We start from the raw sequence: 63,649 nt of genomic DNA, 5'->3' as shown, positions 1-63,649 counted from the left end.
TATTTTTATTTTTATTTTTATCAATTTACCATCCGATTGGTGGACGCTTGTTGGACGGTTGAATTGAATAATATCCCCGTTTTTCAACAAACAAGCCCAAGTAAATTCCATCCCCGCTAGGGATTTTGTGGGTCACCGTGATGTATGAGTTTTATCCATGGCAATCACCAATTATGTCTATCATTTTAGAGAATGAGCCTAAAAATGAGACATATCTAAGGTTCCAGCCGACCACGCCACGGGAAGCAATAGTGATAATGACAATAATGATACCCACAATTGGAACCTTTTAGTGGCCCACTGTGAAGCGCATTCACAAGGTCACATGGACTGGATGGAGTAAAAACACATATGGGCATGATTCAAAACCATTGTATACCTCGAAGTTTTTATCGGTAGGTGTTCAATCCCCCTTGTATGGTCCACTTGAGGCACGTCTACCTCATTTTTTTGGTTCGTGTTTGAGGATAATCTGGAAAATTGGATAGATGGAGTGGGTAAAACTCATACATTATGGTAGCATATGAAGCCCTCGGTCTGACCGAATTCGTATAAGCTGGGTAGGGTTGGAACTATTTCCACAGTTTAGGTGTCAAGCTTGTTCAAACTGGGAGTTAGCTACAGTGGATTATAATTCTAAGCCTTTTCTCATGCTTTAATTCGTAACAATAGCCATACACTGCCAAAGCATCAAATTACTCTCTATTTTTCAACCATACACCGTACCCGGTTGTGTTGTACGTGTTGTGTTGTGCCGACATCGTGTCATGTTGGGGAATAGCTTATCGTCATCTTCTAATACTTGAGGTTTAATTACTCACAGATTATCTTGTGTGCTTTCTAACTACTAATTTTGACAAATTTTCATGCTTTTGCTTGGGAAAGAGTCTCTCTTTAAAGAGATCCATTTGATAGTTCATGTTGCAGAAGGTATGTTTTGAGTTAGAAGATGGTATGCTAAACGGTTCTCAATCAAGGCAATTTATGTCTAGCTGAAAAACTTATCAAAATATCTTTCCAACAAGTTTAAAATTACTTAAATATGAGGTGCAAAAAGAAAATTTTAGTTTATTTACCAAAGTCTGTAGTGCTAATTATAAAAGAAACTTGAGTTATGTTATTATAAGTTCTAAGCCCACTTTTTAAAGAAGATTATAGTTTTGTTCGAGAGCTCAGCAGATTATCTTTTCAATAAACTTAAGATCACCCATTACTCAACATGTAATAAAGGAGATGCGACTATTGTGGTAGGATCCTGTCATGATGGAAACCAATTCATAAATTTGTACTATTCACAATTAGGATTTTGTATTGTTAGATGGTGATTGGAAACAATATAAAGTCGCAATCACAAACAACTTAAATTCACAAATTGTTTTCTACCATTGCACAATCTCATGAAAACAATCATACCTCCCTTATTACATCATGGATTGAGCTAATTTTAAGCTTATAGAAAAGATAATTCGACAAGCTTTTAAATACGAGCAAAATATACTCATTTGAAAAATGTTTAACATTTTAAAAATGAGCCTAAAGTTTATAATGGTGTAACTTGTGTTGTTTGGACCGTCCATAACACATGACTTCAATAAGTAGACTGGGTCCCCTTTATTACACTTCGAATTTGAGAAAATCTTAAACTTGTTGGAAAAGCAAATCGATAAGCTTTCTAATTAACCATAAACTATCTCAATTAGAAATCATTTGATCTATCATCTTCTAACTCAAAGTGTACCTTCCATAGCATCAACTACCGAATGAACCTCTTTCCAAAAGTGCCTCCTCCATGAGTGAAAGCCCAAAAACTTATTAGATAGTAATTAAAAAACATTTTTAAAAAATTACTGGAGAGCACAAAGAATGAATGACGATCGGCCTCCCAAACGTTTTGTATCCTCGAAAAATATAATCCCCTAGTACAACATGTGCATCCATAGAAAAATAAGTTATTAAAAAAAGATGATTTTAGGAGTCCCACGGTACCTTGGAAAAATCCCATCATTTTTATATGACTTACAAGAAGGTACTGGTTTGTAGGATGAGAATCTTATCCCCGCCAGAACGTACTAGGATGGAACACGTATGTGAGTTTCTGGCCGTTCAAGTCGCCCCACCACCATGCATACGCTCTATGGTTAGTACAAAAAAATAGGATGGTCCACTGAACTTCTGGGTCACACCTGCAGATAATGTGAAGCCGTCCTTTTTTTATATCATGTGACAGACCTAGAGAGGTGGGACACCCCGATTTTGGGCCAGAGCACATACGAAGAAAAGCCCACTAATAACAGCCCAGATTTGGCACAGATATACAGCCATGAATAGGAATCTGCTTCTACTCGCTCGAGTAGCCTTATCGCTGCATGGATCCTACTGGAAGACACATGCGAAAAATCCATATTACAGACGAATCAGCAGGAGAGACTCAGCTGACAAAAACAGTCCCATCCGCATATCAAGTGGACCAGGGGCGAAGAAAATGCACGACTTAGAAATACCAACCAACGCCTGCACTCAAGCATAGAGATGTGGTCCATCTGTGTTTAGCAGCCTGATAACAAAAAGCACACTGATAACCAGAAAGAGGCGCGGATTCAGTCAGGTCTGCAACTGACCGACTTCTGTCAGGTCTTTCCAGTGGGGCCTATTTCAATGTATGTGCTGTATATTACCGTCATCAACCATTTTGTCAGATCATTTTAGGACATGGGCCCAAAAATGAAGCATATACCAATATCAGGTGGACTACATCACAGAAAATAGTGATCAGGGAAGGAATTTTGTAAACCACTAAACAGAGAATTAGTAATGGAAGAAATTTGGGGTTGTGAACAGGGCTATGAATGGGTAAGGCAAACTTGAAATTTTGGACACCCTGATCCATAGCTCAAGTGGTAGACTGAGTGAAAGATACCTCGTTTCAACACTAAGGTCTTGGTATTGATTCCTTAGTGGGGGTGGCTAACAGAGAAGTGTGAACTGACAGTGGGTGTGCTAACAAGCTAACAAAAAAAAAAAAAAAATATTGAAATTTTAGATATGCTTGGCCAGAACAGCTCAAGATCAAGGACAACAGTTCAAGATCAAAGACAGACAAGCCCAGGCTCAGCCCATTGACAGCCTTAGTCGTGAAGAGGTCATGACTCATCCCATGATTGGACCAACCGTATGAATGGTCTGGATTACCTAAGGCTCACACCAAAAAGTTGCTCAGGACCCTGAAGTTCCACAATCTGCCGAATTTGCAAACCATTGTCCAAGCATTGCAGAGATGAAGAAAATGAGAAAACTGAAAGAACGAATCAGCCAAAATGGAAAATCTTCCCAACGTATTATCCTATTTGGATCTCTCGCATTAGCCAGTGGAAAATTAGGTAGATGGATCTGAGGGGATTTACCATGGAGCCAATCACATCAATGGCTTGTATCAAGGTATTCTGTATCGGTGGTCGTAACTGTCACTACTATTACTCGTAACTGTCACTACTATTACCAATAAGAATATTGGCCATAACGGCCAATACGGGCCAGCACCATCACATGTTTTCAAATGGCTTTTAAACAAATTTCAACCATTTGAGTCCGTTGTTTTTACCATAGATTTATTTTTAAGAGGAAATATTTTTTTAAAAAGGAATTATAAAATATCTAAGGTCGGATCTTTAGATGTCCAATTTAGACCTAGTATCAAGTTTTTAAAGGCCTGTATTGGTGACCGCAATTGAACACACGGATATAAGTCTAATTGAGTATGTGAATTAGGGAGGATTATGAGCTTTTAATGTTGTATGTCATATACTGAAATTCGTAAAATGGTAGAATACAAAAACAAGTGCTCCACCAAAACCCTAGAGTCCCTGCTTCAAAATAGATCCTATTCCCAAAATAGGACCAAACCTAGAGAGAGAGAGAGAGAGAGTTTTCTCCTCTCCTCTCATCCTTTCATTTACCTGGCCCATCAGATTGATAGCCTATCTTCCCCGTCCATTCTCTATTACCCTTTAGAGGAGAAAATCAGACGTTTGGTGGAGCACTCCATTCTCCGTTCCTTTGGAAATATATCTTGGAGAGAAGCTCAATTCAAGAAGGGATAACATCTATCTACCACATCCAAATCATACGTCCATATAGTATGATCTAAACTGTTCCTCTTATTCTATTGATAATTGTTAACACCTAAACGGGATTGATCTAATTAAAATTAAAATCATGATTTTTCTAACTTTTTCACTTCCGTCTTTCAAAAATCCCAACAAGATACTGTTTGGCCCATCTCTTTCCCTAGTGGGGGAGCACAGACCTTTTAGTAACGCACACTTGAACCTCATTGCTCCTCTTCTACATAATGTAGGAGTAATTTTCAACTGCACCACTACCTTCTTGTCCATGCTAAACTTAAAATTCACAAAAGGTATGGTGAAACTCATGCATGTGATGTGCCCCACTGACAAGAATGCCGATGAAAAACTCAGATACAATCTGAGATAGTCGAATATCACCGAGCTGGGTCCAATTCTTCGAATCCCTTCTTGAAACTTTCCACCATCTGTATCTCATCTTCTTTGCTAAGCTTACAGTTTCTCCAATCTGCTTTATCCATCACACTTAACATGCCAGCAAGCACCTGCAAAATGTATTGCATGAGCTAAAACATCCGTCTCATAGAGGCAACAACAAATATCAACATGGTTTTTTAGATCATGCACGGAAAAGTATTCTCCAATGTGATTACATGGTGGATGCAACAAGTTTGAGGAAAGAAAATCAAAGTACCCCAAATATATATATATATATATATGGAGAGATATTACCCCAAGTATTCCAAGATAATCAACCACGAGAAGGTATTAATAACAAATGTCATGATTCATTGTGCTTAAAATTCCCATTAGTTTGATTCATGTAAAGGCCAATGACAATTAGTGCATGGACCATCCACTGCAATTCCCATAATATCAGTGTTTTAGATCACTGAACCATGGGCCCACTCAAAATAAAAGTCCAAGCTGATGCAGCGAACTAAAGGAATTGAACTAGTCTGTACCTCTTTAACGATCAATTCCTCCCTCAAGATTGCTACAAAGTTTAATAACAAGGCCCAGATGATGTGCTAGACTTAGTAATCACACACCTTAAGAAACCATAGCTTAAGAAACCCCTTTTGAGATTAAAGGAAGTGTACAAGCCTATCCACGTGGTCCAGTTTTCTTCCAATAGATTATAAGTCCCCTCTAAAATAATCTAAGAAGAAAATCCTCTACAATACTCCATGTTGATCACTCATTGGTCCATCACTTGCTTACATCTATTCAACTTGCATTAAAAGGATTTATCTAAAAGAACTAAAATAGAGAGTTCAATTTCAAGTGAAATTCCATCTAATACCAACTCTATGGCCTATGCATACACTCACAAAGCATACTGCTGCTGTCAGGATGTATACATATAAACCCTAATTCACCAAGCAGTTCATATATGCAGACTTTTAACACCTCCTAATTGGACCACAGTCCAATCTGACTGTTGGTTTTTTTTTTCCTTCTTTTTTTTGAAATGTTTCATCCGGCTGATCGTGTGGGGCCGACAAGTAATTAGATGTCTATTATCTACATGGAAAGCTTCTAGGGTCCAATCTTGGACATCCTTTGATACTTCTGTTTGATGGTTGTCTAGATCTTCATGCATGTGTACCGTACAAATATCACGAGCATACTACGAGATCTCTAGGCCTGTGCATTATATGATATTTTGGATCTATTTTGGAGAAACAGATCCATGCATATGCAGAAATCATCTACATTCCGCTCATGAATGTAGGGGTTATCTTTTATATGCCCATAATTCCATATTGATAAAAAGAAATGGCCATGGAGAATGATATGATAGCAAAAACAGTTCCAACTTAAAGAATTCATTTAAGAATGGAGGAAATAAGCCGAGCTGGCTAGAGTTGCTTTTTTCAAAAATGAGGAATAATGCTTGCAAACGCCAAAAAACAAGGAACCCTCACATGCGAATGCTGAACTTCTGTGCCAGATCCTGGCTGTCAATCAGGTGGATAGCATGCCACAAGCTCCAACAAAGGCTGGTCCACTCATCAGGTGTGCCATGGATGTAAACCAAAAATTCACAATTGATTACTATCATTTGCACTCCATTTCTTCACATACACACAGCCCACCTGACAAGTAGACCGTTGTACTATTGCGCTAGGTGGCCTGCCTGAAGAACACCTCAAATCCCACACACATGTGCCATGTGGAGCACATGTGGGGCACTAGCACTCGTCACAACCAATATCAGCATACAGAAGTTAGTATGACCAAAACGAAACATATTGGTAGCACTATTAGCAACTCGACCAATAAAGTGGTAATGCAATTTCCATTACAGAAGCAGCGGTTAGTCTCAATTGTTTCAATAGCCAAAAGCTGAGGTAATCACATATAATCAAAATTAAGATTAAATTACCTCTCGTCCAAATTGGACTGGGAACTTCTCTTTGTCCTCGACAGAATGAAACAATATTGTGCCTTCTGGGAGTTCCAAATAGAAGAAACTTGATTTCCCATCAAACAGCGACCTCAATGATTTTCTACCTTCACTAGAATGATTGCCTTCCATGAGAAGGAAGAGAAACATCAGTTGGCTTTGTCATAGTCATCACAACTCAAAATGCATGTGAACAGCTTTGCACAACATTAACTTCTGAACAAGGTGGAAAGTGAAAAAGGCATCATAACCTTAGATTAAACAAGCATCCACTGCCCACATTCCCATACTCACCACATACACCCAAGCAAGCACATACAATCGAACTCCACAAATCTTGAAAAATCAAAGACAATAACTGAAAGGAGCAGTTAGTACGTCATGCGACATTGGTGTGTATGACATATGCCTCCTAATATGGCTGTATCACACCATGCGATATGATTGAGTACTTTTTGAAAAACAGCCAGCTTTTTGTATTTATCCAACAAGGACATTTTTCAATCCATTCATGCTGCTTTTATTTTATTAAAATTAGTTTATCATCTTCCCTAGTGGTTCAACCACTCCATCCAGCATCCTAAGTTCCAAAAGCTAAATAAAGGAGAGAGAGATGTCAAGAAATACACTCACTTGGGTTGATAACTTCAAATTCAAAACCCAACTTTTTTGCAGCCAAGATAAAATGCCTATGAACATCAGATGCTTTAGATAAGGGAATAGGAATAGCCTGCAGCAAAATGCTAATCAATAATCACGACCTCGAATTTGTGGAGAAGTGCAGCAAGAACCATGAAATTCATAGAACAAAATACCATGCAATTAACTATTTATATAGGCTCAAGAAAATAAGGCGTCTCTAAAACACATATAAGACGCGACTGTAATTCTGTAGGAGTCCAACTCCCAAATGCAGTATGCAAAAACAGAGCAAATATTTCTTTGCACTGGCAAAAATTCCACAAGCCAACAGTGAAAAAAGAAGAAGATAATAATACAGTAACAAATGTTGAACATAATCATTTTCAGGCATATCTAGTATTACTTTAAAGTCACACTAGCTAGTATTACTTCATAGATAATGAGCCCTCTCAGCAGGCTTTTTTTCCTCGTGTTTCCTTTCCTTTTTTAATGAATTCATCATCTTTCAAAAAAAAAAACTTTATAGATAATGAGGTGCCTCTAAAAGGCACACAAGATAGCAAGACGCAATCATAGAAGTCCCAACTCAAAAATGCACCATAGACTATAGAGAAAGTCAGAAATGGAGTAAGGATCGACTTCCACTAATGGAAAATTACACGACCATGTGCAAAATGAAGAAACCAATGATACCAGTAAAGTCACGAATGGTGAATATAATCATTTTCAGGCACAGCTACAGTAAAAGTTACTCAGACAATAAAGGTCCACTAACTTCTAACACGAGCTACCTTTCTTCAGTCCTACCCATGTAATGACCTCTGAATATTTTCTATGCCGATACATATATTCAAGAGTAAAGAGTCTGCTGTTATGGATTCTTCACTTTCATCAGGTGAATAAATGAGCATTTCAGATGTATCACTTGAATACAGGAAATATGAACTACAAGACTACACCCCAAGTGCCTTCTGACCAAACCATGGAAGACTAAAAAGAAATATATTTCTAGCTTAAAGGGCACGCACACACTCCTCTCCCCTTCCTTGTACAGCTTATGGATTCATATAAAAAGGGGTGAAAGGGTGTTATCAAAGAATCCACTTTAAAGTAGAAGCATTGGAGGATCCTTACAGTTCTTACCTGAAGATTAGCATGCATTGATAGGCCTTGTTTGGAAAGCCACTCATAAAAGACAACTACTTTCCGCTGGTTCTTGAAGTATATTTTCAATGCATCTTTATATCTTTGTAGCTCTTTCTCTACTTCTGGGGCCACAGAAAGAGTATTGGGACAATGCTCGACAGGTATTATCAGGAAATGATCCTCAACTAGTGGGCCCTTAGCTAGCGCACAATAGCAGCTTTCTCCTATGCTCGATACAAGATGCGATTCCACATTGGGGCTTGACAAGCAGAACCAACATTCTCTCCCCTGAGATTCATTACCACGATTGTTGGACCTGAAACTCGATTAAAGAAGTGATTATTAGTGAAATTAGAGCAGAAAACTAGCAGGATTCACGAAAAACAGTTGGTGTCAATAGGAATACATACTAGAGAAACAAATAGGAATTATATAATCCTTGACCCAAGGAAATGAATATCGTTAAGTTTGTACAACTGGGGCCCATGATTTTGTGACCCATACCATTCATTTAATGGGCCATAACATGGATGGACCATTCCTCGAAAATAATCCAGATTGAGAAATCCTACCCATCAAATTTTTAGGCCTTCTACGATGAAAGTGGACAGTTTCCATATTCCATGCTTGAGGAATTACATGATCTGTGGCCCACATCTTTGTACAGTATACTGTATATACACACGTTCTCAATTCTGAAAAATGGGTCCCATGCTACAGTAATCCAAGCCATTGTTTGCTGTGTTCCACTGTGGGACTGCCTCAAAAATCCCCTCCCTTTTTGGTTTTTGGCATACAGATAGACAGGTAAGAAGAGAAATACAACAATAGTCCACATTCAAATGGAAGAAATCCTAACATTGGTTATTGGGATCTTTCAATCTAGGAGATTTTGGGGCATGCTCCATCCACATGGGACTCAACAAACCAGTGGTCTGGATTGCCAACCCATCAGCACCACCTGTCAGACTCAAAAACCTGTGTATACCATGCAAAGATATGGGCAATGTATCACATAATTCTTCCTCATTGTCTACCTGCAGGCTGCAGCCCATTGATTAAAGGATTAGGATCACCTCATCGGAGAGACGCCCAACTTGAGTGGGGCCATTGGATCAATGATCCAACTTGCCAAACCATGGGCTCCACTTCTAGGAATTCGAATCCCAAGTATACTGTTTATAGTCTTAGGTTGAAGACCATAAAATTCCTCCAGAACAAAATGCAACACAACTCATAACAGAAATGGACATCTCATGCTGGATGGATAACGTAAAACACAATCCATGTGATCCTACACCAACCTGTGCCTCTTGCGAGAAAAGCTATCACCTTCCTCCCCTAACCCATGCTGAAAGCTGCAGTCTGAACCCCGCTCACATTTCCCTCTGTTAATGAAATCAAAACAACAACCTTTCAAATATTGCTCCCTTGCATCCATGTCATGCCGAAAGTTGCATTTTTCCTCTCTGGGACAAGATCCTGTGGATGTAAACTTGAAACACAGCCTTTCACCATCGCCACTTCCCTGCCTATGCCTCTTTTGCGAGACATCATAACGCCAATATTGTGCATCTGTAATGTTATTACCATGTTGTTTTGTTGCTTCTGTAGCCTGGGTTGTCTGCTCTGTGACTGTATATGGAGACAAGGTAGTTTTTGACGGTTTCAAGCATATCTCGGCAGCTGACATAGTAGATGCTGGAGTAGGAGAAATCGCATGAATAAATTTCTGGGATGCATATATAATGTACAAAGAGTTACGAAAAGTTTAGGAGCTTATGTGAACTTTCAGCGCATAGAGAAACAAATCGACAGGAAGAAAAAAAAAAAAGTGGAGGAAGGATCACTTAAAATTTCTTCAACCCTAAGAATGAAGCTTAATGAATTGCAAAGCACTGAGTGACAGGGAAAAAGTCTGAAAGATAAAAACGATTTCTTAATCAGACAGTGATAGATACGCCAGGGAACCCTGCAGCATGATGTCTGAGGTTGTTTTGTTGCATATTGAGTTTTGAGTTTTATTATTCTATAAGCGAGTGTAGAAAAGGGAATACACACACACACACACACACACACACACACACACACACACACACACATGAAAAACTGTGCATCCCTAGACAGGAAAAAGACCAGTTCTAAAGAAGAACTGGAATAGATATAGAACAATTTCTATGCAATACTCAACTCAATTAAGAAGTTTCTCTGAGGAACGCAGATGACATTTCAGAATCTCAGAAATCAAAATGCAACAAATAAATCAGTGCTTTTCTGTACAGATGGCAAAAGGCAGGATCAAGAACCTAGACACTTCACATCAAGAAAGCTGTGAAAGAGCCAACAGAAACACAGAAAATGTTGATAGTCTAATGCAGATCCTAGGTAATGGATTTCCTATTATTTACACTAAAACTAACAAAAGGGATTGCCAAATCAATTGCTTTACACATCTACGTTAATGATTCAAACATGATTGTAAATATAAAGTATCTGACAGGTCAAAAAAGGGCCTCACAAAGCCAATGATGATGCTGACTGGACATCCTTCAAGAAGGATAGTTTCCAAATAAGAGAGTACAGAAACAATGTGTCAGACTTAAAATACAGTTGCACATAACAGGCTAAAAGCCGCTTTCCTGCTTTTATAAACTGCAGATGGAGACTAATTTAATACTCTGGTCATGTGTAATGGTTGATATATATGTATATATATATAGGCATCCCCATGGTTTACATGGTTTAGTTAAAAGTTATCGAAATGACAAGTGTGCTATTTGAAGATCAACCATCAGCATCTCCGTGTTTACATAGTTTTAACTTTTAAGTAAAGTTATCCAAATGACAAGGGTGCTATTTGTTAGTGCATGCGCATCAACCATCAGACCCTGTTGTGGGATTAGACTCCGTCCTCCCTCCATTTCACAGGCTACATCCCTATGTAGATTTATTTCACCATCAACCTCCTCGCATATAGCACCGTATAATGCTATCCAGCATCCACACCATCAACATGTGGAGCACATTGTGAAAGGAGCATATTTCCAAGCACATTGTGGGACCTGTATAGGACATCTGGCACAGGTACAAGTGCCCCCTGCTAGAAATATGATCCAACAATCAAGTCAGTCCACTTGTCAAGTGGCCACCATTTTACAAAAATAAATAGACCAGCTACAAAAGCTTATTTGAAAAATCAGGCCAGCACACTTATTAGGGAGGCAACCCCTCGGACTAAAGGAATTATATTATCTTCTAGCCCACATGCATCTTCTCCCAAAGGCACTTTACATGCAGCCATGCACGTGTATGAGTCATTTGATGGGTGCATAAGGTGGACTCTTTATAGTTTATACTGCATTGACATTTCATAAAATGATTTTTAAGATATTGACATCCAAATAATACTATAAGAAAAGTACAAAAAACAGATATTGTCATCCAAACTGCATTTCCATAATAAAATAAGCTTTCATAAACTGTGCTCCCAAAACTGCATTTCAATGTATTGAAGTTTTCATAACTGTGCTCCCAGAACTGCATTTCAGCATTTCAGTGTCAAAGTCCTCATTGATGAATGAGTTTCCGCACCTTGCCCAGCTAGCGGTGGATGAGGACACATTAGTGGGCCCTCAGTGGTGTGATCAACCCCGTGTCACCAGAACTTATCGGATGAAGAAATTGAAGATTTTGCTTTATTCCTTAAAGGAATTTATTTGGTTAGCCCACTGAATAGGGAGCTCGATACTTTGGTGTGACGAGAGGAAAGTTTGGGTTGCTTCTCAGTTAGTTCCTTCTATAAGATGTTGTGTTCCCAATCACTCTTCGGCTATGCCCCCAACGATGATGTTATGCCATTACGGGGCTCCTCCGAAAGTGGAGGCTTTTGCATGGCTAGTGGGGAGGAGGAGAGTTTTGACCACCGACAACCTTCACAAAAGAGAAATGGTGATCCCCGAACATGTGCGCTTTGTGTACGGGCAATGCAGAAACAGTTGATCATCTATCCATTCATTGCCCCTTTACTAAAGGGAATTGGGATTCTATTCTTTCTTCTTTCGGGTGCAGTGGTCCATGCCCGCCTCAGTAGAGGGTTTATTAGAGGTGAGCCATGGGGTTTGTCTTTGTAAGCAAGCTCGGGCAGAGTGGTGGTTGGCGATTCTTGCAGCCCTTTGGTCGGTGTGGGGGAAAAGGAATGAGAGATGCTTCAACAATATTGAAAATGATGTTTGTTTTGTCATCTGTAAGATGAAATCTTATGTAGCCGAATGGGCTTCTTGTAGTGCGCCTTTGAAAGATTGTATCTTGCTTTTTGTTTGATAGAGTTGTAAGATTTTAGGCACCACCTTGGCACCTTTTTAGTAATACTTTATCTTTCAAGAGAAAAAAATGATAATCTCAAGTTGATATTAGAATCAGAATCTATTACCAGTTCTTCAATCATACACTCCAACTAATGTCCTTTTTATCATTAGGTCCACTTGACTCCGAGAAAGCTCTCATCAAAGCAGGTTCTAACAAAATCTCATCTTCAAGAGACTGGTGTGTATTTACCATATAATCATCATATGAACTACGAAGAAAAATGTTATAAATGACGCTGTACATCAGTAAGCAACCAGACCTGTTTATCCTTGTTCCCAACAGGAGCAAGACCAACAAAGCGGGTTACATGCACAGCTCCATCATTAGAGTAAGGTTCACGTGCATAAAATACGCCTTTAGTACCTGCAACATGATAGCTGTCCATACGAGATAAACATCAACTTCACAAATATAATGTATGTTTTTGCTACCATATAAAATGTATTCATGATAATACCATGTCAACTGAAAATTTTAGTTAAGAAATAAAATAAAATAACCTAAAAGGTGCAATGAGTAAAACGCAAGACAAGTCTATGAAATCAGAAACATTTGAACAAGGGGATAAACAACCCTACATAGGCTCTTTTAACTTCTGAAGCATGAAAGCTTCCATAGAAGTACAAATATTGTGTTCATTAACACTTCTGCATTTTTACAAACTGGGAAAGAAAGGTATCTTATGTGTAAAGAAAGATTAATGCATATGACCATACTACTTTTACATGTGCATACCTTCGCTTGTATACATGTTGGTATGCATGCCAACATGGCATGTGTGAGCAAGATCGGACTGGTCCATCAAGTGGGCCCTGCTACCTGCCTTGGGTGTTGCTTATCATGGAGACAAGACGGGATGAGATGGGAGCTTACACTGATTACTCACTTTCATTAGATATTTTCTTATGACTTTGACTATTGTAGATTTTTAATGGGTGATTTTTTTAATCCCTAGTGTCATATTGGTTTGTTGTCAAGAACTTATACATGTATTTATTCCTAAATAAATTATTTTCAACTCATAACTGAGATAGAATAGGACCATGTGCTCTTGGAACACATTTGATTTAAACCTAGACACAACCAACATATTTTGGGGCATTATTTGTAGGGAAACCCACTATACCTTTTTATACCTGGTCCATTAAATAAATGGGTCAGTTTATTTTGACGTCGACCCATCAGAAATTTTAATGGGTCGGGCCTGGGGCCAAAATACAGACTAAATTGGGTCCAAAGCTCCCCTTGACTTGACCTGATCCAACATGTTTGCACCCTTAATCAAGGCTTTTTGGATCTTCAGAAGCTTACGTCATGCAAATAACAGGTATTGCCTCCCATCAAGCAGAGAGTTGTTCACAGTTGTGATTGTAGAAGACTGAGAGGCTTCCAATGGTGCGTTGATAATTAAGGGAACTCCCGTTCCATGGTGTTGTCAAGAGGAAACTACCGAGAAGCTGGCTACATGGAAGTTTCCGTTTTGTATTTCTGAGATCAATAAGCAATGTCATGATGTCCGTGCAATGTCCTTGGTAATGCAATTGCCGTCTCTCTTGCCATAGTTTTTTTTTTTTTTTAAACAAAAAAAAAGGACATAACAGAGTTGAAGTCCTTAATTGGAGGAGCAGACCATTCTTCTAAATTAAATAAAGAATATAATGAAAGAAATATTGGTACTCATCCTTTTTTTTTTTAAATATTGGTACTTTGCACTTTTCTGTAGAAGTAATTTCATATTTAGACAAAGCATTCGCGTGACAATTAGCGAAAAGAAACAAAAATTGCAACCCTGCAATGAGTATGTGCATGGTGATTGAAATAAAATTAACCCCAGATCGTCACTCACCGAGGCTTGACCTCTGCAGCCAACTGTGATATGAGGGGATCGCTGCCAGAAGGATTTGAAATTCCTACTGGGGCATCAGCAGCTCTGTTCAAGATCTCGCTTGGCCATTCATTAGTGATAGCTCGTCAAGGAAGTCAAGAAGAAAGTGAAACACGTGACCGAGAGACAAAGACAGTGGCAACAAGCATCAGCTAACATTTTGAGAGAAGCATATAAGAGACTGCCACCAGTCAAGTTGTTTGCTAATAATAATAGCTCCACACAGAGTATGATTATAGTCAACTAAAGGTTGTCTTTGGATGAATGAGTGAATAAAACTGCAAACGTACAATTGAAGCACGAATAACTAAGAAAGATTAATCATGTTTCCTAGCATTTGATATTAAAAATAAATAAATAAATAAATAAATAAAAACAGCCCTCAAGTTAATGCAGGGGCATTTCACACCGGGCTCGAGTGGGGTAGCCCGTGGGATGCAGGGACACACTCGGAGTGGGTGGCCCATGTGATTTGGGACCCACGAGCCCACGAGGGGGGTTCGGCTGAGGTCCTAACCCATGAGATGTGGGGCCTGGGCTATGAGATAAAGGGATTTATTCGCCATACTCTAATAGTTTGAGCTTTTAGAGCAAGTGGTTAATTGTTCTGCATCAAATTAGTATCAGAGCCAAGTTTTCATAGGAGAATACAATGCATGATTAGGGGTTAGTTCATTTTTTTTTAATGTACCACACTCATTCATTTAGGATTGTTTAGAGGTCCAAAATTCATGATATAAGCTGCTGAAATTTCTGTTATCAGAAAATTAGTAATTCACATTGCTGAATTTTCTGTTATCCATTTATTTTGATAGCTATATTGCTAGATTTTTGTAGAGTTGCATAATTTCGTTCATATAACGTCCTATAGGATCATCTAATGTCATTAGGGTGCATATAGTGGAGTGTAGGCGCATATAGTTGCATTTTAGGACCCCTTGAGTTGTGTAGTGCATGCCCACACGTACTAGACACGGCTTTGGTCTGTACCCCATCATGAACACCGAGCAACTCACCGAGTCTCTTAGGAGAAACCCAAAAGTTAGACGCCATGGATGCAAGCATCAAAGCATCTTTGCAACACGTTAATGATCGCTTGGACCAATTAGATGCACCCGTCCATCAAGTGGAAACCTCCACCCGAGCAAGCACCACCATTGGTGAAGATACCCAATCTCAGGTAGGTGATCAGGAGGACAGACGAGGGAATGGGAGTGGCCAAGGAAATGGTCATGGGCGCGCACCCGTGCACCCACCTCACGAGGGGCATTGTGATTATTATAACCCAAATGCGCAACTCCTCAAGGGAGTTAGGGTAGAGGCCCCTATGTTTAATAGTCAATTGGACCCTAAGGCTTTTTTAGATTGGTTGGCGGATATGGATCACTACTTTGAGTAGTACGACGTATTAGATGCCCGCTGAGTCCGATCTCCCAAGATGAAGTTTGTGGGTCAAGCAAAGAGGTTTTACACTACTGTTGAACGAAAGAAAGAAAGGTTAAGGGAGCCCCCAATAGTCCATTAGGAATAAATGAAAGAAATTCTAAAAGAGAAGTATCTCCCTTTCTCTTATCATTTGAGGTTAGTTGAAGACTGGCAATCTCTTCGACAAGGTTCCATGAGTGTGGCCGAGTATATTGAGAAGTTCGAAGAATACCTAACCCAGTGTGAGGTTGAGGAGGATCCCATACTCATTCTTGCTCGATTTAAGACGGGCCACCGTTCTGACATTAAGAGAGAGTTGCTAGTCAAAGACAGACACTCTTTAACAAATGTATCAAGTGGTGTTAGAGGTCAAGCAATACCTCGAGGCATCTATGGAAAGGAGATTTGAGTCCCGTGATTCTGATGCTAAGGCCAACCCTTCCGGGGCTAGGCCTAACACTGGATATCAATACAAGCCTTCCAGTAGTTCTCAGTCTAGGCTGAAGGATGATAAAGATAAAAGAGTTGTTGGGTCCAGCTCATGTAGAAGCAATGCGACTAGGTGTTTTACATGTCAGGGGTTTGGTCATTTTGCTCACCAGTGTGGCATGAAAGAGGGCACCAAGGTGTTCCTTATTGATGGGCAAGTAGTAGTAGTGCCCTTCGAAAGTGACAGTGAGGAAGAAGAATACGAGCCAGCAGAGGCCCCTAGTGATGAGGAAGAGGGAGCGCAAGAGACTGCGACACTTGCAGTTGTTCGTTGCGCCTTTACACAAGCAAAGAATACCGACGATCGGCAGCTAAATCCCTAGCAACTAGCAAGTGGAGCACAGAGGCGGTCCGTCGGGTTTGGTTTCCAGCTCCAGCCCAATACCACTTAGGCTTGGATTTGTAATTAGGCACATGGGTCAGTCATAGGGACTGATTGGTCTTATTGATAAATGGATCAGGCATGGGCCTAGGTTTGCAATATGTTTCATTAAGGCCCAGCCTGAGCACGTGAAGTAGACCATTCATGGCTGTTAAGGATGAGTAGGCTTGAACCTGAAATTGACGGCCCAATTACTAAATGAACCAGGGCCAGGACCATTTTTATGCATGATTAAAATCAAGCTGTTCAAAGCCTGGCCTGCTCCATAGCAAGGTATTCAAAAATGGTTTACATAACAGTAACAGTGGGAACCATTATGTATTACAGGGCCATAATGGCCATTACAAAAAAAAAAGAGGCCATAACGGGGGCTGTGACAGTAATTACGGTGGCCATCATAGCCACCGTTACCGTTATTGAATACATTGCTCCATAGACACCCCTAGTACCAAGTCCAACTTGAAACCAACATAATAGCAATTTAGAGACTCATCACTCGAGATGAATACTATGGAACAATATTACAACTTGGTTATCAGACCAGTAACGGAAATTTGATCAATAGTTGCATCCAAAAACACACCTTAAATGCTTTTCACCCAAAAACCTCCTATATGAAAATTAAATGAGGATATGTTAGGAAAAGGTCGATAACTCCGGGTTCTTCGGCCAAAGCTCGCAATGCATCAATGTCATCATCCGTGTATGTTCCCATTGGCTGACCATCAGATGACTTCCTTCCAGATAAGTAAGCTATGGATAAACCTTTAATATTAAAAAAGCAAAAAACTCAGAGAGTGGGTCTTTTAAAATATAGAACAAAGAGGCGTTATATGATTCTGGGGCAAAAAAGCTGTATAATGAGATCAAGTTTACAGTGTTTACAAGTAGGGGAAAGTTGGGCCCCTGGGTTTTGATATTATGACTTGTGAGCCCCACTGTGGATGGCCCATTTACCAAATACCGCTCAGACTGGAAGAATCCAAACCCTTCAATAGGAGGTTTAAAAAAAATACACTGTCAGGAGAGAAAATACAGCAAGTTAACACTTAACCAAGAAAAGGGCCAAATATTAAATAGCTAGAATCATTCAACCTGAAAATTTTTCAGTGCATGGTTGCGAGGGGCATCCACATTGAGGCCCATCATATCAATGGTTTGGAACATAGGACCATTGGCCCCACTTGTTCAAACTGAAAACCAGAGCAGTACTGTACACCTACCCTTCAGCCTCACTATATAATAGGTAACCATAACTGATCACCTACAATCTGTCGTAGGCTAACTCAGCCTACAACCCATTTTAGAAAGCATTTGCCCAGTCATTAAAAAATGGATTGTACCATACATCAGTTGCAGGTGATCAGTTCTCATGACATCATCAATAATTTCATCTCCAATTCTCTGTCAGTATTCTACCGTAAATAATGTCATTGATTCAAAAAAGAATGACAGCAACTGAAAAAAATAAAGAACTTGAAAGGAAAAAAGAAAATGGGGGAATTCAGATAATACTGAAGAGGGAGAATTTCCCGCTGCCCTTCAACCAATAGAGATTATCACATATCTTCAACCCATCAGTCTTGAAGCCGAGATTAGCCGGATGCTTGGAAGCAGGAGACAAGACTTTAGCCGCTCCCACGCCATAATCACCGATGAAGTAGGTCGGGAGAGGGATGGGCGAGCGGCCTTCGATGTAGTCTGAGAGTTCATCGAGACGGTCTGGAGTGTCGGGGAAGAACTGTCCCACGCAGAAGAGGGCATCGAACGGACCGTTGGATTTGTTTACCTGAAGAAGACAGAAATGAATAGAAAAGAAGAGATAAAAGATAAAAATGCTTTAAATATGGGAAAGGAATTTGGAGAGAGAGAGAGAGAGAGAGAGAGAGAGAGAGAGAACCGCTGCGACTCGCTTGAAGAGCTGATTCAGACGACCGAGAACGTCGCCGCAGAGGAGAATCCTTGGAGAAGCCATGGATAGCTCTTACACGCGCACTTTCTCGCTCTCTCTCTCTCTCTCTCTCTCTCAAAGGTCGTGGTTAAAAGACTCGGCGACTCGACCCAACTCGTTCGCTCCTGAGTCGAGTGGTGAGTCGCCTTAGTCGGAGATGAATCGGCCCGATTCGCCCTAGTCGAGTGGTGGTTGACTCGCCGTTTCTAACCGGATCGGGTCAGACCGATCCGAGTCGACTTGGACGAGTCGCATCAAGGTGATGGTTGCAAGGGACGAAAGCGGAGTCCTGCTAATCGATCTGGGCCTTCCATCAGATCTAACCCAGGATTCTTCTCGGGTTACCGAGCAAAAACACGTGGACCAGCTGATCTCGTCCGTCTGAAGTGATTATTGATCAGGTTTGCTATATGATGAGCAAATCATGTGCGATCCCAACACATCATCAACTATTTCGTTTGATCGGAAGCCGACGTCCGTGATGTGCTGACGTCACTGAGTTGGGTGGGCCCTGCCATGGTACTGTCGGTAGATCTTGCAATACCGTTTAAAAGAAAAAATGAGAAAGATCCATAACTCAAGTCTACCACACCGAGTAAAGAAGTGGGGATTAAATGTCTACCGTTCAAAACTTCTCGAGGGTCATAAGTTTTTTATCGATTTTATATTCGTTTTTCCCTTTACCTAGGTTTTTACGAATTTATAAACCGGTTGAATGCGACGAAACATCATAGGGGGCCCGGAAGGTTTCAATGATCGGAATCGTTGTCCTCGCTACCTTTGGTGTAGCTCACATGGGCTTTAGATCTACCTGACTTTGAGTTTCATGCTCTAAAATGATCTTATTAGAGCATGATTCATAAAATGAAGCAAATTTAAATTTTAAGTGGACCATGCCACAGGAAGCAGTCTTTTTTGAATCCCCGCCACTAAAAATTTCATGGGGCCAACCAAATGTTTATTTTACATCCCACCTGTTGACAGGGTCACAAACCTAGATAAAGGGATCACACAAATTTCAGATTGATCCAAAACTCATGCAGCTGGAGAGAAGTTTTTAGTGATCCATTACCGTTATTTCTTGTATTATATTTCACCAGAGAGTTTTGGATCTTCTCCATTTTTTTGGATTAATTCTTAAAATAAGTTTTCAAAACAGATGGACGGCATTGATATAAGGTACATATACCCTTGTGGGCCCACAATCAGGCATACCCCCCACAATTGTTCCCCACAGGGCGTGGACTGGCTGCTCCCCTGCCAAGACCTAGCTCGAGATGGAAGCGGATTACTTATTACTAGTAGAGGCGGGCATCGAACCGAGTCGAATCAGATTAGGTCCAAACCTAATTCAGTCCGAAATCTAGCTAGGCTGACCCAAACCTGATCCGATCCAGGACCGAGTCCGGGACATACGACTCGATCCGATCCGACATGCAGTTGGCTTGACCCGAACCGAGTCTGACTCGGTCAGGAAACCAAGTCGGATCAGGTTGGGTGCGATTCGAATAAACTTTTTTAACGGTGAAAATCATTATCCTCGCTGCTATTTTCAGTGTGATCCATTTGAGCTTTAGATATTTTTCTCTTTTTTTTTTCTCTTTTTTTTTCCAAATGATTACGAAAAATGGATAAACGGTATGGATATAATAAATACATAATTGTGGGGCCCATGTAACGTTGATATCATTTGAGCCGTTCGTACAACTCGGAGCTCCGGGTGTTACAGCTATGAACGTGCTATGCATGACCAGCTGTAACGTGATGCGAACGAGAGCATCAACGTTAGCAAGTTCTGTAGGTTTGATCATGGGATATGTGTTATATCCAAATCGTCCATCCATTTGGCGAGCTCGTTTTAAAGCTTGAGACGAAAAATAAGATAGATCTGACTATCAAGTGGACCACACTGGAAAAATCAATCTCAACTGCTATTTGTGGTGTAGTTTAGATGATCTTTGGATATGATTTATTTTTTGGATAATATTTTATAATAATCTCTAAAACTATATTAACGGTGTAGATATACTAAACACATCACTGTGGGCCATATAACTTTGATCTCCTTTGAACCGTTCGTACAACTCAGGTGCTCATCTTCACACAACATGTGCCTACAGCTATAACCTATGGGCTATGACAGCAGGATGTAGAACGCGTACTACCCCCGCCTGTCCCTAGCTCCATATGGGCAATTCTGTGGGCTGGCCCACCATGATGTATTTGTACATCCAAACCATCTATCTCTTTTCTCAAATTATTTTAAGGCATCAAAACAAAATTTAGGTGAATCCAACGATCAAATAAAACCACACGAATGAATATTTATTATAATGCTAAGTAATTTTTGCTGGGGCCCACCATGAATGCATTTGGTTTATCCACGCCGTCCATTCGTTTTTCCATATCATTCTAGTGATTAAACTCAAAATTGATGCATATCAAAAGCTCATGTGGACCATACGACAGGAAAAAGGTAGAATTATTGATAAGAACCACTTCGAATCGGTTCGGATCGGGTTTTCGGATCGGATCGGTCTGGACTGACCATGACCCAATCTCGAATCGAAAAAAAGTCGGATCCGAATGACCCTACTCGATCTACACCGATCTAGGCCGTCAGTTTGGTTCGGAACGGGTTGGATCGGGTCGGATCCACCAGATCAAGTCAAATATGCCCAGCTCTAATTACTAAGAGTGTACATCGAGTCGAAACGAGTCAAGCTGGCCTCAACTTGACTCAACTCAGCCACTAGTTGACCTCAGCTCTAACTTGGCTCAACTCGGTCCTCGACCCTGATTGGCCATCTCAGCTTGGTTCGGTCAGCAAGTGGGGCCAGTTTGAGCCAAGATCGAGCCAAGTTCACTATTATAGCATTTTCACAAACACTTTGACTATACCTTCAAAATCTCATTGTATCTGAGACACTGGCAATAGTTTTATAAGTATTTTATTAAATACCTTCTAAGCATCATAAAAATCAAGAAACAAAAAGGGATATTGGTTTCATATGCATACTTTCATTGGCATGGGCCATACTTATTCAAGTCATTTCATCAAACACTTGGTGAGCAACATCAATGTCAAAGTAACCAAGCCACTAAATTGGTTCCATTTGAGTTTGATCTAAACTAGGTTTGAATTGAAGCTAAGTTCAAGCCGAATTGTTTTTTTGAGCTTAAAAATGAGTTGGAGTCAAGCCCAAGTTGGCCCCAGCTGGACCCAACTTCACCTCATTGTAGACCTAAAAATATCTACTCGACTCAGCTGGAACTTGGCTTCGAGTCAAGCCTTTTCGAGTCGAGCGAGCTAAACCAGCTAGCTCAGTACATGTACAACTCTACCTATTATACGAGTAACACGTAACCATCTTGGATTACCTTGATGTATTTGTTGTATATCCACGCTATCCATTTATTTTTTCATATCATTTTAATGCAATATCCCAAACCTTCGAGAAGATCTAAATGTCCGATGGACCACACCACTAGAAACAATGGTACATGACCATTAAAATCTCTTAATGGGTCACACGAGTTTTGGATCAATCTGATCTTTGTATATATACCCAATACAGGTTTTCTTGACATCATCAACAGATTAGATGGTAATAAAAATTACCAAAACCCTACGATGGGCCCTTTTGAAATTTCAACGGTGAGTCACTCAATCACCACTATTTCCTGTGGTGGGGTCCACTTACGTCTAGATCTGCTTAATTTTAGGGATTACGACTTAAAATGGGCCGCAGAAACGGATAGACAGCGTCAATATACAACAAATCATCAAGGTGGGGCCCACATGTTACCCAGGTAACAACCAATCCGCCAACGCAAGAGATGGATGGTCCTGTTAGGGGCTCCGTAGGTCCACTTAGATGTATGTATTTAATCCAAGCCGTCCATCCATTTTGGCGGATCATTTTTAGGGCATGATCACAAAAAGAGGCAGATCAAAGGCTTGAGTGGACCAGAAAACAGCAGTGATAATGATGCCACCATTGAAACCTTCCTAAGGTCCACCGTAATGTCTATTTGCTATCAAACCTGTTCGCAAGTTACACAGACCTGGATGATGATGAGAAAACATAAATATCAGCTTGATTCAAAACTTCTATGCCCCCGAGAGATTTTCAACGGTAGGCGATCAATCCCCACTGTTTCCCATGGTGTAGTTCACTCAAACCTTCAATTTACCTCCCTTTTGTGATGACGCCTAAAATGATCCGCTAAAATGGATGGACGCCGTGGATAAAACACATACGTCAAGGTGGCTCAGAGCCCCTAACAGGACCGTCCGTCTCTAGTTAGGTCCTGGCGGGGGCTGTAGTAGTACCCAATACGCGCCCCACGCTTCAGCATACACGAGCCTCTGAAGCTCGCTCTCTCTCTCTCTCTCTCTCTCTCTCTCTCCCCCTCTCTGACGCCATTCTTCCTCTTCAGAGAAGAAGAAGAACACAGGTAAGTGTTCCTTTTTTCCTTTATTTATTTATGAATTTTTACCGTGGCCATATAATTTCGCACGTGCTGCAACGTTCAATCCCTCTGGCATTCAATCCCACCTTCTATACCCTCAAAGCGACATAACAGTTTCGTGGATTCCACGGTTGCTGGCGGGACTGTCTCCCCATGACTGCAAAGCGTATGGGTAATCTCCCTTTGCTGTACTTACCTGTATTATTGCAGAGACCTGGACTTATATGTTGCGAGTAAAACACTCGCGTGTGTGTGTCTATATATATATATATATATAGAGAGAGAGAGAGAGAGAGAGAGAGAGAGAGAGAGAGAGAGAGAGAGAGAGAGAGAGAGAGAGAGAGAGAGAGAGATGTACAATGTAAGTTTCCATTTAATAGGAGCCTAGACCATTTAATTTACCTGAATCATGGTTCAACCAATTCGAATTTGAATTCGTAGTTCACCGTTCGGCATGTTTCGAATTTTTCCAGTTCGTTGAGACAGGCTCATTTAGTACATTTTTCAATTCGTCTGATTCAGTCTGGATTCGCTTTGTTTGATGGACCAATTCAGTGCCATTAAGTTCGAAGAGGATGGACCATGCTCTAGGTCAAAGAGCACAGACCAATTGGTGGAATGAGGCATGGGCTGGTCCTGAGAATGGGACGGATACAACTTGCAATTTTAAAGATATCTAAGGTCACCAGTTCAATATGATTTTTGGGTTATGGCCCATTTTCGATGGACATGATGATTTGAATGGCTGAGATCAGGTTACATTTGTGCCAATGCACACTGGTTGTACATGTGAGCCCGATGGTCATACCCTCGCAAAACACAATGGTGAATTATTACCCATCTTCTGTTCTGTGTAGACTGTAGAGAAAAACTTTGGTCATATGGTTGAGTGTAATAGATGATATGCAAGCACTTAGAAATTACTTAGAAATCGAGTAGGTGGAATGAAATAAATTCATGTTAAATATGCCAAATTATGGGTCGCAGTTTATATGTATCATGTACCTAAAATTATGCTGATTTGACTATTAGATTGGTGTGAGTTTTTTTTTTTTTTTTCGAAAGGTAACAAAAATATATTATAAACAAGTGCCAAAAGGCAAGAACTACATAGAGAGATGGCAAGAACCGCCCATACTATTTACAATAAAAGAATAATCAATTCCTCACTCCCTCCCCAAGACCTGAAGCCCATTCAATAGCTTTACTTCTAATCTTCAAAACAACCCATCCTAACTAGTGGCTATAATTCATAAAGCACCTCCCATTTCTTTCTTCCCAAATACTCTAGAGCCTCGCCAACAAACCCAACCACCATGACGCTTGTAACTCCTTTTTGAGATTCACCCCATGCCAAGACAAAAAAAGGTCAATGGAAGCTAGAGCGACCCAAGAAACTTGGAACGGGGAAAGGACGCTATTCCACACAAGGACGATGAGCTCAGTGAAAGGTGAGGAAGCTATTCTTGGAACTTGTTAAATGACAATCATTTTGAGAGCATAGTGATATATATTTTTGTAGGATTAAAATGTATGAAGTGAAAGAAGTTTTGAGAAAAATGAAAATATGAAAGGCTCTCTGTCTAGAATAGACAGTATACCAATAGAGGTTTGTAAGTGTATGGGAGATACTGGGTTATTTTGGTTGACAAGGTTATTAAAAAAAATTGTAAGATCAAAGAAAATGCGAAATCAATGGAGGAAAAGTACTGTTTAACAGAAACTTGAAGGATGACGAAATTGAGGAATTATTAGGCCTTCTTTCTCGTGTGCAAGGGTACGCGGTCGATTTAGTAGCTGTTTATTCCTTGTATTGGAACCATGATAGGTCGGGAGCATTCTCAGTTCGATCCCTCTTTTGAAATCTATCTTCTTTGGAGCCTATGGACATCCCTAGTTGCACAGGCCCAGTTTGGACCCACGGGGCCCCTTCCTAGATAGCAGCTTTTGTGTGGTTGGGGGGTCGAGGGAGAATCCTCACCATTGATAACCTTCAGAAGAGAGGTCTCCAACTCCCTAATATTTGAATCCTCTGTTATGCGGATGTTGAATTAGTTGATCATCTCTTTTTCCATTGCAAATTTGCCTTTACCATTTGGTATGGTGTGTTTCAGCAAGCGAATGTCTCATGGGTGCTTTATGATACCATCGATGGTTATTTAAGAACATGAGAAGTTGGTGGTGGGGGAAAGCTTGGGAAGAAAAGGTGGAAGCTAGCATTACTTGCGGTATTTTGGATGATTTGGATCAAGTGGAATGGTCACTATTTTGAAAATAAGTGGTCTTTTGAGTGGGGTAGTCTTTGTAAGGTTTCAAATTACATCAGGGAATGGGCTCCCTGATTGGGGGTGTGGCTTTTGAGCTTGCGGGATTGAGTTGTAACTTAGTTTAGTTTTTTTTTTTTTTCCTTTTCTTTTGTTTTCTTGTCGCCCTTTTGGGCTTTTTGTTTCCTTTTGGCTATTGCCTAATAAAATATTCACCTTTCAAAAATAAAATAAAATACCTTTGTACCTATTTATAAGAATAAAGGAGACAAAGTTGCACTAACTATCGTGGGATTGAAATTATGAGCCATACTATGTATGAAACTATGGGGAAGAGTGATTGAGCAATGACTAAAGCATGAGATGATCATATTAGAAAATCAGTTTGGTTTCATGCCAAGGATGTGTACAACTGAAGCTATTTTCCTACTTAGACAATTAATGGATAAATATGCGGAGAGGAGGAAGGATTGCCACATGGTTTTTATTGACTTGGGGAAATCTTAAGATAGGTCCCCTAGAGAGTTAATTTGATGGGTGTTGGGAAAGAGGAGTTTCAAGACGATATATTGACATGATTAAGGATATGTATGAGGAAGCGGTAACAAATGTGAGTAACATTGGAGAGACAAGTGAGTTCCCAATTATTGTAGGCTTGCACCATGGTTCAACATTGAGTCTGTACCTTGTGCATTTGTTATAAACAGGTTAACGAGGCATTTGTTTTGATTGACAAGATGAGGGAGGGTGTAAACACAAAGCTAGATTTATGGAAGGGTGCTTTAGAATTTAAAGGATTTAAAATTAGGATTAAATAGAGTATGTAAAGTGTAATTTTAAATAACAATAGGAGTGGAAATGGAGAATTAGTTAAGATTGTTGACCAAGAAGTTTTCCAAAATGACCACTTTCGATATATTGGGAAGTCATGAGAGTGGAGAGATTGAGAAGGATGCTGCCATAGAATTCAAGCAGGGTAGAAGAAATGGAGATGTGCCTTTGGAGTTTAATGCGATCATCATGTACCACTCAAACTAAAAGGAAAATTTCATAGGATAGCTATAAGACTAGCTATGCTTTATGGGACGGAATGTTGGGCAGTTAAGGAACAACATGTTCTTGGGATGAGTGTAGCTGAAATGAGGATGTTGAGATGTGTGAGTGGGAAGACAAAGGATAGAATTAGAAATGAATGCATTGAAGGGAACTCATGAGCAGCACTAATAGGTAATAAGATGAGGGAAAGTAGACTTAGATGGTTTGATCATGTGCAACGGAGAACTACACTAGTTAGGAGTGAGTTGGTACAGGTTGAAAGGCTCCAAAAGGGCAACGGGAAGGTCCAAAGTGACATGGGGGGAGGCAGTAAGAAAAGACTTGATGACCTATGGTCTAACTGAAGTTATGTCCCTTGATAGATTGGAACGACAGAACATGATTCATGTAGCTGATCCATAAATCTTAAACCAGTTTCTACACTAGGGAAGCAAGTTTTCTGTTCTTGGAGTTGTAGTATGTTCCTTTCTTTAACAACGTTCTAAATAATACATCATGGTTAGGATGCAAGGGTTGCAATGTTGTTGAGATTATGGGGCTCTGACTGTTTTTGTGCAAAAAATGCACACACACACACTCGCATTTGATAATCGTTTGGTCTAACTTACGTGTAGATGGGTAACAGGCCGGAAGGTGGGATTGGAATGCCTCTAGGGAGGGAATTGAATGTTGTGCAATGTCCCATAAATAAAGAAGTGAATTTGGTCCCATATAATTAGAGGTGTACACGAACCGAGCTAGGTCGATTAGCTCGCTCGACTCGACTCGAAAAAGCTCGATTCGACTTGACTCGAAAAAGCTTGATTCGACTCGGTTCGAAGCTGAGTTCGAGCCGAGTCGAGCTGATTTTTTGAGCTCGAAAATGAGTTCGAGCTGGCCCCAGCTCGACTCGACTTGGATCGAACCCAACTCGAATTGAACTCGGATCGAACCAGTTTGGTGACTTGGTTACTTTGATATTGATGTTGCTCACCAAATGTTTGATGAAATGACTCAAAGAAGTGTGGCTGGTGGCAACTGGCAAGGAAAGTATGTATGTGAAACGAACACCCCTTTTTTCTTGATTTTTATGTTGCTTAGAAGGTGTTTGATAAAATATCTGTAAAACCATTGCTGTTGTCTCAAATACAGTGAGATTTTGAAAGTGCAGTCCAGGTGTTTGTGAAAATGCTGCAATGGCGAACTCGGCTCAAACTGGCCCGAGCTGTTGACCGAACCGAGCCGAGCTGGCCAGTCAGGCTCGAGGACTGAGCCGAGCCGAGTTCGAGCTGAGGTCAGCTAGTGGCCGAGCCGAGTCGAGCTGAGGCCAGCTCAACTCGGTTCAACTTGATGTACACCCCTACATATAATGCCAAGGACTGTTCTCTTAACCCTTTTGGTGGGCATAGAATCTGGGCCATTTAATGTGCTAACGACAATCTCAAGATCTTAACATTGTTGATGGCCCTAGAATTTGGGTTGTTGACCATTCTCTTAAGTGTTTACATCTAAATATTGGTGGAAAACATACAATTCTCAAATTTCTTTTTTAATTCCCAATCTTTATAAAAATATTTACCTCAGCTGATGTTTTCAGAAACTTTGTAACTAATAATTGTGCCACTGGCTTACTCAATATAATTTTATGCAGGTTTGCATTAAGCAGGACGGAATGAAGTCGCCTTTGGGTAGTTCTGAATGGTATGTAGATGAGTCCAACAAAACTGTTAGGATCAGAAACATCGATACTTGGTGGGGGAGCTTCGTTTACGGTTTGATTTTACATGAGAAATGATAGAAGTCTTCCAGAGCACTGTTAAGTTATAGTGCTCCTGGATACATAGTGACATGTGGACAATCCTATCTGGTATATCCATTAGGTCCAGTCCACACTTCATGGTTCACAATGTGAAGGTCATACTGATTGGATGATCCTATCCATCCGAAAGTTGTGCTTGTTTTTTAATGGCCATCTGATTTTAAAGCCATGTTGGGATGATTAAGATCATCTGTTTCAAACCATAAGCATTCCATGGCGGGCATCACTGAATGGATGGTTCAAATTGCTGATTGGAGTATTGGACTTACTTTTCTGTTAACAATCTTGACTGTTTATTTATATACTACTGATGGGATGGTTAGAATCATCTGATCAGTGTGGTTTTTGCTTAGTATCCCATTAAGTGTAGGCAGACCAACATGGACAGTTCAGGTCTATCAATGAGACTGTTCATGTGTCCTCATGCAAATAGGACTACTGGATCATGTATCTACTAAAAATATGTTATATGATCTTAGCAAGGACTAGTTTGCTTATACACAAGTATTTACAGGTACAGTGCGATATATCTTGGGGAATTAAAGTGCTCAGTTTATACTCAATGTCCTGAGATTGATTTTAGCCACTTGCAAGTGTGGTAAAAATATATTAGTTGATGCAGATACTTTGTCTATTGAGACTTTCCTTTTTTGGCTTTCATTTTACAGCTCCAAAGGTGGTGATGATAGTAACAAAATCCTATTACCTGTAAAGAAAAAGAGCAAAACAAAAGGCACGAATCAGGTACCAAACAAGCTAACAGAGTGTTTCAGTTAAGTGAGGCTTTAATTTGATATAATCTCTTGTACATCAAGTGCATGCTTCTGAAACTTGGCATTTCAATTATATTTGCTTATTGCAAGTGTAAGAAGAAGGAAGTGCCGCAGCTGAGCAAATCCCAGAAACGGAAATTGAAACAACTGCAGGTGTGTGGCTTTCTACTTGTTTCCCCGTAACCATGTTTGAGCATTTCTTTTTTCTTTTCACGATACTTTTGCTGCTGTGGGTTCCATATCAGTTCCTGAAACTTGTTTTGTTTTGTTTTGTTTTCTTGTACATGTAGGAAGAGAAGGAGAGAAAGGCCTTGGAATTGAAAAGTATTAAGATCTTGGAGTAAGCTACCATTTTTTCCCCCTAAAAGTTTTGTCGGAGAGATGGTGATGAAGGGCTGCTGGTCTCCAGCATCTCTGCTGTACATGTTGTATGCTTCTAGAGCAATTGGAACCATTGTTCGGGTGGTTCACCACATGAAGAGGCTATAGCTAAAATTACTGTTATCAAACTATCTTACCCATCACACTGGTGGCCTGCTAATGAACACTAAGAAAAAGTTGAGCAAGAAGTTCTCATTCAATGGACGGAAATTCGCTCCAATCATACTGCTAGGACTGTTAGATCATGCAACTTTTTCACCATTGCCTGTCTACACCATGGCCCGCCAGATCCATAGTTTGTGTCTGCCATGCATATGGAAGAGATGTTGGAGACTAGTGAGCCTCCATCTTCAAAGAAGCGGATGACTCTCTAGCAAATCCTTGTTCTATTCTCATAACCATATCATTTGACGAACTCTGCTTCATATTCTCACATGGAAATGATACAGAATTCTTCAAGAATACTGAAGTTCCTTATTCTCAACTCTAACACATAGATACGTGTTTCTCTGAATTAATTTTCAGGAAGTACAAAATTCACGATGATGCATATTCCCTTCTGCGGTCTTCAGGGAACATGGGTCAGGTGTGTAGCATCAAATAAGCGTTGCTTTCTGAGTAGAAAAAATAAGGTAACTGCTAGTACTCAATGGATGTGTTGCCATGCAGGCGGAAACCATGCGAGAAAAACGCATAAGAGCCATGCAACTTTCTAAAGCAGGTTTGGAAGTGCCACAAGATGGTCAGCCCTTCCAAAAGAAGGGCAGTAGTCAAGGTTCTTCCTTGCAGAATGAAGTCACTATGGAACCTGGTTCTGAGAAGGGCAGCTCCAAACAGGACCCTCAAGATGGCAGTGAACTGAAACCAATGATAACTGGAGGAGATTGTGTTGATGCCTGTGGGCATTCAGACAATCATCCAAAGCCTACCATTAGTGGAGCACTAGGTGCAGATGCTGGAGCAGATGTCACCTTACCAAGCCTGGAAGTTGCTGATAAAGACAGGGGTACATGCATGCCAGGAGATAGGAAAATATTTCCAATTGTTTCTTGTAGCAATGACAGAGGAAAATGCACTAAGCTTCAGGTGGTTGTTGATACTTTGGCAAAATCTTCTGGTTTGGTAGAATTCAATTTACAGTCATTTCGTTTTCTTCTTTTCTTGGAGTCTTCTTTGCTGGTATTTGTTCTCGATCCTCTGATAAATGTAACTAATGTTTTGTATCCTTCTTCTTCTTCTTCTTCTTTTTTTTTGAAGAAATTTTCTTGTGTATCAAATTTTTTTTTGTATAACTCCTATGTTGTTTATCAGTTCTTTTTACGTACCTTTACATTGATGTTTTTTTGACCGTTCGAGTGTGTATATTACATTAAGAGGTTTATGTATTTTTGGGTATCCAGGTGTCTTAGTAAACTGCATTACTATATTTTTACCATATTCAGCCAACCTTTCATATATCATGCTTGATGAGCTTCCAACGTTGCTGATACCTATTGGGTTTGTTTTTCTAACTGTGTTTTTCCGCATGCTCATTGACACGAAAGGTGGTTTATCTGTTGGCCAGGATAGGGATGGAGATGGTCCAAAAATAGACTGCCAGAATATCAGTGCTGTTTCAAATCTTGCGGGCCATCAACCTGTGAATGGCAGGACTGTAGTGCATGTATCAAGACCAAAGGAGGTTGAAAGCAAAAGGGGGGATCTCCCTATAGTCATGATGGAGCAGGAGGTTATGGAAGCTATCAATGAACATTCTACTGTTATTGTTTGTGGAGAGACTGGATGTGGCAAGACTACTCAAGTTCCTCAGGTGTGCTCTAGTTTGATGTTTCTCATATTTTACCAGCACACATTCAAGGCTAGCTTTTCCATTAGGCCGTGTTTGGAAACCATAGATTCCTTGCCAAACAACGGAAAAGGAAAAGGATTTGCCTTTGATGCGACAATTTGTGTTGTTTGGAATTTGGATAGCTAAGAAGAATATGAGATTTCTACTTGCTACCCACACAAACTCAAAATTGGAATCCATGTTTCAGTAGTTCTTATGGTAATTGTCAACATTAAATAATTATTGTGTTTTTCCCCTTTCTTTTTTACCTTGGATTCCACATATCCAAACATGCCCTTAAGAGCGAATTTAAATTTTGGCTTTCTGATTCAATGGCATTTCACAGTTCCTCTATGAAGCTGGGTTTGGTTCAAGAAATTGCAATGATAAAAAAGGAATTATTGGTATTACTCAACCACGCCGTGTTGCAGTTCTTGCCACTGCCAAGCGAGTGGCCTTTGAACTAGGCCTTCGTTTAGGAAAGGAAGTCGGTTTTCAAGTTAGACATGACAAGAAGATTGGAGAGAATTGCTCCATCAAGTTCATGACAGATGGAATTCTGCTTCGTGAAGTGCAGGTTCCTCCCTGAATCTTACTTTTATATGGTTATCTGTATTTGATTCAACATTGCGATGGTTATACTCTAGTAATAGTTTTCTTGCTGTACATGGATATCCACTAGTAAGACAAAGCCTTTATGTGGATGTGTTTCAACAATGTATACCATTTGCTACATTTTTGCTTCCATGTCCATTCCATATTAACTTTTGGACTCCCCTACACTAGATTTTTCCTTGGGCGTCGTTTAGCAGCGTTGAAGCAAAGAGTATTTGAGAGGATTTTTGGGGATTTATTTTGGTGCGTTTGGCAGTGTTGATTTGGGGATACCCTTCCCATGCTTTTTGAAAACACAAGAAAATGCTAGGAGGTAGTTTGGCACCATGGATTTATTTATTTATTTATTTTTTTTTTTTTTTATTTTTTTATTTTTTTTTTTGGGGGGGGGGGGGTTGGGTTGTTGAGGGGATTTCAAATCCCTGGATTTGTTTGGCACCATAAGGTAACTGGGGGCTTGAAATGCTTGGATTACATCTAAAATCCTTCGAAGAGTTGCATGTGTGTCACTAGACTATTAATCTATTGGGCACATGGCTCAATGATGATATCCCAAAACAGTTAGATTATCAATTGCATCACTATAATTACTTTAATACAATGATTTGTGCTGTCCAAACATTGTTCATGTAAATCAATGGTTAAAAATCGTCGGTTAGTCACTCGGATGTGATCTTGTGCTTGTGGCCCATCTGAGACTTGGAATATATATATATATATATATAGGCTTATTACAATCATTGTGTCAAACATTACATACGCACACTAATTATTGATATTAAACTTGATTTAGTAATTAAATTCAAACCCCTATAAATATACTATGCATAACTACTTTTGGATTACAGGGGATTCTGAATCCAGGGTGCCAAACACAACAGGAGGATTTCAAATCCAGGGGGTTCCGAATCCATGCTCCCAAACAGGCCCTAAGATTTAGATGCATTTCAATTTTGATTACGCTTGAATCCTCCAACAGTTTGAAAATCAACCATTGGAGGTGCTAAAACACTGCTAACATTCACTCTATCCCTCTCTCTCTCTCCCTTACCACCATTTGCGACATCTCCCCTGCTGCAACCCATCTCTCTCTCTCTCTCTCTCTCTCTCTCCTTCTATGCTCTAGCGTGTAGTCTCTCTCTCTCTCTCTCTCTCACTCTCTCCTTCTCTGCTCCAGTGTATTCTCTCTGTCTCTCTCTCACTCTCTCCTTCTTTGTCCAGTGTATTCTCTCTCTCTCTCTCTCTCTCTCTCTCTCTCTCTCTCTCAAATAGGGGTTGGTGGTTTTTAGTGACGACAAGAGGCGATGATAACGATATCGAAGGAGGCAACGGATTGAAGGTTGTGGCAATGATGGGGGATACATCAGTGACATATGTGCACATGGGATATGGTAGATGAGACGATGGGTTCAGATGGGGGAAGAAAGGGAGATGGAAGAAAGAAGGGAGAGATTGAAAGAGGTATAGCAAGTGGGTCGGTGTCTACTCATTGTAGGCCCAATTTTGGGGCCCAAGCCATGGAAGATATGTGGTGGTGTGACAGATGTTGAGCCCCACTTGCAGGAGTTTATGAGAGATGGTGGTCACCCATCACTACCCCTTGATGGCCTTGGTTCATGCTGGGGCCAACATTTTGTAATGGCCTCCTTTTTCTTTCATAACCCGCCTGAGGCTTCAACTATAAAATTAATGGGCCCACTTGTGGCTCACCTGAGGCTCAAAATTACCTTAAATTTACCCAAAGTGTGCATTTCAATGGGCTTATTACGGTGATTGTTTATAATGTGACACACCCCCTTCATTTTCAAAAAAGGACTGAAATCAATGATTTGGATTATCCTTGTATCCAAGTACACCTGATTCCATGCTTCCAAACGACTCACTCTCCATTAAATCCCCTCAAATACCTCTAATTCCATGTTGCCAAACGGCCACTAAATGCTCGTTTAGTGGCTTGTATTTGGAATCGAGGTGATTTTGAATCTTCAACTATGCTTGGCAGCCTGTAATTGGAATCCAAATATTGTGTTTGGCAACCAAGATTTTGAATAAAGAAGAATTCTATAATATGTTCACAGGAACCTGAATTTGAAGTAAATAATCTACAATACCCCAAAATGGTGTACAACAACTTCCGAATCCAAATCCGCTCAAACCCCCTCCAATGGTTCGTTTTTCGACGTTGGAGGGGAACCTTATAAAAATGTATTATTTCTTCTCTTCCAACATCTCTCTCTCTCTCTCTCTCTCTCTCTCTCTCTCTCACATCCCACATGCATCTAATGCCCTATTCCTCCCCATTCTAGCTTCTGGTTCCCTGACTCCACCACGATGGATAGCCTTTGATGGGGATGATGAATGGTCACTAGTGAGGCAAACCACTGGAATTTGACATTGATTCCGGTGGGTGAAGAATGGCCGCCAGGTTGCATCGCTGGCTTGTGTAGCAAAGCTCAATGGTTGGTTTGCTAATGGGCTAGGCTGGCCCATTGGGCTTTACGACCTTGCTTGGGGTGGAATATTACCCCGAGATTAGGGCTTGTGCTTAATATCAAGCCCACTTATCATTTGGGCCAGACTTGAGCTATGTCCATTGACCCAACCTAGCATGCTTAAAGTTTCGAGGGCATTTTTGTAATATGCCAGTTGACCACGCCTAATGGACACCCCATATCTTTCATAAAAGCGGGTGGGTGGTTTTGGGCTCGGGCTTGTTTATTTTGTCCATCATTGGCCTAGGTTGGCTTCGGCATATGTTTTGTTGCGTGGGCTCGGCTTTAAAAGACGTTGGCCTAGCTGGGGCCCACCCGCTGACAACCCTACTCGATGGACATCTTGGATCTCATCCTTGCATGCTTGGCCCTACTATTAAAGCCCGTTTATTGTTTGGACCAGTCTTGAGCTATGTTTAAGACCTGTCAAGGGCATTTTAATATATGTTATACCGGTGGACCACACTTAATGAACAGCCCAGATCTTTCATAAAAGTGGGTGGTGGTTTCGGGCTTGGGCCTATTTGTTTTGTCCATCATGGGCCCAGGCTAGCTTCATTGTAGGTTTTGTTGTGTGGTCTGTGCTTCAAAAGATGTTGGCCCGCCTGTTGACAACCCTACTTGAGGGACAGCTTGGATCTCATCTTCGTGTCCTGTAACATGAGGTGCTAATCCCAGTACATATCACATGTGCGCGGCCTAAAAAAAAAGGATGGTAAAAAAAAATCCAAATGAAAGGTAAAAATCTCATCCTAGTGTGCTGTAATGTGAAGTGCTAACAATCCAGACTGTTGGTTTGGACCCCACTCTCGATGGCCTATGACCCAGAAACCTTTAACAATCTCATCTTATGTTTCTTAACTGTTTTCATTCCACTCATGAAACACACCTCTATTTGAAATCATGCAATTCCTTATTGTTTGGCCATTCAATTTTTGGATTGCTACTGCTCTCTTTGGTATCATTTATATTGGAACACACACACACACACACACACTCTCTCTCTCTCTCTCTCCCCCCCCCACAAAAAAAAAAAAAAAAGAAAAGGAAAGAAAGAAAGAAAGAAAGAAGAAGAAATGTTTATACAGGAAAGGATTAGTTTGCCTTTCTTCATGGCTGATTAATAAGCTTGTATAAAAACTGATCTTGCAGCATGCTTCCAAGATTGCAATTGATGCATCCCTATTGTTTTGCAGAATGATTTCTTATTGAAACGCTATTCAATTATCATCCTAGATGAGGCTCATGAGAGGAGCTTGAATACAGACATACTTATTGGGATGCTTTCCCGGGTTATACAAGTCCGCCAGGTAGAAGCCGATGCTTGTACTGACACTTTACATAAAAGTTATGGTCTAGTTTTATATTTATATTTTGTATTTTTTCCTCTTTCATTTCTTTGGAGTTTGTGATCATGTGCTTTTATGGCAGAAATTATATGCGGAGCAGCAAAAGAAGGTGCTTTCAGGAGTAAGGATTAATCCTGAAAATATGATTACTCAATTAAAGCTTGTGCTTATGAGTGCTACCTTGCGAGTTGAGGATTTTGTTTCTGATAGGAGGTTATTTCATGAACCCCCACCTGTTATAGAGGTTCCAACTCGACAATTTCCCGTGACTATTCACTTTTCAAAGAGAACGGAGATAGTGGACTACAGCGGCCAAGCTTACAAAAAGGTCATGTTGATTCATAAGAAGTTGCCACCAGGTGGCATACTCGTATTTGTCACCGGCCAGCGGGAAGTGGAATACTTGTGTCGGAAGCTACAGAAAGCTTCACGGCAGCTGACAGAAAATAGCTCTAAAGGACAAATGGGTAATGTGAATCCACTTCTCTTGGAAGCAGGCAATGAGGAGCAAGGACCTGATATGAAGGACATCAATGAAGCGTTTGAGATTCGTGGTAACTCTCCTGACCAGCAGAATGACATGTTTAGCTCTCGTTATGAGGATCTTGATGATTTTGGGAGGGATTCGTACACCTTCAATTCAGGCTCTGAGAGTGAACTGCCAAATGAGAGTGATGATGAGGATTCCTTGAGTGATGAAATGCCAGAGAAATCTGATTTGGTGGTAGATATCTTAAGAGAACCTGGGAGCATTGCTTCATTGAAAGCTGCTTTTGAGGCTCTGGCTAGCAAAGCACCAAATGGAAATCATGAGGAAAAACCATGTCTTCCTGTTATTCCAGCGACAGACGAATCTTCAAATCAATCTTCTATTTCTGGGAGGAAACATGGAGTTGATGGTATTTGTTCAGGGCCACTGCACGTCTTGCCTCTTTATGCTATGCTACCTGCTGCAGCACAGCTCCGTGTATTCGGAGAGGTGCCTGAAGGAGAGCGGCTTGTTGTGGTTGCTACTAATGTGGCCGAGACCTCTTTAACTATCCCTGGCATAAAATATGTGGTCGACACTGGCAGAGAAAAAGTCAAGAACTACAACTGCAGCAACGGGATGGCCGCGTATGAAGTTCAATGGATAAGCAAAGCTTCAGCTGCCCAACGTGCAGGAAGAGCTGGAAGAACTGGGCCTGGCCACTGTTACCGGCTATATTCCTCTGCTGTCTTTAATAACATCTTTTGTGACTTCTCGAGTGCTGAAATAACTAGAATTCCGGTGGATGGTGTTGTCCTTGTCATGAAGTTCATGGGCATTGATAAGGTCAGTTACATTGCAATGCCTTTTCATTTGAGCCTAGAGAATGATACTATGAAGCATCGTGCTTCATGGTGATCCAAGAAGTGCACACCCAAACATCTCTACGGTGTCCAGGACCTTTGATTTGGTGGGCCACCATATGAATGGGCCATAGACAAAATAACAACGTTATTAATCCATTGTGCTAACTCAAAAGAATGAGCAACATTTCTCATTCAACTGGGCCAATATCAGATCACTACATGTTCGGCATATGGACCATCCATGTGGTGGTCCACCAGATCAACAATTCCAATCACCATATGTGTTTGCCAAGTGTATGTTGGGATGGCGCTTCATAGAACTTCCATGGAGCACACGTCATACTAACATTTCTCGTTGGGATTTTTTAAAGCTTTAGCTTCTACTCTTTTATGTTCCAGGTTGCGAATTTCCCTTTCCCCACCCCCCCTGAAACTACTGCGTTGGCGGAAGCCGAGCGTTGCTTAAAGTCTATCGAAGCACTTGATAGCCTGGGAAGGCTCACTCCTATCGGGAAGGCCATGGCGCAATATCCTATGAGTCCACGTCATTCCCGCATGATGCTGACGGTTATTCATATCATGCGGAAACAGCAAGATTATGCTAGAGCAAATCTAGTTTTGGGCTACACGGTGGCTGCAGCTGCAGCTTTGAGCTTTTCCAATCCTTTCGTTATGCAATTTGGTGGATTCCATGGAAGTAAAGATGACTTGGATCACGATGGTGAAAACGATGCCAACTGGGATACTGAAAAAATTCTTGATCAGGAGGAGAAATTGAGGCAGAAGAAACTGAAAGCAATGGCCAAAACTGCGCGTGCGAAATTCTGTAATCCCAGTAGCGATGCTTTGACAATAGCATATGCTCTGCAGCTGTTTGAGCTTGCAGAAGACCCAGCGGAATTCTGCAAGGACAATGCGTTGCACTTGAAAACCATGGATGAGATGTCGAAGTTGAGAAAGCAGCTCCTTCAGCTGATATTCCATCAAAATGCTGTCAGTGGGTTAGAGCAAGAATTCTCTTGGACACATGGAAATGTCGAGGATGTTGAATGTGCTTGGAGGATTTCTTCTGACAAGCATCTGTTACGACTGAATGAAGAACAGCTTTTGGGGCAAGCCATCTGTGCGGGTTGGGCAGATAGGGTTGCCAAGCGCATTAGAACAGTCTCAAATTCATCAGACAGAGATCGAAAAGCAAATGCCCTTCGATATCAAGCTTGCATGGTGAATGAAACTGTTTTCCTTCACCGCTCGTCGTCAGTTTCACAATCTGCACCAGAATTTGCAGTTTATAATGAACTGCTTCAAACGAAGCGGCCGTATATGCATGGAATAACTAGTGTTAAGTCAGATTGGCTTGTCAAATACGCAAGGTCTCTATGCAGCTTCTCTGCCCCACTTTCGGACCCCAAACCTTATTATGATCCTCTTACAGACCAAGTGCTGTGTTGGGTCAGTCCGACCTTTGGCCCGCATCTTTGGCAGCTGCCGTTGCATAGTGTGCCTATTAAAAATGATGTGCTCCGAGTGTCTGTATTTGCTTATGCGTTGCTTGAAGGCAATGTTTTGCCATGCTTAAAATCTGCTCAGAAGTTCATGGCTGCTCCACCATCTAGCATGTTGAGGCCTGAGGCATTGGGCCAAAAACGAGTTGGCAATCTGCTGAATAAACTAAAGATTGGTTCTGGGACAATAGATAGCCGTGCTGCGCTGAGAGAGGTCTGGGGTAAGAATCCACAGGAATTGCATTCAGAAATTCAGTGTTGGTTTCAGGAGAGATTTCAGGATCAATTTGAAGAGGTCTGGATGCAAATGCATCGTGAAGTTCTTCTGGAGGCCCAAGAACTCTTTCCGAAAAGGGTAAAGAAAGAAAAGAAAAGGTAGAATTGCTTGCACAAAAACCATGTCGATGTGGCAGTGTTGAGGAGAGTCTTGGATTTACCTGAAAACTCAACTCTTGAAAAGGGGGGATGGGCCATTGTGATATATGAGGCAGATTTCATGGATACCTCAGTGACGATGTGGGCTGTTCTGTAGTTGGCATATTTCTGAGGTAACTTTTGAGGCCTGTTACTACTGCTACTATTATTATGCAAAATTACCAAAATAGTGCTACTTCATAAAACATTCCACAAAAGGCACTGTAGATCCCTTGTGAGTTTGAGGCCTTGTTTGGTAGATGCCTAAAAATGAGTTCATCTCATTTTAGTTAACAGTAATTATGCATTAGAGATCTTGATCTGTAACACATAATGAGTTCATGTTAACAGTAATTATGTAGTAGAGTTCAAGATATCTAATATATAATTACTGTTAGCTAAAATGAGACAAACTCATTTTTAGGCTTCTACCCAACAGGGCCTAAGTTTTTGCTAATATTCTCTTAGAAGTCCCATGTTTGGACAGTGGTGAAAGTGAGCTGGATTATGTATGATGGAAACTACTGGATAATAGATGAAAATGCCCTTAGTGCCTGCTAACTCTCTAGCTGTCACTTTTGAAGGGGACTAAAACTAGCTATGAGCTCTGATTGGGCTAAAACTAGTTGTTAGCTTTGATAATGGCTCACTAATTTACAGATGCTACCGAAAGTGGCTAACTTTGTTGCCGTGGCAGCTGAAACCAGCTGTCAGTTTTAATGGAGGCCAATACTGTCAGTTTTGATAGCGGCTTGCATTGAGGGCATTTTCATAGGCAAACCTGCTTTTCACTGCTGTTCAAAAATAGGACTTTCACAAATTATTTGCAGAAAATTGGAACATTCATGGAAATGAGGGATTTTTTTTGGAACATATTTTTATAAAGTAGCACTGTTCGGTTAATTTTTCATATTATTGTTATTTGATAAGTTTTCCTTATTATTATTAATATTAGTCCAGTTCTTTTTTAATTAATCTTGCTTTTATTAAATCTGTTGAACGCAGAATCATGCAGCTTCTGGTTCTCACTCAAATAGGATGCTGATACAGGTGAAATGTGAGGCTGACTACTACTCTTTTATTTGTTGACTTTTCTTATGTGTGGCAAATGTGTACAAGATCCAAACCGATCATCATGTCGGCCTATGGAAAGGTCATATCCCAAAATCCACACGATTGCTTGATTCTAACCTTTGGGTTGGATGATTTTTTAGGTAAAAAAGGAAAATGGAGGGCTGAAAGTACCTTGGTTGACCTTTCCATAACTAGTTTATTTTCCTGTGAGTCCTCCAATGGAATGGTTAGTATTGTCATATCAGTGCAATTTTTGGGGTATATCCCATCCAAGGGAGATCTGACCTGATGATGGTTCCAGATCTCATACATGCATGCCGCCTGTACAAAAAGCAAGTCTATTATTATTTAGGATTTTGTTATTATAGTTTTAAGGCTGTTCGCTTGAGCCAGTATTGCGTCTCTTTTGACCATTGTAACCATAGATTATCCACAAATGGATTGAAGATTGATATTTTCATCTTCCCTCAACCTTTTGGGGCTTTCATTTCTGGCCTTTCTCATGTAAGACCACTCCTGCAGCATTCTGGATCATTCCGTCTGACCCATTTTGGCAAAGTAGTGCGTCTTCAGTGTAATTTTTCAGGCATTTTGGTTGTTTGAGGTGAGTTATGGGGTCAAGAGGCCCACAAACTTCAAAGGCCATGGGAGCCATGTGAATCTGCTGAGGCTCAGAAGCCATATAATTCATCGTCAGTATGTGGTGTGACCCAGGAATAATTCTTGGGGCGCCATCTGGTAATGAAACCATGCATCAGAAGACTATATGGGTGCGAGTTCTTCAAGCCCACTCTTGAGGTCCTCAATGCTGCTGCACGTCGCCTCAAAATGGTCGTGTCCAGTAGCTACAATGATGTCTACATAGGTGAGTCATGCCTTTATAGCTGCCATTACATCTTGAGACTCATCTCTCCTTGACCTCCTTGAACCACCCTCGTTTGCATGTATTTGATTTTAGTTAGTTACCTCAAATGACATTTTGTCTCTCGTCTTTTAACTGTTGTGGACTTCTAACCAAGGTCTAGTACCAATTCTCATGGCCCAAGTGCTTCTCTTAGCGTAGACTGCATTAATTCCCAATGGACGAGTTATCCAATCACCTACTGTCAGCAAAGCTAACTTAGAATATAAGAGAGTGCACAAGAACATTGTCGGTAAGAACTTGTAGTACACAGAAGTGAGGAGCTCACAACCTTTTGAGGTTTCTGAGGTTGGTGACAAATGAGTAGTGTTATACACAGACAGTATAAGAACCTTCTAGCCACTTTACAAGAATGGCTAAAATGATGCCAATTGGCAATAATCCAAGGTTGAGGTATACTCTAGAAATATTCTAGACTATTTTATATTACTCTATGAATACCCCATCGGACAACCATACCTCAGTGGAGAACTATAGAACATTTTAGAGATTTGCATTAGCCCACCTCACTGGAGAACCATAGAACATTTTAGAGATTTGCATTAGCCCACCTCACTGGAGAAGTATAGAACATTTTGGAGATTTGCATTAGCCCTTATAAAATTCTTTGAAATTCTTTGCACACTGGGGGTGTGGTACATGCAATATACACGGAGATGGATGCTTAAAAAGGGAGAGAAGCGGATAAATCGCGGAAGAGGGTGAGGCTACATGCAGGTGCGTATACACGTAGAGAGAACGGTTGAATTATGGATGATCGATTGCCCAACTAGAATTAGGACCGGCAAAATCAGATAGTCAAGATTGTTCTCAGGATAGGTTCCACTTCCATCAGCATTGGCGCTCAAAATTCGTCTCGATTGATGTACATACCCCGCTGTTTTAACGGTGCAGAATGCCCCTCATTAGCACCGAGGCTGATTGCCTGGAGACCCGGTGGCTCACCTGTGGGGCCTACCGTGATGTATGTGTTTATCTATGTCCATCCGTTTTCCATATCATTTTAGGGCATGATTCCATAAATTGAGCAGATCCAAAGCTTGAGTGGACTGCAACACAGGAACCTTCCCAGGGCCTACCATGATATTTATTTGCCATCCAACATGTTCATAAGGTTATACAAACCTGGAGGAAGGGAAAACCCAAATATCAGCTTCATCCAAAACTTCTGTGGCCCCCAAGAACTTTTCAACGGTAACCATTTGATCCCCACTTTTTCCTGTGGTGCGGTCCACTTGATCTGCCTCATTATTGGGCTCATGCCATAAAATGATCTGGAATGGATGGACGGCATGTATAAAACTCATACATCACGGTGGGCCCTCCAGGGTCGGGTCATCGGGTCTCCAGGCAATCCGCGGGCCAAGCTCTTCACTAAGTTTTGGTCTTTATCACTCTGCCGTAGCATACCATCTCACCTAAGCTGCTTCAACTTTCAGCAATCAAACGTGCGTCTCCCCAGGAAGTCGACTTTACAGTTACGTGGAGGGCCATTCGTCAAAGGAAGAATCCGAATCCCCCTCTCTCCACACTTTAAGTAGGAGATCCGGCCGTCCATCTAGTGGGCTCTACGCTTTTTGTTCTGTAGCCAAAAAATCAAGAGCGTCATGTCATTAGTTGGCCACAAGTGCACCGAAAAGGACAACCAATGGCCCACATACAAAGTATACATTTGGCCCACCTGATAATTGGACCATCTTGTTTTTTTGGCCGTTAAAGTGTAGCCAGCTGATGAACAGCTTGGATCCCCCACTGGCGCACTGGGGAGGGTATTCATCCAAAGGGAGGGGATTAGGTGCGGCCCCAGCCTTACCAAAATAGGATGCGGTCCTTACTTTGGGACCACATTAATGTATGTATTCCGTTTCCATCAGTTTTACCATGTCATTTCAGGGCATGAGCCAAGAAATTGAAGCAGATCCAAATCTCAGGTGAAAACATACAGTGGTGATTGAAAGCCCCGCTATTAAAAACTTCCTAAAGTCCACTTTATTGTATACTTGCCATACAGTGGTGATTGAAAGCCCCACCATTAAAAACTTCCTAAAGTCCACTGTATACTTGCCATACAGTGGTGATTGAAAGCCCCACTATTAAAAACTTCCTAAAGTCCACTGTATTGTATACTTGCCGATCACATGAAGGGAAAAGATAAATATTAGTATCCAAAACTTTTGTGCTCCACAATAAAAATTTAATGATCAATAACTATTGTATCTTATGGTATGGTCCACCTGAGATTTGGATCTAATTCGTTTTTGGCCCCATGCCTTAAAATGATACGAAGAAAAGGATGGACGGCATGGATATAGAATACAAACATCAAGGTGGGCCCCATAGTAAGATTCGCACAGAATCCACTCCCTCATCCAAACCAATGCGGATTAGGTGTTATCCGGGTTACCCCACGGGGCCCACCTTGATGATATGCTGTATATCTATGCCATCCATCCATTTTTCCAACCCACTTTAGGACATGATTTTGAAAATTAATGAAAACCAAATCCCAGATGGACCATGTCACAGGAACACAGGAAACAATTGTGACTTTGATTACACAAACGTTATGGTGGCCGGCCATATTCAATGCAAAAGAAATTTAAAATGGTTGTAATAAACAAATTTAAAGATTTTAATTGTTGTATATCATCTAAAAAAATTGAGACTCATCGTATAATCGGTTTGGATCATCGGAGGACTAACCAGATTTAAAGGATAAAGTACCAACATATCACATTGGAATACGTCATCATGAATTCAACAAACCTCTAGAAAAAAACTTGATGCCCTAGAAGAATGGGATTATTCATAAGCATGCACTGTCAATGTACACGTGGAAGATAAGTAGATAAATCTCAACCATCCATGTTGTTATATAAATCAATTTGCTCATAAACAAACATTTAGTTCGGAATGGCTTCATTAGTATCCGATTGATTGATTTAAAATAGACGGTAAATCCGCATTCAACAAACAAATTCCATTGATCAGAGAAAAAAAAAATGAAAATACATTTATAATTTTTATCGGTGACCCACTTATACTATGTCTCATGATTTGAACGGTTAGAATTCATCTAGATTTATTCATATCTACGATTTCTGAATGCATGCAAAGGATTCACTGCGTTCTACGGATTCTACAAATAATTCGCGCGAAGAGCATGACTCACCCACGGCCGCATGCATGCATGCTTCGAACAGACCTTTTTTCCTCGGATGTCGACATGATGTGAACACCGTTCAACGGCTCCATCCGACGGATAGCATCTAGCCTTGTGGTAGATCTGACGGATGCTGGGATTTTACTCCTTGATACGGACAAATAAATATGATTCTGTGGGGACCACAGGGTCAAAAACAAAAATGGGGATGAGTCAATATTCGCATTTGCGTAGTCTCATGGTCCACACAGACCAAAGGTTAGGATTGTTGCTTGGATTAGATCTTTCATGCACATTCGATCCACCTTCTGTGATTACATCAGATCAACGGTCTGGATCAACAGACCATCAGCGGAGGAAGTCTGAAGGATACATCATATCCGTACACCTCTCTCTCTCTCTCTTCTCTATAGTATTTTAAGGACGCGTCCTGCGCTGGAAACATAGGTGGGGCCTACCGTGATGCTTGTGAGAAATCCACCGCGTCCATCCGTTTTTTGAGATCATTTTAGGATTTGAAACCAAAATTGAGCAGGATCCAAGACTCAAGTGGACCGCACTAAAGGAAAATGTGTGCAGGGAAATTCCTGCCGTTGAAACGTTCCTGGCGTCTACAGTGATGTTTATATGACATCTATACCGTTTATAAAGTCATTCATATTGGGATGAAATGTAAACACAAATATTATCCCGATTCAAAGCTTCTGTGGCCACACGAATATTTCAACTGTTGACGTTCAATACTCACGTTTTTGGCCCATATGAGTATTGGATACGGATCATTTTTGGCCTTGAATTCTAAAATGAGCTCACAAAACAGATGAATGGAGTGGATTTATCAAAAAAATCACCTCGGGCCCACCTTAGTTTCCAGCGCAGGAACTTCCTGCGAAAGGCTTTCGCAGGGAATCCCCGTCCAACGGATTGGCTACGCCAGGTCGGTGCTCTGTGGACCCAACCATGATGTATTTGTTTCATCTATGCCGTACATATATTTTTATAGATCATTTTATGGTTAAAAGAAAAAATGAGGTATATATCAATCTCAAGTTGACCACATTACAGTAAACAGTGTCTAATGATCGTTGACCATTAAAAACGTTTTGGGGGCCATAAAAGTTTTGAATCAATCTGATATTTATTTTTTCGCTCAATCTGGGTCTTTATGACCTAATCAACAGATTGGATGTCAAATAAACAGTACACTGGGCCTTAGGAGGATTTTAATGGTAGATATCCAATCATTATTATTTTCCTGTGGTGTGGTCCACATAAGACTTATATCCCTATCATTTTTTGTATCAATCTATAATGATCTGTAAAAATGGATGAACAGAATAGATTGCACACATACATCGTGGTGGGGCCCACAGAGCACCTACCATCAGCCACGGGGCTGGTGTCAGGGGGAGTAGCCAATCCGTCTCCCGTATTTTAATGGATGGCTTGTTTGAAGCGTTGATAGGTTCCGGCCACCAATCAAATGGTGAGAGATCATGTGCACGCCTAGGATACGTACTAAAAGTTTGGGAATGATCGTGTCCGTTGGGTAGTATGGGCCTCGCGGTCCAGCTTACGTGGGGCCCACCGTGGTTCCGTTGGATCCAAACCGTGCAACATGTGTGCCCTCTCATGTTCACCGTACAGCCCAAATACTAGGCTGATACACAACTCTGAAAACACCCATGCACATGTTATAAATGAAACGGCTACTATGAACCGTAGCTAGTGGGGCCCACTTGATGAGCGGCCAAGATTTATATCCTTCTTTTCCCACGGAATGTGAGTTTCCAGTAATCCCCGCCCAGAGGGAGCCGTGGAGGTAGACCGATTGACTGTTACATCCACTATGTAAAGTGCCACAAAAAACATTACTATGCAACATATAAAGCTGCGTAGCAAAGGCTTACATTATTATAAGTACATTATAAAGCAATTTAAGAAATCTTATAGAATCTTATGCCCTCAAAAAGCTTCTTTAGCACAAATTAAAAAACCCAGGATAGGTTCATGAGAGGAGAGAGCAAACCATGACAGTCTTCCATTATTTATAGAATAAATATAATTAATTTTAAGTTCTTGTTAATTTATATATGCTTCAAAATAAATTTCATTTGATTTGATTTGCTTTCACCATTTCCAAATGCTTTTACCATGTCACACAAAAATCACGGTGAGGGTGATTGGAATAATCTACAATAAAGTATATGGGAATCATCTACATTAAGCAAATTGCATGAGCATTATGAGTGAACTCCATGAGACCCACTTTGATATATGTATTTTATCCGCTCCGTCTATCCAATCTATAATATAAATTTAAAGCTTGAGCAAAAAATAAAATGAAGCATGTCTAAAGATCAAGTGGACCATATAACGGAAAGCTGTGAAAATTGAACATGTATGGTCGATAATTTTTGAAGGCCAAAAAAGTTTTGAATCGAGTTCCATTTGTGTTTTCCCTTTGTTTACATTTGTGTTATCTCATAAATAATAGGATGACAAATATATTTCAGTGGGGCCTAGAAAAGTTTCAACTATGAAAATTAATATTACATATCCTGTGGTGTGGTTTACTTGAACTTTGCGTACTTTAATTTTAAAATCAACTAGCTCAGCGCCTAAATTAAGTTGGAAAAATGGTTGAACTATGTTAATAAACTACAAACTTTCAGAATGGGATCAACAAAGTTTATTCATTAACTCGTTACGAACCTATTATGCAAGATGAGAAAAACAGCCACACTCGTGAGGCCCACCTGTTATATATACGCACCATGGCAGTTGGTTCCATCTTCAGTTCTAGTAACCGAAGATAAAAACAACCATAGCTCACTTATCATTGGAGATGGTATGCCAGGCATAGATTTGCCCGTGGGGTCACGAAGATGTATATCTTTCATCAAACCGGTTAGCTTGGCGTAACACACTAGGATGAAGGGAAATTACAAAACTCCGCCAATCCAAATATCATGCAAGCCGCACCCTGTCAACTTAACAGCTTTTAAGAGCAGTTTTACATTGTTCAAGTTTTTGTGGCCCACCGTGTATTTTTTCTGGCCTGATATTTTGTACGTAGGGTTAAAATTACGATTATCACCTTATGAACGGATTGGATTCACTTTAAAATATGGTGTTGAAGCGTTCGAAGACTATTCCAGTTCGGTTACGGAGACACTGACAACCACTCCCGCGAGTACTCAGGTTTCAAAGACGAACGCACGTACGATATGAAAACAAATGAAATAAAAGGAGTCGAATAACTGAAGAGAAAAAATAGGAGAAAAATAAAAAAATTAAAAAACAAGGAAAATGTCGACACTCTCTTCCTCGTCAGAAACTGCAACTCTTTTCTATGCAAGAAAGCCTCTGCTTGCCAAAGGAATGTCGACATATACTCTCCTCACTCTCTCTCTTCTCTGCACGAAACCGCTTCCGCTGTCTTTAAAAAGGTGCGTAGGATAACAATCGTGCGCACCAAGACGCCTATTTATCATCCCTCATTTGAAATTCGTGAAAAACCAAAACCAGAACCCCCAAATCAAGGAAATTGCATTCCATGTCGTTTCTCGAGGTATAGTTAAGAAGCCCAATCTCCTTCTCCATTTCATGTTTCGAAATTGTAATTCTTGGAAAAGAAAGGGCCTTTTTTTTTAATCTTATAAAAATCTGACCTTTTTACAGGATCTAGAGCCGTTTCTCTACATCACCCAAAATATCAGAAACAATACCCAGCTTTTCCAAGGTAATATTTCTCTGTTCTTGATTATTTCCATTTTTACCCCTAGGGTTTTGAATCTCGATTTTTTTTTACAGAGAGGCTATCGGAGCTGATTTCTGGATCGATGGCGACGACGAGCTGCGGCCGGGCCGAGTCTGATGAGTGCCGCGACGAGGCCGCGGCGTTGCCGCTGAAATTGGTGGCGATTGGGGCAATTCTCATTGCCGGGGTCGCCGGCGTGGCGCTCCCGCTCGTCGGCAAGAAGCGCCGGTTCCTGCAGACGGACGGCAACGTATTCGTCGTCGCGAAGGCGTTCGCTGCCGGCGTGATCCTGGCGACGGGGTTTGTCCACATGCTACCGGACGGCGCCAAGGCGCTGACGAACAAGTGCCTGCCGCGATGGCCGTGGGCCAAGTTCCCGTTCGCCGAGTTCGTCGCGATGCTGGCGTCGCTTGGTACGCTAGTCATCGACTTCGTCGGGACTCAGTTCTACGAGCGGAGGCACGAGGAGGATAGGCGGAAGGAGGAGGAGAGCCGGGGGAGGGCGAGTGACGACCGAGTCGAATCGGTGGAATCGGGGATCGTGGCGAGTCGAACCGGTGCAAAGGTATTTGGGGAGGAAGAGGGCGGGGGAATGCACATCGTGGGGATGCACGCGCACGCCGCGTCGCACCGCCACAGCCATCCGCACGGGAACCACTCGTGCGACGGGGCCTCGCGGAAGGCGGGCCACGCGCACTCGGTTGCATGGGGCGAGGCCGAAGATGAGGAGGGGTCGTCGTCGCACGTGCGGCACGTCGTCGTGTCTCAGGTAAAAACGACCCTCCGTGTTGGTTGGCTAACATACACATGGGGTGCATTGTACGCATCCTTTTCCTTTCCTTTTCTTTCTTTTTAATTTTTTTAAAATTTTTGGAAGGTGCTGGAGCTTGGGATCGTGTCGCATTCGGTGATAATCGGGCTGTCTCTCGGGGTATCCCAGAGTCCTTGCATAATCAGGCCGCTCATTGGGGCTTTGGCATTCCATCAGTTCTTTGAAGGGTTTGCTTTGGGTGGATGCATCTCTCAGGTATGCAACCTTTCTTTCTTAACCGTTCATTTTGTTTACCGCATAGTGTAAATGTCATCAGGGAGTGGGCTCCATAATATCATTGACTGCTGTTGGGTTCACCGAACGGTGGGCCCGTTTGTTCAAACTGAAAACTCGGTCAGGCTTTTATTAGAAGACTTCCTGACACCATGTTTGGAAAGTTCACTTTCCATGTGGCATGTGGTTGGTGTTGCCCCAAAATGGCACACTTCTTTTGAGTGGACATAAACCGTGTGCAGGTGACCTCTGAAGTGGTTAGGACTTCTTATCATTTGACTTTTGGAGTGCAAGGTGGGCCAATGGTTTTAGTGGACGGTTGAGTTTTGGAGTTTACATGACGTGACATGAGATTATTTTGCAGTCATGATGATTCGACGGGCGTTACACACACTAGTCATGGTCAGGTTACTTTTAGAGATGACCGGTTGATTTTGGGATTAAATCATGGTTTTAAGATGACGTGTATGATAAGAGTAGTCTGAGCCTTGAGTACCTGATCCAGTTAGATACGATGAGTGGCATCCCCACTCCCCCAGGTCAGCCTCGCCTTGGGTGAGTCCGGCCGATTCAGCCCGACTCATGCGAGTTGCAACTGACTCACGGCCGAAAGAGTTGACCTGAGTCTTATGAGTCTATTAATGGTTGATTGAATGGTCCATTTCGCAATGGGTCAGGTTGTCTGGTAGGTTGGGTTTGGGCCAAGTTAAATAGGTAGTGGGTCTGTCTTGAGGTTATAACATGTGAACCTATTAAGTGGTTGGCTCAGGTTGAACCCTACCCTACCGGATCCGCATATATAACTTATGAATGGGCAGGGCCTGATTAACACAATGGGCCTGGCCGATGGATATTCACACATGCAGGTGATGTATGAACTATGTAAAGTACACTCCTCTGACTTATATATATGATGAACGGCACAAGCATGCCTCCTGTTAGGTACCTAATGGAGTTGCTTCATGGGATCCAGTCTGTCCATCAGTTAACGCTGCCTCGTATTAACCATTGAACCCAAAAGTCACAATCATCCAAAACTAAAGTAGTAAGGCATTAGTTTTGTGTTGGGCCCACCCACTTATTCATTTTATGTGCCTCATCAGGAGGAGAGAATTACCCAAAAGTCTAAGGTGGGCCATGCCACATGAATTTAGAGGTTTTTGGTATAATCTTTTTAGGATGGCCTACTGGGTGTTGAAAGGCCTTTTTTTTGGGTGTCAAAGGCCAAACAAGGGATGGCGCACTAGATGAACTGAGAGGATTGCATGCAAGTTAAGTCATAACCCTGCTAGGTACCCAGTGCGGGGAATACAAGCATTTTCAATAAATGACAGGCATCTTCACCCTGTTATTCCAACATGTGTCCCCTCCTCCCCTTTTTAATTGTACAGAGGTAGTCTGTGCCACAAATTCTCTGGGTCCCGGCATGATTTTTGTGTGATGTCATCTCTGTCTATCATTTGCACCAGCTCATGGTAGGAAGTGAGCCATCTCTGGGTCCCAACATGATTTTTGTGTGATATCATCTCCGTCTATCATTTGTGCCAGCTCATGGTAGGAACTGAGCCCAAAAACAGGCCAGTGGAAAACTTAAAGTGGGCCACACATAGGGAAAGCAGTGGTGTTGTGAGGCACACCATCAAAACCTTCCTTGGTCCACTGAAGCATTAAATCTGGCTGATATCTGGTTTTCTATGTATTCATCTTATGAATGGATGTGATGTCATATAAACATTTCAGTGTTCCCTGGACAGGTTTAGTGTTGGGCTTCTCTATTCCCGCTGGTGGGTGTGCCCCACTTTGTATCAACCTGATTTTGGCACTTGTATCCTAATATGATCTAGAGAAACTGATGTGGTGACTGTGCCGACTGGATATCACACAAATCATGGTGGGCCTCAGAGAGCATTTTCTGGCACATGCTTTTCGATGCTTGATGCATTTGAGCAGAACTCCACATATGCCGATCCGTCTGATTTTTGCCCCAGGGTCTATATAGTGGGGTCTACCTGATGAGAGGCTTGGATCGTGCACATTAGCATGTTTGGCTACCAGTGAACTAGCAAACACACTCGGCATTTCTCATGGTGTACTTGATCCTTTGAGTCCCTACGTTGATCTGATGGGCCCTCACTTGCATTGTCCACGCCTTGTAAAACTTCCACCAAATCCTATTTGAACTATCTTAACTGTTCTAATTGAACCCTGCAAATGGACAATTAAGAAAAATACCACACTGGTCCACCCTTAGTGGAAGAAAGGCCACAAGTTGGATGACTCTTCCGGCCTGGGAGATTTTTGGGTGCACAGTATACTCTAGTTGGACCCATCAGCTCAACAGTCTAGATCAGAGAGCCATTCACCCTACATGCATGGCCTACCATTCTTCCTTAACTATGGAGACCAGTTTGAGTCCAGCCCATGCACATTATGAAAAGTAATGATTGGATTTTTTATTTTTTTTCATTCATTGTAGATGAATTGTGTGGTATAAACCTAATGCACCACCTAGGTCATACCCAAAAGTGGGTGAATGGGCCGGGCTCCAGGCTGGCATAATTGTCATGGGATGGTGGGATGGTTTCGAGCCTGTCTGTTGTGGACTGTCATTTGCTAAGGTGGTTTGGGCCTTGGTTTAACTTTGACCGCCATGTTATGCATTTGATACAAAAGTTTAAAGTCCTCTACCGGTGTTATCTCCTTACACTTGCCTATATGGCCCATGAATGATACGAGTGTATTGGCCTGAAACAGACTAAGGGTATCATGCTATCGGTGGTGAATGTTACTAAACACACCCATTTCAAACCTTGGTTTGATACCCACTTTGTCCATCCATTACGCCCCTGATGGTAGTAACTGCAACCAAAAGGGGCAGTATCTGCAACCAAAACTCTCCCCGATCCACAACTCAGTATAGTCACACCATTGTAGATGGACAATGGATAGAGACATCGTCCATTTGTGATGGATGGACAGCAAATAGCCTTTTATTTATTTATTTCTTACTTTGACTGCTGTTAGTTTCTTTCTTATAAGTCCAACTTCACTGGGAATGTCCTATTCTATTTATGCCTTTGGGTATCGTTGTAAACTGTTTTTGTGCTTCGAATGTAGGCCCAATTCAAAACACTCTCAGCTACATTGATGGCATGCTTCTTCGCAGTCACCACGCCCGCTGGTATTGGCATCGGTGCTGCGATAGCATCCTTCTACAACCCCAACAGCCCCAGGGCATTGGTCGTGGAGGGAATGTTCGACTCTGTCTCTGCTGGCATCCTTGTCTACATGGCCTTGGTGGATTTGATCGCGGCCGATTTTCTCAGCCGGAGGATGAGCTGCAATGTCCGCCTCCAGGTGGTGTCCTACTTTGCCCTGATCCTCGGGGCTGCTTTGATGTCTTCACTTGCAATCTGGGCATGATCATGGGCTCTTGGATTGAGATTATCTTGATCTGGATCGTAGATAAACCATTGTTCTTTTTGAGCTTGTCAGAGCAGCGAAGGGAGGGTGGTGGTGTGTGTATTGTATTTTTTCTTTCCATTTTCTTTTTCTATTGCATACATAGATGTTTTTTCATGCACTTTCCCCTTCTTCCTTTGTTTTCTGTTAATGGGCGCTACTTGCCTGTAACCCTGGGTTATGGGAATTCCCTCTAATCTCAAGCTCTGTGGGCCCTCCATGATGTTTGTTAACTAGCCTATCAGTCCATCTGTTTCAACAGCTCATTTTAGGACATGACCCAAAAAATGAGGGAGGTCCAAGATCAAATAGGCCACGCTACATGAAAGAGTGGGGATCGAAACACCCATTGTTGAAATCATCATGGCCCCACCCTGGTGTTTATATGCCATCCAACCCCTTCATAAGGTGGTTCCCACCTGGATTAAGGGAAAAAACAATTATCAGCCTAATCTATAACTTTCGTGGCTGCAAGAAGGTTTCTATGTTGGGTGTTCAATCCTCACTGATGTGACCTGCTTGAGTTTCCCCACATTTGGTTCATGACCTAAGATGAGCTGAGCAAATGGATGAATGGTGTGGATATGTCTCACAGTGCTTGGGGTACAAGAGATTCCTTGTAATTACAGGTACAAGCAAGTTGCGTCCTCTGTTAATGGACTCGGCCCAAATGGGCTGATCTGGAACTGGTCTGAGCTCAGACCAGTGTTTCATTGGTTGGTCCTTAGTTGGGAATGAGCCTTATTTCTTAAGGGGCTGTTAGTGGCAGTAAAAGTCAGTTCCTGATCAGTAGTAAATTAAAGTCTTTTATATACTACTTATTGCAGACTGGTTTAAGATGAGTCTTTTGTCCGTGGTTTAGTATTTTTGAGAGTACTTAATATTTTAACAGTAGCTATTTGCCAGTGTTTCATTTGTACTGCTCTCTACTTTTAAGTGTCAAGTTCAATTTCAATTGCCTTTTTCTGTTGGGTATTTGCTAGGTGTGCCAAGTGTACATCTTCAAGCACGTGTGCCAAGGTGTACATGTATGTTACTTATGCAATTGTATATCTTTAAGCACCGCAGGTGTGCCATACATGTCATCGTATGCTTTCCAAGTGCAACAGGTGTTATGTGTGTGCACAAGTACCATTTGAATAAATGGTTTCGGGTGTTTTCAATGTTTGCATGTGCTACTAGATAAGAAGTTCAAGACATGACTGAGGGCTAATCTAACCTAGATAGGTTGTCAAGACAACTAAACTTTCACTGCTAACAAAAGGGCATGAGGGTCTGGCCAACCTTGAAGTTCAGATAAGGTCTATAAATAGGCTAGGTTATAGGCTAGGCCAGATTAGTAACGATGGGTTGGAATGGTGAAAATTAAGGCAGTTCCCTGTTATAGGACATTTTTGTACGGGCGCTCAAGGGGGTTCATGTTTGGTCACCATGAAACTTTGGATGGAAGGGACCCACCATGGATTGCATACTGTCCCAAGTCGCCATGAATGGATGATCACAGCCTTCAGCCCCCAATTTCCCCTGGAGTGGTTTTCTAGGCTTAGGACTACCTTTTTTGATTCCTTATAGGATACTTTGGTACTATGGCCGTTGGATCTAGCAGGATGTTTCCATGATCCAAACCGTTTATATGAAGGGCCTCACTCACATTGGATCGGGGATAAGCAAAACTTCAGGTGGGAATACTTCAACCAGTTGACCATTTTACTCTTTTCACACATCCCAAATTCACGTTGAGGCCCATCATATCAATGGCCTGGATCATTAAAACATGAACTCAGATCTAACAGCTCTAGCCGCCAGCCAATCAGATGACTGTGATCATGAAATCAGGGGTAATCTTTGTATCATATGTAGTCCACTATCAAGGAACATTTTCTATAATAATGTCCAAAGAAGTAATGGATGGCAGCTTTTTACAACCAGCAGAGAAAATTCTCCGTGCCTTTTGGACAGAGTACCCAATTACAGAGGGTGACTCCCACGCCATCCTTTGTCAGCCTTTTACAACTAGCATTCAGATAAAGGCTGTCAAAATGAACGGTATGAACATGCTTGCCATTCATGGTGGACGGCTCCAATTTGTCAGCCTTTGTTGATCCTATGTGGGCCCACCTGAGACCCACATGTGAATTAACAAGTGAATGAAGGAGGAAGAATTCCTACAGGGTACCAGGAATGTAACCCAGTTTCTACATTCAAGATGCATGGTGCATAATGGAGGATGTGAATGGCATATTTGTAGGAAATAATACATGTTCTAGAAATTGATGGGCTGTGCTCTCAGGCCAGGCCTTGCCATGGCTAAAGTAGGTCCAAGCCCGGGCCAAAGCCGGGTAGAGCTTGTTGGGCCTGTTAGGGCTACTTGAATCCATGGGTACTGATCTAATTTAATCAGCACATGGGTTCAAACTCAACCTAGTCGGGTTTGGGTCTGCCATCTTAGACCCGCTTAGGCACTTATGGGGGCACCTAGTTAATTCTAATTCAGGGGGTTCATGCTAGGTTAAATGCCCATTCTATTAATAAACATTGCTAAAGCTAGGCATATGTGTGCTGGAAGCAGATTGCATCCTGTCCCCGCCAGGACGGAATGGGTCCAAGCATGGGATCTGTGGGGCCCACCAGGATGTGTGGATTTTATCATGGCACTCATCCATTTTTCGAGATCATTTTAGGGTTTGAGCTTAAAAACGAGGTAGATCTAAGACTCAAGTGGGCCATACCGTGGGGATTGACGTTCACCGTTAAAAACTTCTTGGGGGTTGCATAAATTTTGGTTCAAGCTGATATTTGTGTTTCCCTTCATCCAGGTTTATGTGACATTATGAACAAGTTAGATGGCAAATAAACATCACATTAGTCCTATAAAGGTTTCAATAGAGGGAGTCATTATTACCGCCACTTCCTGTGGTGTGGTCCACTTGAGCATTGGATCTTCCTTATTTTTGGGATCGTTTCCTAAAATGACATAGAAAAAATTGATGAACATAGCGGATAAAACCCATACATCACGGTAGGCCTCACAGAGCGCCTGCCTGTTCAAGTAGGGATAGGACGCAATGCGCTTTCCATGTGTGAATAATCATGATAGTGTGGTGTACTCGTTTATGTTTAAGCCCGACCTGAACCCAATGCATAGGTGACTCATACGCTAGGGCCAGAGTTCCAAGACTTGATACATCTCTAAGCTTGATAAGAACCTCAAATTTGGCACATGGACATTGTTTATATCTAGTTTCAATGCCTGATGTGGTCCAATAGAAAGCTGGCACACGGTGACACTACGCGTTTGGCAAACACGAAAGTTGTACTTACAACCCAAGATATCTTTAATTGATCTTTCTTTGGTGTTACCCATTTCGTTATTGATGTGATGGCACAGACCCTTGTGCATGCCCTTAGAATCATCCTATAACACGTGGTCACTATCAACGTGCTCATTTATGAGGCAACGTGCTTGGCACGGCTATAAAAGATTTTCCAACAGAACAAATCTAGTTATGGATACGATGATGATATTCTCAGTGAGGCCGTCTCTTACTATTGTTTCAAAATGAGATACCTTTCCATATATATTCGAAGAGCTAACAACACTTGAGAAGGTTATGAATATTATGAGATCGGACCTTCATTCAAGTTAATTCGGCTTTGGTTTGGACCTAAGTTGGGAAAGACAAATACATCGGTTCATTTAGGTTCCCTATTCCATACATTAATTAAAATTAAAAGAATGAGAGAAATAAATCCAACCTGATTTGACGGCAAATCGATATCAGGTGTCAAATCCTACCTCACTCTAAATCATTACCTTATGGATGGTTAAATATAGAAGGTGGTTTGAATTGAATTACCCTACAGCTTGAAGTTGACAAGTTGGACCATCAACAGATATGTCGACTGGCCATGATCAATCCAAATGTAGCCGATGAGGTTTGCGAATATTGGTTTGGTTGTCTTCATTAGAAAAACTTTGGTAGTTCCAGACTTAATCTTTAGCGGGTCACGAACATCGTTATAAATGATTAGCTACAAGAAGGAGATTTGGGAAGCCAACGAGTCCGGATATGACCGGAGTCTTTTGTTTCTAATCAAGGAGATTCTCATATTCAGAATTGTGATGTGAGTGGAAGAATCACGAAGAATTTAAAAGAAAAAAGAAAGCCCAATGAGGGGTTTCACTGCCCTGAGAAGGTATAAAAGGAGAACATGAAGAATAGCTCGAGGTCCCACACTAAACACGTTTATTTACTATACATTTACCTTTCCTTAATTTAGCCTAGCCTAGCATACATAACTATTGTATAGCAACTCCCGCTACAGTATTTATGAGTAAATATCCTCAACCTTGAGTAGTAGGGTTATGTTTAATTGGGTTTCATTTTGGTTGTTCATATCAATCTGTCAAATCCTGCTAACCACCTGCTTTGATTGTTTGTTTCAATAGATGAATTAAGTATTTATTTTTATTTTGTTTTATTTATGTTTTTTGTTGATTATTATTTTGTCAATTATAATGGGCCATACATTTTGAATATTAACAGATTTGACATTGTTTAGCTAGTTTTCATTTATTTGAATATTCTTTTTCATTTGAGAAGCATACAAATTAAAGATTGGTGAAAGAAAAAGTCATGAAGGTTGTAGGCTCACATTTATTATTACAAGATAAAAATAATTTATTTAGAAAGGTTAACTCATACCCTTTCACAAATCACCTCAACGAAACGTAAATCGGGTGTTGAAAGGATAATTAGCTTCCGATCTAGTCTCTAATTTGTCCATTTCAAGGCGGGCGACATCAACAATTCAATTAAAACCTCAGAGTCAAGTAAACTCTAGCATACCATACCTCTTACCCCCACACAAACAACCAATCTAAGTCATTGGTTACATGTGGCTTAATTTGATTGAATTAACAGCAATAAACATAACTCCTTCCTTGTGTGAGTTGGTGCACAGGTACAGCAAGACCTGACTGGTAGACAACCCTTCGGTGCAATATTGATGAGGCAGTCCCTAGCACACGTGGCGGAATCATGCATGCATGAGATATTTTGGTACTCATCTGCGTGGCCCTCCATGATATTTTATGTGCCACACAAATTCATGCATTCGTAGAGGCTAAGGGTGGCAATGAACCGGCCATCTCACTTGGCCCAACGAGTGGGGTCGCAAGGGGCTGGGTTTGCGCCGGGTGACCCAAGTTAATACCCAAGGCCTAGCCAGGTCGGCGTCCAGCATAGGCCTTTGCATATAAGGCCTAAGCTGAATTTAAAAATTTTTAGTAAATCATCAGTCCACATCTGATATTAATGGTTATCTTTCTATGGATTAGAATAATATGTTTGTAGATTATGACATGTGCCTGTAAATCAGGTGAGGCTGGGTTGGGTCGAGTCAGGTGCGGTCCGGCGAAAATGCCTTGAGCCTTTAGCTGGCCTAAAAATAGAACTAGTCATGCATGCGAAGCCCAATCCCAGCCCACGGGCCAATCCAAGCTTGGACCATAGCCAGGTTGGGTTGGTCAGGTAGGGCAGGCTACCTGAGCCATTGGGTCGGTCGGGCTGACGAGCTCTTAGAAGCAGTTCAAGCTTAGCCCGAGCTGAGCCATTGGACTATGTATTTCAACCAAACCCAATCCAAAAACGGTCGGGCCCGAAGATCCGACTGGAGTGTCACATGCCACGCAAGTCCACGTAATCTAGTCACGTGCCCAACGGGCTCTCATGCCAAGTGGGCAGGGCATAATTCAAAGCCACCAAGACAGTGGGATATTCACATAGTGCGGTCAAAGGCACTTTTATCAGATCGTGTCCTGATGGGACCCACCATTGATGGGATTGGCCCAAAAATTCCTAGAAATTGACAGATCACAGCCGTGCACTACGGAAGCGGATTGGCTGGTGTACCACACACCAGATATATAGGTGGTGTATATACGTGTCGTGCGAATACGAGAGCCGACGCTCCTCGAGCTCCGAGTTGTACGGACAGTTCAAAGGAGATCAAAGTTACATGGGCCCCACAATGATGTATTTATTATATCCACACCGTTCATTCATTTTTTGAGATTATTTTAGAGCATTAGACAAAAATTGAATCATATCCAAAGATCAAATAAACCACACCAAAAATAGCAGCGAGGATAATGATTTTCACCGTTAAAAATTTATTAGGGCCCACCATAACGTTTATTTTTCATCCAATCTGTTAATAAGGTCACAAATACATGGAGGAAAAAAATTTCATATTAATCCGAAACTTCTGTGATCCCAAAAGTGTTTCAGTGGCAGACGTTGAATCCCCCACTGCCTTTTTGCAATGTGGTTCAATTGATCTTTAGATCTGTATTATTTTTGGGCTCAAGACTTAAGAAGAGGTTGCCAAATGGATGGACGGTTTGGATATAACACAGCTCATGATGGGACCTGCAGAACTTAGCTGGTGTGGCCAATCCGCTTGCGTGCACTACGAAGATAAACCCGAATGGGCAGTTCTACGAGCGGGCCCACAGTGATGCGTCTGTGCTGCTAAGTTGCGGATCCCTTTCTCGTATCATTTTAAGGCATTAAAACAAAAACGAGTTAGATCCAACGCTCAAGTGAATCATAACAAATAATAAGTTTAGGGCCTGTTTGGCGGGACCAATCTCACGATATTAGAAGAGATGGGATCCCAATATCCTAAGACATGCATGACAAGCTAAATAAACTTGGAGAACTTGTCCCAAGATATAAGTAATCCCATGGATCTTAAAACAATCCACTGGCATTACTATCATTACCTTAAAATTGATCCCATTCTTTGGTTGGATGGATTAGAAGGTAAAATTTTGAGAGGTCCTTACATTAAATGCACAAACATTGAAGGTCAAATGCATTAAATACAAGAGTTTACGTGGTGTGGTCCATTTGAACGTTGAATCTGCCTAATATTTTAAATATTCTTTAAAATGGTTTGAGAAAAGAGATAAATAACTTAGATGTACAGATATAATAAGGTGGGCTCGCCCACAGAAGTATCCGTTCGGGGCCAGAGGCGGGTCGGGGTGGACGCAATCCGTGTCCTAAGATAAAAGCAAATGTCGGGGACAAAGCCCACGGAACGCACAATGTTATCTTACGTTACTGAAATTGCGTAGCATCAACCATTCGTCACGAAGTCCATTAGATCAACGATCCGGATCACAGTAATCTGGGGCCCACTTATACAGAATGGTGTATTAGGACCAAATGTAGGTGCATTTGTCAGAAACTGAAAACCTGTGCAGACGAGATAATGAACACGTGGCATTTATGTCAAATCCTGACCGACCAAATAAGCGGGACACCCGTCAATCTGACGTCTGCCTAGTAAAAGTTTCTCTGTTAACTTGAATCGTTTGCCATTTCAAGCCTCCACCTGCCAATCAACCCATAATAATCACACTCTCTGCTGCAACTTTCTGGGTAGAAACCATGCATTGGGCCAACTACTTCTACGGTTAAAATTCGAGGCACATGCCACGTGTATGGTAGAAGGATGCCTCCTTTTTGGCAGATGGGGTCTAGTGCCAGGCAACCTATCATTCATTCCTCATCCAATGTCCGGATGGAGAAAAGAAAAAATACTAAAAAGGATTCAAAACAAAATCACAAGATGGGTCCACGGCTATCCCCACTAACGGAAGTGGTCGCGTGGTGTGCCACACACCACCGACCTTAGTGGTGTGTTTATTTTACCAGGTACTATGGGCCCACCATGATGTGTATGTTATATCCACTCCGTCTATTTATATTCTGAGATCATTTTGAGCTATGGGCCAAAAAATGAGCCAAATCCAAAGCTCAAATAAATCGAAGCCGATTAGCTTTTGTACCACACACTAGCTATATAATTGGTGTATTGACGTAAGCAAGTTCCGTGGGTCCCATCATAAAGTATGTGTTATATTTAAACTGTTCATCTATTTGTGAGCTCATTGTAAGACTTGAGACGAAAAAAATGGCCGATCAAATGAACCACACTGAAAAAACACGTTTGCCATTGAAACCCTTTTGCGTCATGGAAGTTTTAGATTAATACGAAATTTGTTTTCTTATTCATCCATGTCTTTTTAATTTTATGAATATATTGGATGGAAAATAAATATTATAGTGAGCTTTATGAAAATTTTAACATCTCAGAGTGGTGTCACAGCTTATCGTCACAACACCAGCTATATAACTGGTGTGTGGTACACCAGCCAATCTACTTCCAAACAAACCATCAAAAAGAAAGCAATCCGCTTCCAAACAAATCATAATAAAGAAAGGAATAGGAAAAGGAGGCCGCCATCGAAACCTTTCTATGATATTTATTTTTCATTTTAACTTGTTCATAAATTCGGATGAACCCATATAAAGGGAAAATACAGATATGAGCTTAATCCAAAACTTACGCGATTCTCAGGAAATTTCCAACGGCAGCCGTTTAATCGCCAGTGTTGTCCGTGTTGTTCTCCCCGTGAGCTTTCGATCCACCTCAGTTTTGGATCACGCTCTAAAATAATCTCACAAAATGTACATATCATGTGGGACCCATAGAACTTGGTGACGTCAACACACCACCAAGTTCGGTGTGCCGCGTCGGAGTCACCACATCGCTTCGCCCACTAAAACAGAGCCAAGACTTCTGAGTGAGCAGAGTCTGATCCCACCACGCATTAATATTTTGTGCCGAATCTTTTCGCTCCACCATCGCCTTCCCAGTTCCCACACAATCCACCGTCCGCAATGGATCCCATACATGCTATGGTACCGCAACTGCGGTAGCTGTAAAATCTTTCTCACCAATATACTCCCGATATATGATATCAGTACCATGATAACGGTAGGAACCACTATCAAGATATTCTTGATCGAAAATCATGCTGATTCACTTGATGCGTAGATCACACCTATATGTGAGTCAGGCAGTCGGTTTCCATTGATTCAAATGATGTGGTTCACATGATCAGTGAAATTTCCTTTTTTTTTTCAGGTGATATTTATGTTGGGACCTACTATTTTCGTGGTACTGATTTCCTTACAAGTGCCATGTTAGCGGGAAAGATGGTACGGTACCACAAGCTTGGCTACCTTGCCTGTATCTAATCCTCTTTCCACTGTTCCTCCCTCATCCCTCTTTGTTAAGTTCACTATCATATAAAAATGGTGGTGACTCATCCACTGTGAGCATGGCGTACTTCTAGAGGAATCCAAACCGTCCAAATTTCTGACAGGATTCTGAGTGGAGGGTTCTTTACTTCTTTTCTTTTCAATAGGCGCATGATACCAAAAATCACGCGGAGAAGACGTAGCAACTCTCTGATTTCGCCCGTAGAATTTGGACCACCCAATATTTCGCAGCCAGCACTGATCAACGGATATGTGCTTCGTCCAAGGATTCCCCACGGATTGGACGGTACATATGTGCCACGTGTAAAGAGATTACTCATTACCATTTGGAATTTGGTGGTGAACTACCACCAGAGTTTTGTGCAAAATTCACACTCTCTCTCTCAACAAATTGATTTCAATGCTGTATATTCAACTTAGGACGGAAGAAACTGGCCCTTTCATGGCAATCTCAAGCCTCTGCAATTTCTTCCTCTCACGATAGAACAAACACTTGCATCTCTCCGCCAAATCCCAATTTGGGTTTTCTCTAATCTACCTATCCATTGCTTTTCCTCTACTGTTTGTGGTACTCTTCAATCTATATTCAGTTTCAAATCATGGGTTTTGCTTCTTCCTCTTCTTCCCTGAGAAGACCACCCATCGCTCATTTCAGATGGTTCTTCGGTTTTCTTCTATGTCTGGTGGGGGGTTTTGGGAGGAGTGATAATTCCAGCAAATAGAGGGAGATAGTAGAGATTTATGAGTGTTTTGGGAGGATAAATGGAGCAGCGAGCGGTTTTCTTGGCGCTGTTTCTCTGCGTAGTTGGTTCTTTACTTCATGGATCGAAAGGTAATGCATTTGGCATGTGTTATTCCTCTGGAATCTTGTTTGGTATTGTTTTTATATGGTTTTAGACTAATTTGAATCTGACCCATATTGCAATTGGGTGGAATTGGTCCAAAATGACGAGATTTTCATGATTTCTTTTATGAGAAACATCTGTACATGCAATAATTGTAGTGTTTATGTTTTTGGTGTGTTGATATGTATGGAATATTTGTTTTTGTTTGTTTGGAGTGTGAATTGGGATTTGGTTTGTTGTCAATAATCATCAAAGGACTTGGGATTGTTGGTGTATTTCATAATTAAATTCATTGCTAACAGAATTCAGCGTCGTTATCCAATTTTAGTCGAAATCAGATGGGTTGGAAGTTCAGTTTTGTTGAGGTTTCTTTGATCTGAACTTCCTCTTGTCTAATACAACTTGGAAGAAACAAGAAGGAATTTTCGTTATCTTTCATGGAGCTTATACTCTTTCATCCCATTTATACCGGTACCCAAAGTAGGAGGTTTAAGTATGTCCCAGCCCATCTGGATATGTGCAGCACGTGTGTGAGATTTGAGCCATCCATCAGGTGGGCTCCACCATGCAGAAGCGCATCAAGGGAAGCGTCTTGTTTTGTATACTCTGGAGTGTGGACCACTTGATGAGTGGAGTGGCCAGTGGCCGGGGCATCTACAAATGGGGCCATGTAAAGGATTGCACCGGGGCTATGCACATGTGTGATTGACCAACCTTCTCAATCAATGGGATGGAAGCTCTTGAATATTTGCTGTTGCAGCCACGTTCTGTTTAAGATTTTTATTTTCTTCTTTTGCTTAGAAAATTTGGTTGTTGATGACCTGGATTTCCTCTGCATGATTAACCATCTGTTTACTGAGATGTTATCTCGTGATTTTGTCCAATAAGAACTGTTTCCATATCTCTTGGCTTGCAAGATATCTGATAATCATTCTGGGGGATCACAACCCATTATACAAGATAACCAAGCAGCTACTTATTTGAGCCGAATTTCAATGGCTATAAAAATCTCATTTTGAATGGCTTATTCTCATGCTTGTTGCAACATTGAGGTCATGCTTCAATTCCAAGTTTCAAGAAATGGAAAAATAATAATAATAAAAAATCCCTGGCATTGTTGTTAACAAATGAGGTGGTAATAAAGTGCCCTTTAATTATAAAAGAAA

The 63,649-nt window shown here is 41.3% G+C and overlaps 4 protein-coding genes across 10 annotated transcripts in view; 3 read left to right on the top strand and 1 right to left on the bottom strand.

Moving 5' to 3' along the window:
- Positions 1-4,136: 4,136 nt before the first annotated feature.
- Positions 4,137-18,864, bottom strand: LOC131222790 (zinc finger CCCH domain-containing protein 64). 2 transcript variants are annotated; one of them, XM_058217989.1, is made up of 10 exons: positions 18,730-18,864; positions 18,345-18,618; positions 17,467-17,594; positions 14,495-14,610; positions 12,908-13,025; positions 9,588-10,015; positions 8,281-8,599; positions 7,129-7,225; positions 6,475-6,620; positions 4,137-4,627 (listed from the first exon to the last, which is right to left on the bottom strand). In XM_058217989.1, exons 1-10 carry the CDS (start codon positions 18,802-18,804, stop codon positions 4,499-4,501), a joined length of 1,830 nt encoding a protein of 609 aa, XP_058073972.1. In that variant the 5' UTR covers positions 18,805-18,864; the 3' UTR covers positions 4,137-4,498. The 2 variants fall into 2 exon arrangements, 1 of the variants encoding a protein (XP_058073972.1); XR_009160187.1 differs by having other exon boundaries at positions 4,489-4,627; positions 6,475-6,607.
- A 4,228-nt stretch (positions 18,865-23,092) lies between these two features.
- On the top strand, positions 23,093-40,630 carry LOC131222789 (ATP-dependent RNA helicase DEAH13). 4 transcript variants are annotated; one of them, XM_058217987.1, is made up of 13 exons: positions 23,093-23,241; positions 28,207-28,256; positions 29,043-29,118; positions 29,238-29,300; positions 29,438-29,487; positions 30,054-30,114; positions 30,198-30,614; positions 31,093-31,338; positions 31,703-31,933; positions 35,660-35,773; positions 35,895-37,127; positions 37,547-39,200; positions 40,072-40,630. In XM_058217987.1, the coding sequence occupies exons 2-12, from the start codon at positions 28,228-28,230 to the stop codon at positions 39,029-39,031; spliced, it is 4,005 nt and encodes a 1,334-aa protein (XP_058073970.1). In that variant the 5' UTR covers positions 23,093-23,241; positions 28,207-28,227; the 3' UTR covers positions 39,032-39,200; positions 40,072-40,630. The 4 variants fall into 4 exon arrangements, with proteins under 4 accessions (XP_058073970.1, XP_058073969.1, XP_058073968.1 ...); XM_058217986.1 differs by having other exon boundaries at positions 23,180-23,428; XM_058217985.1 differs by lacking the exon at positions 23,093-23,241 and having other exon boundaries at positions 27,370-28,256.
- A 6,834-nt stretch (positions 40,631-47,464) lies between these two features.
- LOC131222787 (zinc transporter 4, chloroplastic-like) lies at positions 47,465-52,616 on the top strand. Its single transcript, XM_058217984.1, has 5 exons — positions 47,465-47,799; positions 47,910-47,970; positions 48,042-48,757; positions 48,866-49,015; positions 52,151-52,616. Exons 1-5 carry the CDS (start codon positions 47,785-47,787, stop codon positions 52,454-52,456), a joined length of 1,248 nt encoding a protein of 415 aa, XP_058073967.1. The 5' UTR covers positions 47,465-47,784; the 3' UTR covers positions 52,457-52,616.
- Positions 52,617-62,013: 9,397 nt separating this feature from the next.
- LOC131222786 (receptor-like serine/threonine-protein kinase ALE2) overlaps positions 62,014-63,649 on the top strand; it is an 11,000-nt gene continuing 9,364 nt past the window's right edge. For 2 of the 3 annotated variants that reach the window (XM_058217982.1, XM_058217981.1), the window contains exon 1: positions 62,015-62,470. In XM_058217982.1, coding sequence (XP_058073965.1) covers positions 62,401-62,470 — 70 coding nt within the window. In that variant the 5' untranslated portion in view covers positions 62,015-62,400. Of the gene's footprint in view, positions 62,471-63,649 lie in introns of all 3 variants that reach the window. The other variant, XM_058217983.1, reaches the window with a different exon arrangement.

Source organism: Magnolia sinica, chromosome 13 (genome assembly GCF_029962835.1).
Source record: "Magnolia sinica isolate HGM2019 chromosome 13, MsV1, whole genome shotgun sequence".
NCBI classification, from domain to species: Eukaryota; Viridiplantae; Streptophyta; class Magnoliopsida; order Magnoliales; family Magnoliaceae; genus Magnolia; species Magnolia sinica.
Note: the sequence above shows the minus strand (reverse complement) of the source record. Positions and strands in the feature narration are given on the sequence as shown.

Bases quoted from the DNA above. Each gene is read 5' to 3' on its own strand.
- LOC131222789 (XM_058217985.1), top strand. From the start codon at position 28,201: ATGCAGGTTTGCATTAAGCAGGACGGAATGAAGTCGCCTTTGGGTAGT. The intron at 29,301-29,437 runs GTGTGTGGCTTT...TTGTACATGTAG, and splicing joins GGAAATTGAAACAACTGCAG to GAAGAGAAGGAGAGAAAGGC. The intron at 31,934-35,659 runs GTTCCTCCCTGA...ATTGTTTTGCAG, and splicing joins TTCTGCTTCGTGAAGTGCAG to AATGATTTCTTATTGAAACG.
- LOC131222787 (XM_058217984.1), top strand. The intron at 48,758-48,865 runs GTAAAAACGACC...AATTTTTGGAAG, and splicing joins GGCACGTCGTCGTGTCTCAG to GTGCTGGAGCTTGGGATCGT. The intron at 49,016-52,150 runs GTATGCAACCTT...CTTCGAATGTAG, and splicing joins TGGGTGGATGCATCTCTCAG to GCCCAATTCAAAACACTCTC.
- LOC131222790 (XM_058217989.1), bottom strand. From the start codon at position 18,804: ATGGCTTCTCCAAGGATTCTCCTCTGCGGCGACGTTCTCGGTCGTCTG. The intron at 17,595-18,344 runs GTATTATCTGAA...TTAATATTAAAG, and splicing joins CGGGAAATTCTCCCTCTTCA to GTTTATCCATAGCTTACTTA. The intron at 6,621-7,128 runs GTGAGTGTATTT...TTCTCATGGAAG, and splicing joins ATTTGAAGTTATCAACCCAA to GCAATCATTCTAGTGAAGGT.